The sequence below is a fragment of the Cydia pomonella genome, unplaced genomic scaffold, assembly GCF_033807575.1.
Source record: "Cydia pomonella isolate Wapato2018A unplaced genomic scaffold, ilCydPomo1 PGA_scaffold_75, whole genome shotgun sequence".
In the NCBI taxonomy this organism is placed as follows: domain Eukaryota; kingdom Metazoa; phylum Arthropoda; class Insecta; order Lepidoptera; family Tortricidae; genus Cydia; species Cydia pomonella.
This window is the reverse complement of record NW_026907908.1, coordinates 7348-79436: the sequence shown is the minus strand read 5'-3', so window position 1 is coordinate 79436 and position 72089 is coordinate 7348. Positions and strand designations below refer to the sequence as shown.

Below are 72089 nucleotides of genomic sequence, written 5' to 3'. Positions count from 1 at the left end.
TTCGGACATGTCAATAATAATGATAATCATTTCAATTATGAATTTTTAAATAATTTTATAAATAATGATTTTATTAATGACATGAGTAATAGTGTGAATGAGAGTAACATTTTAGTGAAAGGCACGAATGAAAGTAATGTCGTTTCATGTGACTGTGTGAATGAGAGTAACACAGAGGGCTGTAGGAATGAGAGTACTATCAGCAGAATACAGAGTGTGAATGACAGTAACACAGAGGGCTGTAGGAATGAGAGTACTATCAGCAGGATACAGAGTGTGAATGACAGTAACACAGAGGGCTGTAGGAATGAGAGTACTACATCCAGCAAAATACAGTGTGTGAAAGATAGTAACACAATAGGTGGCAGAGGGAAAGAGATTACCATATGTGCCAATAAAAGTGCAAATGAAAGTAGCACAGAGGATTGTAATAAAAGCATGAATGACAGCAATGACAGTGTTGTGAGTGAAGTCAGTAATGTTTTAAATATTATAAAACAGGATCATAATTATTCTTTGAATTTTTCAGGAACTGGAGATGAGTACTGTTCAGCTAGTGACAGCAACTCACCCCGTGGCAACTCATCCTGTGGCGGATCACCCCGTGGAGAGTCATCCCATGGCGGCTCACCCAGTGGTAATTTATCCAGGGAGGCTGAGTGGTCTTCTGGTGCAGAGGGCGCTTCAGGGGAAGGCCTGGCAGACCTGCACGTTCCACCATCATCAACCTTAGAACGTCCAGTAAGGAGTACCCGCTCCATTCCACCCAAGAGGTATGGCGATTATGATATGTCTCTGGTGGCTAACGCTTGTACATTTGAGCCAACTACATATGAGGAAGCAATGTCTAGTTTTAATGCTGATAATTGGCGGGATGCTATGCAACTAGAATATGACTCGCTAATATCAAATAAAGTCTGGACTATTGTTGATAGGCCTAAAAATGTTAATATTGTCAAAAGTAAATGGGTCTATAAAATTAAAAATGATGCTTCAGGAAATTTTGTATGTCATAAGGCTCGGTTAGTCGCTAGAGGGTTCTCTCAGCAGGAGGGAATAGATTACAATGATACGTACTCACCTGTCGTACGTCACTCTACTATGAGATTATTGTTTAGTATTGCAAATGAATATGATTTAAATATAGATCATATAGACATCACAACTGCTTTTCTTAATGGAAACTTAAATGAAACCATCTATATGGAACAACCTAAAGGCTTTAATAGTGATAAGATAAGGTGTGTTTACTTAAGAAGAGCATTTATGGTCTAAAACAATCCAGTCGCATGTGGAATTTAAGAATTCATGATGTCTTATGTACCATTGGTTTTGTTCAAAGTAAGAGTGAACCTTGTGTGTGCTATATAAGGTCCAAATCTGATATTGTCATATTAACCTTGTATGTGGATGATATATTTTTGTTTTACAGTAAAAACAGTGCATATAAAAGGAAATTATTGCAAGCTTTAGAAAAAGATTTTCAAGTTAAAGATCTAGGTCCCATACAAAGTTACTTAGGTATACGTGTTACTAGAGATAGACTTAATAGCATTTTAACTTTGGATCAATCTGTGTACATACAGAATATTTTAAAAAGGTACAAAATGGAAGATTGTAAACCTGTGTCTACACCCATGCTTCTGGGGACCCGCTTGGTGAAAGAAAATGAATGTTTAAATGATGATACATACATGTACAGACAGCTGATTGGTTCTATTATGTATTTATCTGTCTGTACACGCCCAGATATAGCTTTCACCTGCAGTCAACTTAGCCAGTTTAACAACTGTTTTGGTAAATCTCATTGGCTTGCTGCTAAGCGTTTGTTGAGGTATTTGGCGGGGACAATTGATTACCGTTTATATTATATAAAAAGTAAGGATTTGTCAATAAGTGCATATACCGATGCTGACTGGGCCAATGACTGTCTTGATAGAAAATCATATACTGGTTACATAATTAAGCTTGGTTCCAACACAGTCAATTGGGAATCCAGAAAGCAACGATCAGTTTCTTTGAGTTCTTGCGAAGCTGAATATTTAGCAATAGCAGATGTATCTAAAGAATTATGTTTTGTTGACCAACTTATGTCAGAGGTAATACCAGAAACTGTAGTAAAAATAACATTGTATAATGATAATCAGAGTGCGCTTAAACTGGTAGATAAGAAAGAAATGTGCCACAAGCGCACCAAGCATATAGATGTTAGGTATCATTTTGTTAAGGATTTAGTTCAAAATGGTTTTATGATAGTAAAATATTTATGCTCAGGCAGTATGATAGCTGATGCTTTAACTAAAGTGCTAAACAGTAAACAAAATAGTTTGTTCATGAATGCAATGTGTTTAAGGCGCTGTTGAAAAATGTATGTTAATATTGAGCATAATGAGTTTGCATGTAGAGCCCATGTATTGAATGTGAATGTTATGTTACTAAATGTCAGTGTTTTTATGTAATATAGTCACATTTATGCGAAATGTAGAGTCACATTTATATGAATTGTAGAGTCACATTTATATGAAATGTAGAGTCATTTGCATGATATGTAGAGTCGAATTTATATATTGTGTAGAGTCATTTTGCATATGTTAGCATGGTTTTTGTATAAGATTGTAATGCCTAAGGGGAAGTATTAAGATGGTCGGTCAGTGTATGCATTACTTAATCTTAATATGTGCTCTATGCCTTACTTGATGCAACATGACAACACTAAAGTTGTCTATAACTGTCAGACGCTTAATCCATCCTCTTTCTGAAATCCTACCTCGTCACGTTAACATGTAATTGGAATAAGCTCCGCTCCTACTGAAGTAATGTACCTATAGCCTATGTCTCTCATTATTTAGCAATACAAGAATACAGATTTACATGTTTGCTGTTTTCTTCGTCATCCCCTCAAGACTATGGGGTTCCACGCGCACTCTGCGTACACCCCTCAATAAGGAGATGATGATTCGCTGGAGACTTCCGGTGTTTTGTTTGGCTCGGAGAGACTCTCGGCTGTCGGTGTGACTTGGCCCTTATTTTTAACAATTTGATTAATGTCTTTTCACTATTTTGTTTGTTTTTTTGTCTCTTATAAGATAAAGCACACGACCTAAGTTTTTTACTATAGTTCCCAGGGTCCAAGTAAAATGATTTTTATTTGTAAAGTGTTTATATAAAACTAACTCGTCCGTAATGAATGGACATCTGTTTACACCACCATAGTTATAGTTATTCGCACTACGTACATATTCTATTACGTAATTATATGCAGATAAAAATATTGCATACCTTTGCAGTCTGTTCGCTGTTATGTTATCTCTGGTATTCCTCAGTGCGGACCGAAGATAGATAATAGCGGTTGGTGATCGGTGCGTAGAATGAAAGGTTCCGCACGTGCATATAAATATTGATGATATTTTTTTATACCGAATATTAAACTTGTCGCTTCTTTTTGTATTTGCGCATTTTTTTTTTCTGCTGCATTTAGAGTTCGGGAAGCAAAAGAAATGGGACGTTCGGACCCGTCTGGCTGTATTTGTGATAAAATAGCACCGAGGCCTTGGGGTGACGCATCACAAGTGAGAATTAGTTTAGCATCAGGATTATAATGCGCAAGGACTTGATCTGATGCTAACATAGTCTTTATCTCCGTGAAGGCCTTTTCATGCTCTGATTTCCACTCCCACTTTACATCCTTTTTTAAAAGATGTATAGGGGACTTAAGATGGTAGAAGCCCTAGGCACAAAGTTCCTATAGTAATTGATCAACCCCAGGAATGATTGCAGTTAATTTATGTTTTTAGGAACCGGTGCCTCGACTATTGCTTTGACCTTAGATTTAGATTTGCTTATACCATCTTTGTTAATAACGTGGCCTAGGTACGTTATTTCATTCTGGAAAAAAGAACACTTTTCCTTCTGAAGCGTCAGCCCCGCATCTCTAAAACGCTGTAGTACCTGGTGCAGGCGCGCGACGTGCTCCTCCCTACTCCGGCCCGTGATGAGCACGTCATCCAGGAAGCACAATACTCCCTCTAAATCGGCAAGAATATTATTTAGAGCACGTTGGAAGACCGCTGGGGCGCTTGACAACCCAAAAATTAAACGCCGATATTTGAACAACCCCCGATTTGTGTTGATACATGTAATATTATCGGGGTCGTCAATTTCAAACTGATTATAAGCCATTGACATATCCAGTTTTGTAAATTCAACCCCTCCGTGCAATTTAGAGAAAAGTTCTTCGATAGTCGGCAGGGGGTATTTCTCAATCAATAATTGTTTATTTATTGTTTGAGAGTAGTCTGCACAGATCCTAACTGACCCGTCGCGTTTAAGCACTGGCACGATGGGCGATGCGTAGTCAGAATATTCGATCTGCTCTAGAATACCTAGCCGTACTAAACGTTTAATTTCACTATCGACCTTATCTTTCAGAGCGAATGCCACGGGCCGGGCTTTGTAAAAAACTGGTTTGGCGTCGGCCTTAAGCGTTAATTTTATTTTATATTTTTTGAATCGACCTAGTTTGTCCGAAAATAATTCTGGATAACGAGCCATCAAATCGCTCACATCGTCGGTTTCGGACTCTGTTGTCGAGCAATAGAGGATAGGCGCGAGCTCCAACTTGAATTTGGAGATGAAGTTTCTCCCAAGGATCACCGGACCCCCTTGAGGAATGACGTCGAGAATAATAGTCTTGCCCAAATACACGACCGGTAATTTGGCAAAACCTATACTTAGGATCGGAATACCATTATAACCCGCAAACCTCTTGTTACTAGGGGATAACGGCACTTCTTTAAACAGAGACTCGTAAGTTTTTTGTGATATGGCGGTTATGGGGGAGCCGGTATCTATTTCACATTCTACAGATAACCCGTTGATAATAACTGTTTCTATCATAGGTTCACCCCTAACTGAACGTATATTAAAAACTTACCATCATCATCCTCGCTCACCTCCTCTGACTCAACGTATTTGAGGTTACACATCTTACGTAAGTGACCCTTCTTTTCACACTTTTTGCACTTGTAATTTACATAACGACAGTTCTCCGTTTTATGACTACTTAGACCGCATACAGAACATTTATTCCCGCGGCCCGCTGTAGTCTCGCCGATCTTCAACACGCTCTCAGCGCCGGGCACCACCGCCGTCGCGGTCGGAGCCAAGGTCGCGCTGGCTGCGGCGCGGGCGCACCGCACACTTTCAGCTATGTCTATTGCTTTCGCTAGGGTGAGTTCGCCAAGCTCCTTCGAAAACAATTTTTCGCGCTCTTTACCAGACTGCATGCCCATGATAAATCTGTCCAGAAGCGCCTCCTCAATGTTCTTGAACTGGCAATGCGCCGCGAGCCCGCGCAGCCGCGCGGCCCACTGCGCTGAAGTTTCGCCTACCTTCTGCACTGCAGAATGAAAGTGATAACGCTCCGCAAAAACACAGCGCTTTGGAGTAAAATGCGCATCCAATAACTGTACCACTTCACAGTAACTTTTGTTTTCAAGAACACCGGGCAGAGCAAGGTTACTTGCTAATTGATAGGTGCTTTCGGTAAGTGCACTTAACAAGATGGCGCGCCTTCTCACACCCGATGTATCGCTTGCATCGTCGATGTTGTTTGCGATGAACCACTGTTCAAGCCTATTTTTGTACGTAAGCCACTCTTGTTGTTCATGGTTAAAACTTGAAAATAAGCCGACCGAGTTTGAAGTTGCCATGATACACGGCGATTAACACGCGAGATAATTATCGAATCGTCGCCACTGATAGATATGGGTCGGGAAGGCACACAAGTGACACACAACGTAGCCATTAGCGAACTGTTTTATTTAACTCGGTAACTGGTTTATATCGCGGTGGGCGCAGCCACCGTGCGTACGTACATCTACCTATGCATGCATATACAACATATGGATAGGTCTTTAAAAATGATATTGAGGTTTGTAATATCATTTTTTTCTAAACTGAATAGTTTGCGCGAGAGACACTTCCAATCTGGAAGTTCCAAAGTGGTAAAAAGTGTCCCCCCCCCCCCCCCGTAACTTCTAAAATAACAGAATGAAAAATCTAAAAAAAATATATGATATACATTGCCATGCAAACTTCCACCGAAAATTGGTTCGAACGAGATCTAGTAAGTAGTTTTTTTTTAATACGTGTTCACGCCGCTTCGCTACGTTTACCATTAATTATATGTTTATTCTGAGTTCAATCTTGTTTCCACTACACAGAGCATATATTTGCATTGTATCGAGCCGCACCCAATCATAACACCTGAATATCGCGTGATATGTATAATTAGCCAATCACAGCTCCGCATCCTCACGACACATATGCCGGAGCCTTCAGCTCCCTACACTTGCTTTCCTATCGCCACACAAACCACACTATTCAAAGCAATCTCAAAAACTGTAATTAAACAGTATTTATTATATTTGATTTGTGGTTTGCTTTCTAAAATATCTAAATCCTTGTTCCTATCCGGAACAAAATGGCGACCGTGACCGGACCTGCAGCTATTAATCAGATTTCGAAGTCTCCGTTGCAGTTCCTTTGTTCCTAAGCGACGAGTTCTCCGCCACGTGCGCTACGTGCAGCGCCTAGATGCCTGGAGAAGTTCCAAGGCATCAGCTGTGCCCTATCCTGTGCATCGTGCAGCGAGACCCGATCGCCTCAGCGTCTGAGAGGCGCACCTACAACCCACTACGGAGTACCTACGCCACGTGTACTACGTGCAGCGCCTAGTTGCCTGGAGAAGTTCCAAGGCATCAGCTGTGCCCTATCTTGTGCATCGTGCAGCGACTCCCTATCGCCCCCGCGTCTAAGAGGCGCGCCTACAATCCACAACGGACTCACGGCCTACACGCAGCAGCCACGTGCCACGTGCCACGCCGCACCGGAAAGCGCCTACTTTGTTCTGCCTGCCCTATAATCAAGTGAGCCCGTTCCTATTACTTTCCTAGTTCACTCCTCTTTGATATTTGCCAGGAGCGAATCCAGTTACTCAAAAAAAAAATTATAGCCTAAAATACCTACTCAATTTTTCCAACCGAAAGGCCTAAAAGACAATCGCCTACCTATATTTCTGCTTGCAGAACCTACTTTAAGCGATTAGAAATACCTATCTTTACCAGTTGCACTCCTATTACTCTAAATAATCTTTGTTAGGCACCGCTAGCATTGCATTTGTAATAGCCTACTTCACTGTGCAGCTAACTTCATTAAAACATTAACCTGTTTAAAATATTTTTGTCAATTTTCCAATACCTAATTGCACCCACGTGGTCACGCCTGTTCATAACCTAACAGTTTCCAGCCAATCATTTCATTTCCTAAATTTTAAAATTAAAGTTTGCAATTCTTGCCCACTCGCTTATCGCATCGAATCAGCTGTTTAGCCCTTCATTTTTAGGGTTCCGTAGCCAAATGGCAAAAAACGGAACCCTTATAGATTCGTCATGTCCGTCTGTCTGTCCGATTCTGTCACAGCCACTTTTTTCCGAAACTATAAGAGCTGTACTGTTCAAACTTAGTAAGTGGATGTATTCTATGAACCGCATTAAGATTTTCACACAAAAATAGAAAAAAAACAATAAATTTTGGGGGTTCCCCATACTTAGAACTTAAACTCAAAAAATCTTTTTTCATCAAACCCATACGTGTGGGGTATCTATGGATAGGTCTTCAAAAATGATATTGAGGTTTCTAATATCATTTTTTTCTAAAATGAATAGTTTGCGCGAGAGACACTTCCAAAGTGGTAAAATGTGTGTCCCCCCCCGTAACTTCTAAAATAACAGAATGAAAAATCTAAAAAAAATATATGATATACATTGCCATGTAAACTCCCACCGAAAATTGGTTTGAACGAGATCTAGTAAGTAGTTTTTTTTTAATACGTCATGAAATTAAAAAAAAATATTTTTTTTCAACATACCCATACATGTGGGGTATCTATGGATAGGTCTTCAAAAATGATATTAAGGTTTCTAATATAATTTTTTTCTAAACTGAATAGTTTGCGCGAGAGAACCTCCCAAAGTAAAAAAAAGTGTGTCCCCCCCCCCCCGTAACTTCTAAAATAACAGAATGAAAAATCTAAAAAAAATATATGATATACATTGCCATGTAAACTTCCACCGAAAATTGGTTTGAACGAGATCTAGTAAGCAGTTTTTTTTTAATACGTCATGAAATTAAAAAAATTTTTTTTTTTTCAACATACCCATACATGTGGGGTATCTATGGACAGGACTTCAAAAATGATATTAAGGTTTCTAATATCATTTTTTTCTAAACTGAATAGTTTGCGCGAGAGAACCTCCCAAAGTAAAAAAAAGTGTGTCCCCCCCCCCTGTAACTTCTAAAATAACAGAATGAAAAATCTATAAAAAATATATGATATACATTACGATGCAAACTTCTAACGAAAATTGTTTTGAACGAGATCTAGTGAGTAGTTTTTTTTAATACGTCATAAAATTAAAAAAAAAAATTTTTTCGTCAAACCCATACGTGTGGGGTATCTATGGATAGGTCTTCAAAAATGATATTTAGGTTCCTAATATAATTTTTTTCTAAAGTGAATAGTTTGCGCGAGAGACACTACCAAAGTGGTAAAATGTGTGTCCAAAGTGGTAAAATGTTGAACGAGATCTAGTAGTTTAAGTAGTTTTTTTTAATACGTCATAAAGGAACCCTTCATGGGCGAGTCCGACTCGCACTTGGCCGCTTTTTTGCTATTCCAGTGACCTACATTCGGTGCAGTATCCACAACGCCCAGGAGTGCTGCGCGTGCGCACTAGTTCCTCCGCGCGTGCCCGAGAGTTCATTATCGTCTGGCAGAACGTACGGCGCATCGTGGGACCATTGAGCGAGGAGCGTATCGTAAATATTATATAACTTGTTTACGTACATTTGCATTCATTTTGCCTTGATAATTTCATTGTGACAAGTGATTCTTTATGTCGCCTATAGATTCAAAAATGCCAGAGAAAACGCCAGAAGAACAACTTAAAGTACTTAAAACTAGACTTAGTTCAATTAAAGGTCGACTAACTATATTTAAAACCTATTTGGATACTTTATCCGTTCAACAAAATATTTCGCCCTTAGAAACTAAACAACTTTCAATGAAATTATCGAGAATGCAATCTTTATATAGTGACTTCGATGAGGTGCAAAGTCAAATAGAGATTTTAAGTGATTCTAACCAAGCTAACGAATTGACAGTCCGCGATAATTTTGAACAAGAATTTGATTCGAACATATCAATTGCCCAAGATATTTTGGAAGTCAACTCGCCTTCCAGGGATGCCTTGAACAACACGGGTTGTTCTTTGCAGTGTCATTATGAAGCCAGTGACGTTCTTGGATTTAAACTCCCTGTTATTAAAATACAAAATTTTGATGGTTCTTCTTTCAAGTGGCTCGAGTTTAAAGAAACATACATTTCTTTAATTCACGAAAATACCAAAATTAAGAACGTACACAAGTTTCACTATCTTCTTTCGTACCTGGAAGGGGAGGCGGCTCGCGTTCTAAGTAACTTAGAAGTATCCGATTCTAATTATTCCGAGGCTTGGCAGCTTTTGTGCAAACGCTATGACAATAAACGGCAATTAATAAACAATCACTTAAAGGCTTTATTTAGTATCGAATCAGTGCGAGAGACCGACAAGTCCCTTCGATTTATTGTTGATCACGTGACTAAGAACTTGCGGGCTCTGTGCACTCTTGGTTTGCCCGCTGAACGGTGGGACGTACTAATAATTTACATGGTGTCGTCAAAATTAGATAGCGACACTTGTTATAAATGGGAAGAACACAGAAATACGCTTCCAGAAATTCCAACTTTAAATGATCTTTTTGATTTTCTCAAAGCCCGGGCTGATGTTTTAGAGACCGTCCATAGACAGAAACACGACAAGTCTAGGCATTTGCCGCATCCGCCCGCGCCTAAACCTCAAACCTAAATTTATTTATTGCGATAATGGTCGTAACTTTGTCGCAGGCGCTAAGGAAATAAGATTAAATAAAATTTGTGACTTTGCAGCTCAGCGAGGGATACAATTAAAAAATTACTTTTAGGTATATAATTATACGCTCCTCGCTAGTGGTCTCGCTGAAGCTGGCATTCGTTCTGTCAAACTTCATATATAGGATATTAGGGCCGACACATTTAACTATCAAGCAACTGGCTTCTCAGTTTGCCAATATTGAAGTTATCCTTAACCTAACAGCCGATCCCTCTGTCCTGTCAACCCATCATCAAATGTTTTCCAGCCGCTTACCCCGGGACACTTTAATTGGCAGGCCCCTCACGTCGTTGCCGTCTCCGAGCATCCTGGGTGTCATCTCCACTTCCCGTCGTCGTCGTCGTCGTCGTGGTGACTTCGTCTGTCTTCGTCACCATAATGAGCTTGAAAGCTGTACGAGCTTTCAACGGCCGGGAGGATGTTCACGCCGCTTCGCTACGTTTACCATTAATTATATGTTTATTCTGAGTTCAATCTTGTTTCCACTACACAGAGCATATATTTGCATTGTATCGAGCCGCACCCAATCATAACACCTGAATATCGCGTGATATGTATAATTAGCCAATCACAGCTCCGCATCCTCACGACACATATGCCGGAGCCTTCAGCTCCCTACACTTGCTTTCCTATCGCCACACAAACCACACTATTCAAAGCAATCTCAAAAACTGTAATTAAACAGTATTTATTATATTTGATTTGTGGTTTGCTTTCTAAAATATCTAAATCCTTGTTCCTATCCGGAACAATACGTCTTAAAATTTAAAAAAAAAAAATTCATCAAACTCATACGTGTGGGGTATCTATGGATAGGTCTTCAAAAATGATATTTAGGTTTCTAATATCATTTTTTTCTAAACTGAATAGTTTGCGCGAGAGACACTTCCAAAGTGGTAAAATGTGTGTCCTCCCCCCCCCCCCCACTTCTAAAATAACAGAATGAAAAATCTAAAAAAAAATATGATATACATTGCCATGCAAACTTCCACCGAAAATTGGCGAAACAGTCCGACACACATAATCTAAATGGTAATTAAATTATATTAGTCTTCTAAAAATAAGAAGGTATGTTAAAGTAGAACATACTTCACACCCTCAGAAGCTTTAAGAATTTTAGGTAAAATTTTTAAGTCCCATTCTAGAACTCAAATTCTGTAGTCTGGGCCCAAATAGCGGCTTGGTAAATAAGTCAGCGAGTTGGACTTCGCCTGGAACTTGTTTCACACTGAACTCTTCATTGCTCACACATTCTCTAACAAAGAAGTGTTTTAGTTTGATATGTTTGGTGCGCTTGTGATATTCGTATTTGGGGTTGTGCGCTAAGTAAACTGCTGATTTGTTGTCTAAGTTTAGGATTGGCTTTTCCGTCTTTGTTAGATCGTTAAACAGTCGATTCAGCCATAGTATTTCTTGAGCCGCTTCGCTCGCCGCTATGACTTCAGCCTCCGTTGAAGAAATGGAAACTGTAGTTTGCTTTTGGCTTCTCCAGCTTATAGCGGCGCCAAAGAATAGGCATACCGTATCGGAAGTTGATCGTCCAGTAGACTGGTCTCCTCCATGATCTGCGTCGCTGTAGCAGATCAAGTGCTGCGTTGACTTTTTCGTAAATATTAGGCCCTTTTCTTGGGTTCCTTTCAGATATCTGAAGATGCGTTTAACTAGCATCACATCTTCCTTTGTAGGTGCTTCTAGGTGTCTCGAGGCGACTCCAACAGCGTAGGAGATATCAGGCCTCGTACCTACAGACAGATAGGCCAAAGCGCCTACAGCTTGCCTATAAGGAAAGTTCGACTTTATGTTTTCATCCGCTTCCACATCATTATCTTTGATCATGGGTGATGGTGCTGACTTGCAATGAGACATTCCATATTTTTCCAGGATTTTCTTGATATATGACTTTTGGCATAGAGATATGAAGTCCTTTTGCACGTTTATTTCCATTCCGAGGAAATAAGATGCAGGTTTGGTCGTTATTTTGAATCTAGCTTTTAATTCCTTTAAAAACTCGTCACCTGCTGTCGTTGAGTTGTGCGCTACAAGTCCATCGTCAACGTAAAGAGCTATAACGACCTTGGATTGGCCTTTGGTTCGCACGAACAGGCATGGATCTGCCTCACTTTGTTTGAATCCAGTTTTTAGTAAATATTCTGCTATGCAGGTATTCCAGCAGCGTGGCGCTTGTTTCAATCCATAAAAAAAAGGCTGCGTTTTAATTTACAGACTTTTTTGTTTCCATCACGATAACCTTCGGGTTGTTTCATATATATTTCTTCCTTTAGTTCGCCGTTTAGGAAGGCGGACGTAACGTCGAACTGTGTCAGTTTCAGGTTTTCACGAATAGCGACAGCCAGCAATGAACGTACAGTGCTCAGACGAACCACTGGGCTGAACGTTCTGTCGTAGTCCACTCCAGGTATCTGGGAATAGCCTTTGATGACCATTCTGGCCTTGTACCTCTCGACGGAACCATCGGGGTTCATTTTTAACTTAAATACCCATTTGCTTGGCAGGGCTTTGCGTCCTTTGGGTAGCTCGACCAGATCCCATGTTTGGTTGTCCTCCAATGAGCGAATTTGACTTTTCATTGCTTCTTGTCATTTTTCACTGTCTGGCGATTCCATAGCCTCTTTGAAAGTTTCAGGTTCCTTCGGTTTATGAAGATTTTCGACTTCTTCAGCTGCAGCCAAAATAAAATCGTCATACCTTTTTGGAGCTTCGATAGTAGATCTGTCTCTCAAAGTTCGAGGTGGAGTTGAAGTTTGTGGTGGTTGCTGATTTTACCATGGTCCCATCTAGCTCCATATTATTAATCTGTGAAGAAAACCCATACGTGTGGGGTATCTATGGATAGGTCTTCAAGAATGATATTGAGGTTTCTAATATCATTTTTAGGGTTCCGTAGGCAAATGGCAAAAAACGGAACCCTTATAGATTCGTCATGTCCGTCTGTCTGTCCGATTATGTCACAGCCACTTTTTTCCGAAACTATAAGAGCTATACTGTTCAAACTTGGTAAGTAGATGTATTCCATGAACCGCATTAAGATTTTTTACACAAAAATAGAAAAAAAAAAACAATAAATTTTGGGGGTTCCCCGTACTTAGAACTGAAACTCAAAAAATCTTTTTTCATCAAACCCATACGTGTGGGGTATCTATGGTATTGGTTGTTATCAAAATAAATAACATAGTAGCGACATCTATAATGATTTGTACCAGTGTTTCATTACTGTATCTATATACTGTACTGTATCTGTGGTTTAAAAAATAAAATTAGTCTGTTCTAAATCGTTACAATGGTCGTTTCTTTTAACAGGTTATGGTCCAGCATATGGCCTTTAGACTACTAAATCGCGAAAATATAAGTAATTTAAGTGTGAAAGTAATTGTAGTTATATTTCGCAGTAGGATTAGTTAGTTAGTCGGGCAGTTTTGAACTCTGTTTATAAAACCGGACGGTGACTGTGCAAAAATGGCGGCGAACTATATAGTTAACGTGCCGAAACTTAAAGGAAGAGAGAACTACGATGAATGGGTATTTGCGGCAGAAAATTTCTTAGTTCTGGAAGGAATGATGAAGTGCATCAAGCCAGAAAGAGATACGAACGGTACAGAAATAGCTGTTTCGGCCGCAGATGATGCTAAGACAAAGGCAAAGTTAATTCTTACCATTGATTCGTCATTGTATGTTCATATTAAGACCGTGACTACTACAAAAGCACTGTGGGAAAAGCTCAAATCGTTTTTTGATGATTCCGGCTTCACGCGGAGGATTAGTCTCTTAAGAAATTTAATTTCCATTCGATTGGATAATTGCAGTTCCATGACATCCTACTGTTGGCGACACCTGTCGGCGTGCCTGTGAAACTTTGCTCCGGCATCCAGCGCAGGTGCAAAGGCAGCGTTTCCGGCCTCAACCTGCTAGTACCTGCTGACTTCCTTCAAGCTACGAGGCAGCTACCTGGGCGGGGCGGTTTGGTGTATAAAAACCATTGAGCACGTGGCTGCGCTGGCAGTTCTGTTCCTGACGCCTCCGAGTGAAGTACTATTCACGGTTAAATTCGGTATCATTTTGGTTTGATTTATGGCTTGACGTACGTATCCCTGATTATTTAAACAAATAGGTATCATATGTTTTTCATATTAAAATATGTAAATATCTTAGAATGTGTGTAAATTCCGTTTGTTAAATAATGTGTATATTCCCACCTAATGATTTCGTGTAATTACTCAATAAATATAATAAAGTTTATGTTCTGTGTTCTCATGTTTATTTTATTCTAGATAACAGTAGAACAGATCACATCAGAAGTGCCGGCAGAATGAGGAAACATAAGAAAACTCGTTCGCCTTCGCCCTCATCGTCCTCATCATCATCAAGGACGCCGTCTCCGCCTCGCCGGAAAAAGAAGAAGGTACCGAAATCAGACGATGGCGAATTTGTGAGTACATCCAGTGCGATTTCACTCAATAGTATGATACCTGAATTTGACCCTATTAAGGACAATGTCGACGCGTGATTAAATATAATCGAATCATATACTCATACGTTTGCATGGAGCGATAGAATGACGCGTTATCAGGCTCTTAATAAACTAAGAGGTTCGGCGAAAATTTGGTACGACTCGTTGTTGCGAACTAGTTTTGAGTGGACAAATTGGAATTGGCATACGTGGCGTAGTAAAATCTGGACAACATTTCAAATTAAACGAAACATGTTTGAATGTTTAAAAGAAATAATTGAGCGTAAACCTAACGAAGAGCAATCCCTTTATGAGTTTTTCTTCGAGCAAAAGGGCAAGATTGACAGGCTGTCGTTGAATTTTACGGAACACGATATTATATCAATAATTTTAGGCAATATGCGTGATAGCACTATAAGTAGTTCAATAGAGGCGGCTAATTTCAATACATGCGAGAGTCTAGCTAGTTTTTTGCACAGTCGTAAATATAGAAGCAAACCGGTCTCAAAGCAAACGATACCCGGACATAATAAACAAATTGATATGCGAAATAAATCAGTTTCACCGCATTTGAGTATAGGGCAAACGGCTTCGTCTTCTGTAGACCAAACTTCCGATTCTGTGAAGACCGGACAGCCTCAAAATCGCATCAAATGTTTTTGTTGTGGTGGAGCGCATAAAAGAAATCAATGCGAGGTTAAATGTGAATTTTGTGGTAAAAAAGGTCACACGGAATCAGTTTGCTTTAGTAAAAAGAATCAGAAGGTTGCAAAGCAGGAGACAAAGTTTATTGGAAGTGCCGAATCAAATACTAAATTTTTCAAAAAGGTGACAATCAATAAGAAATTCGAGCATGAAGCTTTTATTGATCCTGGCAGTAGTTGTAGCCTGATTAGTCAAACATTGGTTAATAAATATGCATTGACGACCACCGTATTGGATCCACCAATAACATTGCACGGATTTTCAAAAGATATTAGTAAGACAGTGTACAAGTCTATGAAAGTCTCCTTAAAATTAGATAGCCTTGATTTAGAGAACATAAATATGTACGTTATGGACGATTTGTCTGACTGTGATATTTTAATAGGTCGCAATGTTACTGAACGTCCAGATATTATGTATTCACGTATTGGAAATGTATTGACATACAGTTATCAAAAATCTTTTGATAATTTTTGCAATGTGATAAGTGAGACCCAAATCGATTCTGATTCACATCATAATGAGTTAGTGCAATTATTCCATAAGTATAGTGAATGTGTCGCGAATAGTATCAAAGATTTAGGTCAAGTTGACAACCACGAGATGGTGATCGAATTGAATGACACCAAACCTATTCAATATAGGCCATATCGGAGTTCACATGGCAATAGAAAAATTATTCGCGAAATGGTTGACGAATTACTAGAAAATGGCATAATTCGAGAAAGTAATTCCGCCTATGCTAGCCCCGTGTTATTAGTGGACAAGAAAAATGGCGAAAAAAGGTTATGTGTTGACTACAGGGCCCTGAATAAAATAACGGTTAAAAATAAATATCCTATGCCACGAATAGAAGACCTTATTGACCGGTTACAAGGTTGTAAATATTTTACTAGTCTAGATCTCAAAAGTGGTTACTATCAAATCAAAATGAGTGCAGATTCGATTCAAAAAAGTGCTTTTATAACCGAGGACGGCCATTATGAATTTTTAAAACTCCCATTCGGGCTCTGCAATGGGCCGTCGTGCTTCCAACAAATGATGAACAAAGTATTGGGGAATTTGCGTTTCGGTAAAATAATTATTTATTTGGATCATAGAAATAGGATAGTATAGAACGACTGTCAAACTTCAAAAGTGTGACCAAAAATGAAATGCAAGTGTGTGCGTAAATTGTCTATGTGCGAACTAAAATAGTGATGTCATGTTACAACATATTAGTAATCTATCGATGTTTAACTGCTTTATCGACTACTTTTTCAAATGTGTTTGTTTTTATAAAAAATGTAATAGGTATGAGTATTATTACTACTATTAGACCTTATTAGCGCCTTTAGTACCTTTAATTTTCTTTTACAGCGGACGCATAGTAAATAACAATACTGATAGTGATAACCGAGGCTACAGTTACAGTCGTTACAGTCAGCATCAAAATGGTCAAATATATAGGTACACATGTGTCACAATGGTCAAATATATATTGTTACTTATTTTACAGTACATATGGAGCTACTTTACCGCACTAGTGCGATAATTAGCACATTACGTAACTATATCGAACATTTTAAGGGCCATATGTATTGTAATACATTTGCGAATAGTTAATTCGAAACTCGTGTCGACTTAAAATCGTATCGCCACTCATTGCGATTTTTTATTTTTCTCACCTGGTTTGGTGTTCTGGGACGTTTACTTACTTACTACTTACTCCGTTGGCTCAGCGACCCAAAATGAGACTTGGCCTCCGACACAAGACAGCGCCACTTTTCTCGGTCCTGTGCGACCTCTCGCCAATTGTCGACTCGAAGCTCGCGCAGATCCGCCTCCACCATGTCGCTCCAGCGATACCTAGGGCGTCCGATAGGACGTCCTCCTGCTAGGCGACCCAGGTACGCTCTTTTTACGTTTTTTCGTTTTTACTTGACTAAATTACTAACGTAGTCCGATCAAGCATTATGGAACGCGGCGCTGTCGGTAAAGCAGGTGACTCGCGTTGATAAAGCAGGTTTCTGTCGTATGCGGGTGTGAGTGGTGTAACATGTGCAATGTCGTTAACACAAACACAAACATATGCTAAGTGTTAACAGTAGGCGCAAATAGTTGACTTACCAAAGAAAATTTGAATTTCACGCCTTTTCCGCCTGACAAGTTGGGTTGGGTGTGTATACGCTGTCTTGTGTTTCCTTGTGTTGGCGGCAAAGCCGTGGAAAAGTGGTTAAAATGTAAGTAATGTGTTGGAAAGTGAAGTTTAAATTTATCGCTGAACATGTGCACCTTCAAAAAAGGTATTATAACAATCGTTATTATTTTAAGTCGGTTATAAAGGTTAATATCTTAATGATGTCTTGTGAACAACTAATTCCATACCTACTAATATACCGACAAGTTATCGATACAGTCATATGAACATTTTGTCAAGCCCTAGCGTAAAGTAACAGTTTAGGTTTTTACACAAAATATTCTAAATTATTGACTAATATCATGAAATATTAACACACAATTGAAGAAAAACTTATAATGAACTGTATAAATTGGCTTTTTACACTTTTTATGCTGTTAATTTGATAAAATATCGTTACGAAAATTTCGCTACGATTATCATAATTACCTGTGAAATGAGTATTTCCCTGGGTTTTTTGGCCCTGAAACACAACAATCCGGCACACAACATGACACCATCTTCACTAAATTACTTAATATTTATTTTTGATTTTGATTCTCGTATATTTTTAACGTAAAAAAAATACGGCAATATGATTTTGGCCGCCTCGGCCGCCTTCGAATTCAAAAAATGGTTACGTTTTCTCATATGTAGTCTGCCTCTTTCACACTCGTGGCATGTTCATATACGTGATGGCTTCCCTTTCGCACACTTCATCTGTCTGTCAAGCGAAGCGTATGACAAGTCTCTGATTTGGATGATGTCTTGCTAATAAGTGAAACCCCAGAAGAGAATTTGGCTTTGCTAGAATCAGTCCTAAAAATATTTAAAGAGCATAATTTAAAATTAAATTTAAAAAAATGTCATTTCCTAAAAACTGAAATCGATTTTTTGGGATATAAAGTACAGTACAATACTATAAAACCTAGTGAAAAGAAAGCGGCGGCTGTTAAAGACTTCCCTCAACCAAAAACTGTTCATCAATTACGTCAATTTCTAGGGCTAATTAGTTATTTTCGCAAATTTATAAAAAATTGTGCCCTGTTATCTAGTCCTCTCACAAAATTGTTGAAAAAAGATAGTATTTGGTCCTGGGAAAGTAGTCAACAACAAGCTTTTAAAACGTTGAAAAGTGCACTATTGTCTCAAAATATACTGGCTATTTATGATCCGAATAAAGAATGTATACTTTACACGGACGCTAGCAGAGACGGAATTGCAGGCATTTTAATGCAAGTAACTGAAGAAGGAGAGAAACCGGTGCATTATTATAGTCGTCAAACGTCTAGCGATGAAAAGAAGTATCATTCGTTCGAATTAGAATTATTGGCTATTATTGCGTCTTTACAAAAATTTCGACTTTATTTATTAGGCTCCCCTTTCAAAATTATCACCGATTGCAACGCTGTACGTTTTGCAATGACTAAGAAAGAGATTGTGCCACGGATTGCACGATGGGTACTTTCTACTCAAGAATTTAGTTTCGATATATTACATAGAGATGGTAACAGAATGCAACATGTAGATGCGCTCAGCCGCAACCCCGTGCAATCTGGGGAACAATCTGAGTCGGAACTAATTATGTCAATTACTGAAGCCGATTGGTTGTTAACTGTACAATTGCAAGATCCCGAAATAGTCAGAATAAAGAAAATTCTTGAATCAGGAGAGGCCGATATAAATAAAAATGCTTTCAGTAATTACGAGCTTTTGGGTGGTAAAGTGTACAAACGAACTGGTCAAGGTCGTCGTTGGGTCGTGCCTAAGCAGTGTATTTGGCAGATTATCAAATGTAACCACGACGACCTTGGTCATTTTGCCGTAGATAAAACTGTAGAACGCATTAAGGATAAATATTGGTTCCATAAAATTCGACGCACGGTAAAAAAATACATTAGCAATTGCCTAAATTGTATATACAATAAAAATAAAACGGGTCCAAAAGAAGGTCAACTGCATCCTTTACCAAAGTACGCTAGACCATATCACACATTGCATTTGGATCATGTAGGACCTTTCGTAAAAACTACAGAAAATAATAAATATTTATTAATTATGGTAGATTCGTTCACTAAGTTTGTCTTTATATTTGCTGTGCCTAACACTGACAGTGCTAATGCTATTAATGAATTGGATAATCTTTCGAAAATCTTTGGTTACCCAAAACGGCTAATCACAGATGCAGGGTCTTGTTTTACGTCATATAGTTTTAAACAATATTGTAGTAGCAAGAATATAAGATTACATACGATAGCCACTGGTATGCCACGTTCCAATGGCCAAGCGGAACGCTTTGTTAAGACAATTTTAGAATCAATGAGAGCCATGGGTGCCGATTTGTCCGATGATAATTGGGACAAATGTGTAAAACCTTTGCAACTAGGCTTAAATAGTACTGTACAAAAAACTACAAAAGCCGTGCCTAGCGAAATTTTTTTCGGTTACCGTTTACGTACGGATGCAGACACTTTAGCACCTAATAGCGATAACGAGTCTGACATAGATGTTACTAAATTACGCAAATTAGTGGACGAAAATATCAAATTGAGCTCCATGCAACAAAAAGAAAGATTCGATAAAACACGCAAAAAGGCACGACAATACCAAGAAGGTGATTTAGTCCTTACTAAAATACAAAGCCAATCTAATGATGGTCATAGTACGAAGTTGTTACCAATTTTTAAAGGACCATTCCAAGTGGTCAAGGTCTTGGGAAAAGACAGGTATCAGGTGGAGGATGTACGAGGCGCTGAACGTAGTAATAAGCGATACACTGGAACAGCGGCAGCAGAAAACATGAAACCCTGGATACACATTGATGACTGGGATATAGCAAATGAGTAGCAGTGTTGGCGAGGTAAATATTTTATTCCTTATGTAATTGCAGCTACACATGTCCTTTCCTTATTGCGAGCCCTGGTAAAATGCATTTGGTTAATATACAGTAACTTAGTATGCAGATAAATATATACTTTACCAATATTAAGTCTCAATAAGCGTTAATTTATCAGAATATGCTAATATATAAAAAAAAATGTTTTGTTCCTAGGGATATGACTAATTTAATATTAAGTTATGATAACTTACTATTAAATTGGTAAAGTTACACTAAAGGAAGTGTGCAAGGTTTGATAATATAATGAGCCGGTAAACACCTAAGTTGCGAGAGTGGACACGAGCACAAGTAGTTCATATAAAGGAACATGCTGCTAGAAAGACACTATAATGTGACTGGTGTGGAGATTATAAATTAAACCAGCGCCTTCCTATTGGTGTGATAAGCAGCGGTATTTGCTATCAAAACTATAGTTTTATTTTTTTTATAGCATTTTACCGGACTCGTGTAGTGCCCGAGGCGGGCACAACCGTCACATGGCCGTGTTGGCGACACCTGTCGGCGTGCCTGTGAAACTTTGCTCCGGCATCCAGCGCAGGTGCAAAGGCAGCGTTTCCGGCCTCAACCTGCTAGTACCTGCTGACTTCCTTCAAGCTACGAGGCAGCTACCTGGGCGGGGCGGTTTGGTGTATAAAAACCATTGAGCACGTGGCTGCGCTGGCAGTTCTGTTCCTGACGCCTCCGAGTGAAGTACTATTCACGGTTAAATTCGGTATCATTTTGGTTTGATTTATGGCTTGACGTACGTATCCCTGATTATTTAAACAAATAGGTATCATATGTTTTTCATATTAAAATATGTAAATATCTTAGAATGTGTGTAAATTCCGTTTGTTAAATAATGTGTATATTCCCACCTAATGATTTCGTGTAATTACTCAATAAATATAATAAAGTTTATGTTCTGTGTTCTCATGTTTATTTTATTCTAGATAACAGTAGAACAGATCACACTACGTTACTCAAATCATCGAGACGGGGCAAAAATTATGTGGAACAGGATTTGCAATAAATGACGAGTGGATTGGCTCGTTGCTCTTGGCTGGATTACCAGAGAAGTTCTCACCCATGATTATGGCTATAGAACATCCAGGCATTCAAGTGACAGCGGACGCCATTAAAAGCAAACTTCTCGATATGGAAACCGGAACTTGTGTCGATGGTAGTGAAGGAGATAGTGCATTTGCCGCGTCTAAAAACTGGCAACACAAAAATCGACAAATGGCTGCCGCGAAGAAAGATGGCGCGAAGGGCGCTAAGTAAGGTCCGACCGAGAACGATTTTTTTGTCTCGGCCGAGACCGAGACCGAGACCGAGAATTTATAACATAGAAAACAAAGACGAATTTTGCACTAAAAATGTTTTTATAATCGAAAATCGACGATTTATCAGAAAAAAGTTATCATAATCAATTCGTAGCGCTATTAAATAGTATTTTTAGGGTTCCGTAGCCAAAATGGCAAAAATGGAACCCTTGTAGTTTCGTCATGTCCTTATGTCTGTCGGTCTGTGCGTATGTCACAGCCATTTTACTAAAAAACTATACGATATATTTTATAACCAAATTTGGAACGTATGTTTAGATGTATTATGTTAGTCGCTTCTTAGTTTCGAAAAAAGTTGTTAAATATATATTCCATATAAATGTAACAAAAAGTTTTTAAAAAATCATGTGGCTCATCATTACATAGGTTTTTAAAAATACATAAAGGTTGCTAAAAAATATCGTAAGTTTAATTTATTTCAATAATAATTTAATATAATTTTTAGAGTAAGTCGTACTAACACTGTATGGACCAAGGTCTGAAATAAATGATTTTTATTTTTTATATTATTTTTTTTTATTTTATAAAAACGTTTTTTTGATTAAGTAAATACTTTTGGATATAATCGCTTAAAAAAATAGTGTGATTCCCTCTAACTTATGAACCGGGAGAGCAAAACCATTAAACATTACTAAATAATAAAGTTTAATAAGCAAATACTTTTTCAGGAAAATATTTTGAATATCGTTGGTTAAGCCATTTAAGAGTTATAAAAAAACTGATCTTATTAAAACGACGAAACGGCCAGTAACACGCTCTTTTGCTTGTACGGCTTTTTTGTATTGTATGAAGGTACACGCACTTGGCCGGTTTTTTCAGTACGGATGTGCACAAAAACAGGTGCACATAACAATAATCAAAATAAAGAGTTCTATATTGTAACCCAAAATATCCGCCACAGGTGTCGTTTGGTACTTACCTACTGCTTTGCTTTTTCCCGTTAACACAAATATATTTAGTATCAAAATATCCAGTGTTATGTGTTATCTTCCACTCACAACAAGTTAACGCACCTATCCGATCCCAACACTTAGTATTTGATAATAATTGGATTAAAATCTGGGTACGCAACCAATTTAAATCACAAAAAACGTCACACCAAACGGGCGATGCAACCAACGAGTGGCTTAGACCCCGGCGCTCGTGCGCGGAAAATTCAAATTCACCAATGATAACATTGATAACTCATTGCCTATTCTCGGTCTCGGCAAGAATCTCGGCCCATTTTGGCCGAGAGCCGAGACCGAGATCTCGGCTCGATTTTTGGCCGAGAATGCCGAGACCGAGACCGAGACCGAGATCTCGGTCGGACCTTAGCGCTAAGTCAACAAAAGCAAATGTCAAATGTTATCGGTGTCACGAAGTGGGTCATTATCGTACGCAGTGTACATATAACTCTAAATTTAATAAAAACGTGGATCGTAAACAGACTAACGCATTCTCAGCTGTGTTTTTAACTGGAAGTTTTAGTAAGAATGACTACTATGTTGATTCTGGAGCCAGTGTTCATCTGACACCAAACCGAGATTGGATTACACGTAATTTTCATGAAACTAGCGAAGAAATAGTTGTTGCTAACCAAGAAATCGTTTCGGTAACGTGTTCTGGCGATATTCAGATCGTAACCTCAGTGAAGGACTGTGAATACGAGATAAACATCGAAGGTGTACTTTGTGTACCAAATTTGACAACTAACCTTCTCTCTGTTAGTAAATTGATTGAAAAGGGAAACAAAGTGGAGTTTACCAAGACAGGATGTCTTATTTTCAACAGAACTGGTGACTTGGTAGCTACTGCAGCGTTGACAAATGGTGTTTATAAGTTAAATATTGTTTCTAGACGACTAGCCGCGGCGGTGACTACGTCGGGCGAGGTTTGGCATCGGAGAATGGGTCACGTTCACAGTGATTGCTTAATGAAGACGAAGAATGCAGTAGAAGGCATGGATTTAAACGAAAAAGTTGATATCACCAAATCATCTTGCAAGACATGCTGCGAGGGCAAACATTGCCGGCTGCCCGTCAAGCATGTAGGCGCTAGAAGCAGTGACTTGTTAGATCGAGTACATACTGACCTGTGTTGTCCCATGGAGGCAGTTTCACTAGGAGGCTCAGTATATTTTCAGTTATTTGTAGATGATTTTAGCCGGATGACATTTATATACTTCTTAAAGCATAAGAATGAAGCTTTGAAGTGCTTTAAAGAATTTAAAGCTATGGCAGAAAATCAAACAAATAGAAAGGTGAAGATTGTTCGTAGTGACAATGGAAAAGAATTTTGTAACTCAAGTTTTGAAGCTTACTTGAAGGAAATGGGTATAATCCATCAAAAAAGTAACCCATATACTCCTGAACAAAACTCGTTGTGCGAACGCCAGAATAGGTCTGTGGTTGAAAAAGCAAGAAGAGAAAAAGTTTTGGGCTGAAGCCTGCCATACTGCAGTTTACCTCCATAATCGCACTGTGTCTTCGGTGTTGGAAGGTAAGACACCATATCGAGGGCTTCAGGCCAAAGGGGCGTATACGCAAAAATGGCATTTTTCGTTTTTAACGGCATCGTATTCGTCTTGTAACAATACGTAAGCACAATTTTTTTCATAATTTTATCATAACAATTAGTTAATTAAATAATTAAAAAAATCATTTGGCGTATAACAGACAGTCATAATTTTATGTCGTTCCAAAAAGCCGTACTGAAGGCGTATAAGTGATATTTTCATTCAGTCCCCGATATTCATCGGAGTATAAAGGCGTACGTACATACTTCTCTCACGTGACAGTGCGAACCACCAAATAGTGTCACGCTATATAGGCGTACATACATACGTCCATAAACTTTTACCAACTATCCACAAAGTGCGTCGCAGCAAAGAGGCGTATGAACATACGACCGTACAAAAATTACGTTGGTCTTCAAATAATGCCGGGCCAAAGGGGCGCGGAGACAGCGTCCTTGATTGCCGCATATTACTATCCCTTTCTGTCAAGCGGGTAAGCGCACTAGGGCCGCCTGTCTCTCAGTCAGTGTCTAGTGCGTTACAGTATGGTGTGCATCTCGTGCGAATAATAACAATGAAGTGGAGCGCTCTGATGCTGATGGCTCTGCCCTGGGCATTCAAGAATGACGTGGGCGGCTGTCTCCTCTGCCTCTAAGTACGCTCTGCAGAGGGGGCTATCTGTAACACGTAGGGTTAGTAGGTGTTTGTTTAGTGGGGCGTGGCCGGTTATGGCCCCAGTCAAAAGCCGGACCTGTGGCCTCTTCAGCTGTCTCAGCCTCCTCGACAAACCGGGGTCGATTGTCGGGAGGGCTTACTTCGCCTGCCTGCACGTGCCTAGGTTAGACCAGTACGGTTGGTGTTTTACCTTGGTGTTGTGTCGCAGCATGTTCCGGAGCCAGGCATAAGGCAGAGGTATAATTGGCTCCGGTCCTGCCACCCTCAGTTCCGAACATCCTCTCGCCAATATGTCGGCCGCATCGTTCCCTCGCGAGTTGCTGTGTCCCTTGATCCACTGCAGAGTTAAGCTGGTGGTGGTGCTTACCTCTGACAGAGCTTTGTGGCATTTGTAGATTAGCCCTGAGGTCAAAGTATAACTTTGCAGAGCTTGTAGTACTGGCCACCTATCAGAGAGTATGCGGATGGAGTAGTCCAATACTTTCCTTGAGGCGATTGCGTGTGCTGCCATTATGATGCCAATTCTGCCTGGAAGACTGTATTGTGGGCACCTAGTCAAGTCCTAGTGGTGTTGAGATATGTATGTTTAGGTCCTCTGAGAATACTCCAACGCCAGTGCCTGACCTTGTCTTTGATCCATCTGTGAAGCTTCTCAGCTCTCATGGGTTGAGTCCTTCACGAGGTTCTTCGTGTAACTGTATCTTATATTTCTTGTCGAAGACGAATTGTCTGGGTATCCTGTCAGTCACCGCTTCTATTAGCGGTTCCTTACTTATCGTCTCGTAGAGGATCTCGGTGTGTGGTACCCTAGGTGGTCTCCAGAGATAAGATTTTTTGAAACCTACCGCCGTAGCTAGCGCTTCCTGTTGTATGAAGAGGTGCAGCGGCGGCAGGCTCAGTAAGGCTTCCAAGGCCGCGGTTGGTATTGTCCTCATGCAGCCCGTGGTCGCCATACAGGCCAACCTCTTTATTTGTTGTAGTTCAGCTTCAACTACGGATAGTTTGGTGCGTGGCCACCAAACTATCGCACTGTAGCTTATTATTGGTCACATGGCTGCCTGGTAAAGCCATAGAATTATCTTTGGGGTTAGCCCCCAGGTTCTACCCACTATCCTACGACATTGCCAGATTACGACTGTGCCTTTGTCAATTTTGCCTTAGGTGATTGCTCTAATTCAATTTGCTGTCAAGTATTACCCCTAAATACTTTACTTCCGCAGATAGTTGGAGTTCAGTGTCGAACAGGCGGAAGTGTTTGTTGGTGAACATAACCAGCTCAGTTTTGTTGGGATTGTCTGAGAGTTCGTTGTTAAAACACCAGCGTTCCACGATGGCTAGTGCAGAGCGGATACATCGCATACCGTACCTGCATGATTGCCGCTCGTCAGTATCACTATGTCGTCAGCATAGCCGATTGTGTAATAGTGATTACTGTTTATTGTGGTGATCAGGTCATTCACCACAAGGTTCCATAGTAGTGGCGATAGGACTCCTCCTTGGGGGCATCCTTTTGCCATTAATGCCTGCTGTGTTTCGCCCGTCCCGAGTTTGATGGTTCGTTGGCTCAACATGTTGTTCATCCATTCTGTCATAACTGCATTCGCGCCATGTCTTACCAGTGCTGCTGTATTGCTATTGAACCTGGTCCTGTCGAAAACCCTTTCTATATCTATGAAGGTTCCTAAGCACATGGATCTGTTTTTGACCGCCACCTCAATTTTACTTACTACTGCGTGAAGTGCCAATTCTGTAGATTTGCCAGTGCTGTGGCATATTGGTTTGGATGCAAGGGCACATGAATATGCACCCTCTCTCTAAGGTACCTGTCACACAACCTCTCTAATGTTTTCAACATGAAAGAGGTCAGGCTGATGGGCCTGAAGGATTTGGGGTCCGAGCAGTCGTTTTTACCTGGTTTCGGTATGAAGATAACCTTGACCTCCCTCCATTGCTTCGGCACGTACCTGTGAGCCAGACAGGCGCACAGAACGATGGTCAGCTTCAGAGTGAGATGCTTCCCGCTCCATTTAAGAAGCGCAGGGAAGATCCCATCCATTCCTGGAGATTTGAAGGAGTCAAAGCTGTTTAAGGCCCACTGCGTGCGCTGCGGGCTGATTACCTCATATGTCTGTAGCCACTCGTCCTCCGTCGGGGTGGTAGTAATTCTTAAGTGTAACATTCCTCTGTTATAATTTGATGGAGACGTAAATGAGTTAAGTTGTTAGCTAAACTACTTTTAGGTTTATTAGTACAGAAGATTTAATATTGTTTCTTTTTATGAAATGACGATAAATGATGTCATATTTATTTGTTTAGATTAATATTTTATTGTTTAAGATAGTTATAATTTTGTTACCAGTGGTACCATTAAAGAAGGAGTAATGTTTATTGTCTGAATACAAGTTTTGATACGTTTTAACCTTTTGTTTTAGTTAATGCACTCTAAATTTAATCGTTTGATTGTTTCTTGACTGCTTTTTTAGTAAAGCTGTCATTGTGTTGCCTTAGCAATTTCCATGCATCCTTTACTACCAATTTCAATTCTTTTCTATAAAATCGTTTTGTACTGCTCGACTTTTGAGCGACTACCATTTACCTACTATCACAAATAGTAAAAATGATCTTATTGGAATTCAGTTAAGTCAGTTTTCTTAAGTAAGCCCACACGTCTTAACTCTAACTCCCAGCGAAGTGCTAAACGACTGCTATTATAGGCAAAAATCAGAATAAGCGGCGTGATTGCCTTTTGAAACACTTCTTCTTATCGTGTGAGTTGTAAGATTGATGTACCTTAAAAACCCTGGTGTTAGAGTTATTGAGTCGCCAAATAACGAGCACCACCGGATAGATAGCAGCCGGGACCAACGACTTTACACCGTGCCTTTCGAAGCACAGTATCATCTTACTTTTCGGACAATCAGGTGATTCAGCCTGCAATGTCCTAGCCAAACCGGGAATAGTCTCACAAAGTCACAAAGCGACTTTTGCTTGACAGTGTCCCCACCGGGATTCGAACCCGGAACCTCCGAATCGAGAGACAACCGCTCTAACCATTAGACCACGGAGGCTATTGAAACACTGAAATGCTCAAAGTGGCAATTCAAAATAGTTACTTACCCAATCGGTAACCAGCTCGAGTCGACATTGCTTAATCTCGTGGACAGTTGTGACACTATCAAAACCATCAGGAATCATTTTAATGGTAAAATCTAGATGAACTTATGAATATTTAGTCAAAATATAATTTGGCGCCCTATTATACGGCCACAAATAAAGGATACTTACACGATAGATTCGTCAGCCCACACGGGCGTATAAAAATCAGAAAAAATAGAAGAAACTACACAATGATGACTAAATTACTGTAAAATTAAAGTATTTCGCATTATTAACAATATTTCCACCTTTCATGATTAAATTATCGAATAGAAAAAAAAAATGAATTATACGACCATAAATCTCAAGTATTTTTCAAAAAATTTCAACCTATATGTCGGAAATTACTGTCGTGGTAAAGAGGCGTAACTACTTAATTACTGCTTTTTAGAATACGTAGAACGAAACTAGGCATGACACATGAAACAGACAGTAATTTAAATACTCTATGCAAAATTGTAGAACAATCGGTACATTGTAACAAAAGTTATTCAGTTTTTTGTCTCTCCTGAAAAGTAGGGTTCTTGCCTATACGCCCCTTTAGCATGAAGCCCTCGATATGAACTGTGGACTGGGATGAAACCAGATCTAAGCAACATAAGAATATTTGGTTCTCCAGTCATGGTTCATATAGAGAAACAAAAGAGGACCAAATGGGATAAGAAGTCACGTGAGTGTATATTACTTGGATATCCTGATAATATAAAGGGATATAGAATATATGATCCAAAAACAAAGAAAATCTCTACAAGCAGAGATAATATAGTGATGGAAAAGCCCTCAGAATCATATAGTATTATGGAGGTTGAAAATAAAGATAAAGAAGAAGCAAAGGACCAGGAGCTGCAAGATTCAGTGGGGGAAGAAAACACAGAATCGACACTGACAGAAGAGTCAGCATCGGATACATCTAGTGAGTATGTTCCCAGTGAGTATGAAGACACAATTGATACTACTAAAGTCATTGCGGATACTGCGAAGGTGATATCCAGACCAGTGAGACAGTGTCGTGCACCTGAAAGATATGGATTTGACGGTGTGTTTTTTACCCAGAATAATATTATGGACAGCACAATGGAACTGACATTGGAAGAAGCCTTGAAAGGGTCTGAGAGGGACCAATGGTTACAGGCAGTCAGGGAAGAACTTAAGTGCTTTGAAGAAAATTGTGCATGGGAAGTAGTTGATGTTCCTAAAAGTGGTACCATAGTGCAGTGCAAGTGGGTATTAAAGAAAAAAATTGAACCAGACAATCAAGTGCGCTATCGTGCTAGATTAGTGGCAAAAGGGTTTACACAACGGCCCGGTGTGGACTATGTGGAAACTTTCTCGCCGGTCGTGAGACATAGTACCCTAAGGTTACTTTTTGCTTTGTCTGTAAAGCTTAAATTAGATATAACTCATCTGGATGCAACCACTGCATTCTTGAATGGTGAGCTTAATGAAAATATTTTCATGCAAAAACCTCAGGGTTTTCACTGTGAAGACAGTAGTAAGGTTCTTAAATTGAAAAAGGCAATATATGGCCTCAAACAAGCGTCAAGAATGTGGTATCAAAAGGTAGATGAGTGTCTTACTAAAAATGGATATGTAAAGTCAAAATATGAACCATGTTTGTATATAAAAAATAAAACTACAATAGTCGCACTATATGTGGACGACTTCTTTGTGTTCTCAAGTGATGAAAAAGAAACTTGTAATTTAAAAGCAATTTTAGAATCTCAATTTAAAGTTAAGGACTTAGGTCAAGTAAGACAGTGTCTTGGAATGTCAGTTTGCTATGATAAAGAGAAAAGTGTTCTTACTTTAAGTCAGAGTGAATATATTCAGCAATTGTTATTAAAATTCAATTTAAGTGATTGTCACACTGTAGATACTCCAATGGAGAGTGGATTAAAATTAACTAAATGTGAGAAAAGTAATAAAAACTTGCCTTATCAGCAATTAATAGGCTGCTTAATGTATTTAGCTATACTTACTCGCCCTGATATAGCATACTCAGTGGTATATCTTAGCCAGTTCAACAATTGTTATGATAAAGAGCATTGGAATCATTGTAAACGTATACTTAGGTATCTTAAGAAAACCAAAGATTATTGTCTAACATATAGAGGCACAGGCAATATAGAAATTGTGGGATATGTTGATGCTGACTGGGGCAGTGATGCAACAGACAGAAAATCATATACGGGGTATTGCTTCACTTTGTCAGAGGGTGTAATTTCTTGGGGTAGTAAAAAACAAAAAAATGTAAGTCTTTCTTCTACGGAAGCTGAATATGTTGGAATATCGGAGAGTTTTAAAGAGGCAATTTACTTGAGATATTTATATCAAGAGATCACAGGGGATGTGTATTGTATTGATATTTTTAATGATAACCAAAGTGCCCATAAACTCTTGCACAACCCGGTTTTCCATAATAGAACAAAACATATTGATATTAAATATCATTTTTGCCGGGAATGTGATAATAATAATATAGTTAAGGTTAAGTATATGTCAACAATAAATATGCTAGCTGATTTGTTAACAAAGGCATTAAACTCTATTAAACATCATAATTTTATGAAATTGATGGGTATGCAACCCCGGTGTATAGTTATGCAGTAGTATGTAGTTGGCGCTGTATGTAATGTACTTTATTTTGATATAGTGGGGGTATTGGTTGTTATCAAAATAAATAACATAGTAGCGACATCTATAATGATTTGTACCAGTGTTTCATTACTGTATCTATATACTGTACTGTATCTGTGGTTTAAAAAATAAAATTAGTCTGTTCTAAATCGTTACAATGGTCGTTTCTTTTAACATATGGATAGGTCTTTAAAAATGATATTGAGGTTTCTAATATCATTTTTTTCTAAACTGAATAGTTATTGCGCGAGAGACACTTCCAAAGTGGTAAAACGTGTCCCCCCCCCCCCCCTATAACTTCTAAAATAACAGAATGAAAAATCTAAAAAAAATATATGATATACATTACCATGCAAACTTCCACCGAAAATTGGTTTGAATTGGATCTAGTAAGTAGTTTTTTTAATACGTCATAAATGGTACGGAACCCTTCATGGGCGAGTCCGACTCGCACTTGGCCGCTTTTTTTCTTAGTTTGCGCGAGAGACACTTCCAAAGTGGTAAAATGTGTCCCCCCCTGTAACTTCTAAAATAACAGAATGATAAAACTAAAAAAAATATATGATATACATTACCATGCAAACTTCCACCGAAAATTGGTTTGAACGAGATCTAGTCAATAGTTTTTTTTTAATACGTCATAAATGGTACGGAATCCTTCATGGGCGAGTCCGACTCGCACTTGGCCGCTTTTTTAATTACATTCTAATCTCTGAAATCTGAAGATAAATTATTATAGGTAGGTTTAAATCATTATGAGTTAACTGAATAGACTGGGTTTTTATTTCGGTTACCGGTAACACAAGTTAACTCGAGTTAAGTTGTGTTACCGGTAACCGAAATAAAAAAGTGGCTCAGCTAAGTATCAGGTCGACTTTCCCTTTCAATTAGTTTGTAAGCATTATTGTGTACTTTTATAATGTACCTATGTTTAAACTTTTTGAATAAACGTCTTTATTATTATTATTATATGGTTACCGAATCAAAAATTAACCTTATCAGAAGGTTACCGATATGGTTGGAGTTTTTATAACCACTTCTAAAATAACCCTATGAAAAACCCCGGTTAAGGTAACCGGTTCCGGTCCCTGGTGAAAATAGGTTGTGAAGGGCCAGAGGAATCTACCTATATGTCATAAAAAATCGGTCCAGTATCCTAAGCTACAGGGTGTACTGAATCATCAGTACTTAAACCCATAATCCTACTTTCTTGTTAAGTTGTAATCAAGTAAAATATTGATATTGCACAGTGTGGGATTTTTCTTCAATTTTGCAAAACTCTGTTTAAGAGGCTGTCAATACCTAAAGCGCGCACACTGTCTATTTGTATCGGAGTAAATGAGATAGCACTGACGCATGTTACTGGGCCTGGGCAAGGGAATAATAAGAAAAATATTTAAATAAAAAAAGTGGATTATTAGTGTAATATTTTACTTAACCACGGTTTAGATATAAATGTTTTGAAATTGTGATTTTAATTGCAGACCCATAAGTCAATACAATAAAGACATAAAACCGTTTAATTGTGATTTTAAGACCAATCTTTGCAATTATTTTCTATCGAGCCGATTTCGTTCAATCATGTATCTATTAAGATGGTCGGTCAGTGTATGAATTACTTAATCTTAATATGTGCTCTATGCCTTACTAGATGCAACATGACAACACTAAAGTTGTCTATAACTGTCAGACGCTTAATCCATCCTCTTTCTGAAATCCTACCTCGTCACGTTAACATGTAATTGGAATAAGCTCCGCTCCTACTGAAGTAATGTACCTATAGCCTATGTCTCTCATTATTTTGCAATACAAGAATACAGATTTACATGTTTGCTGTTTTCTTCGTCATCCCCTCAAGACTATGGGGTTCCACGCGCACTCTGCGTACACCCCTCAATAGGTTACGGGGCCCAGGTCACGCTACAAGCTGAAGAAATCAAACAAGTAAGAACATATATTTATTGAAATTACTTAAGGAGGGAGCATGGCCAATCAACCTGTCGTAGCGTCTGCATTGCCCGCTGGAGTCATGTCGGCCGGTTCGGGCCACGTGGCGATTGAAAAGCTACACGGGGCAAGGAACTTTTACTCTTGGAAGTTTGCTATGAAGATGTCATTAATGCACGATGGCTTGTGGGACACAATCCATACTACAGGTACGGAGGAGAGCGATACACGTGGTCAACGCGCTCTCGCCAGAATTTGTTTGTCAGTACAAAGTAACCTATACCAATATGTAAGATCTGCAAAAACTGCTCAGGAAGCATGGAAGAGTTTAGCCGACGTCTTCGAGAATGCTGGCCTTGTGAGGAGAGTTTTATTACTTCGGCAGTTGCACAGGTTAGAATTTAATCAATATAGCTCCATGTCAGAATACATAGAAAATGTGATGACAATAGTGCAGCAGTTAGCAGATATTGGAAAAGTAATAGAAGACACTGAAGTTGCAGAGATGCTTCTCAGCGGCCTGCCAGCGGAATATGACTCGCTTGTGTCAAATTTAGAAACGGTAGGCATGACCAGAGATCTCTCAAGTGAAGTGGTCAGGGCTCGCCTATTACAAGAAGAGTCAAGAAAATCCGACGTTGAGAACAACACTGCATTCATATCGAAGAATAGACCCTTTAAAGGGAAGTGCCATTTCTGCAAGCGGCCAGGTCACACAAAAGCACAATGCTTCAAGCTCAAGAGGACCCGACCATATAAGGAGGACCAAGCCATGGTGGCTTCCTTGATGGTGCAACAGCAGTCAAAGAAGGAGTGGTTCATTGATAGTGGATGTGTAGGTACAAGAAAAGGTAGCCGAGAGTCGAACTCGATAGCTAGCGTTAGCTAAAGGGAGCGAATGCGATCTTTATGAAAGAAATGCGCGGCACAATTTATATAGCTATTTAATTTACACTTACAGAAGGAAGTTACAAAAGGCACAGTAAATAAAGAAAGAAAGAACACTAAATTTAGAAGAGAAACAATTAACACTAATTAGGAAATAAGTAAATAACTAAACACAACAAAGTAGAACACAAAGCGAAAAAGCAAAGTGAATTGCAAAGAGAATTGCAAAGAGTGATTCTATACAAAGCAAGCGCGCGTGTGTGTTTGGCAAAGGCTAGGATCGCATTGAACGGCGATCGACTGAGCGGCGTTAGGTATAGCGGGGCGAGGGCGCGCGGGTGCGCGTGCGCAGACCGGCCGCTCGGACAATAGGTGACGTACGGGGGTGGCGTGATCTGCGGTTGCCCAAGCTCATGAGCGGTAGCGATTTTGCTCGCGTGTCAGTCCGCTACAAGTTCTCCCCCGCTGAGACCGTAACTACGGTCGATAGTAGTCGGGAAATCTGACCACTCGTCCGCTCTTCGTCTTTTTCTCTGGAGCAGGTGGGATGACGGTGTCCTGGATTGGTGCTGGAACTGCTGTTGGGAGGCACCCGGACGGCTGACCGCGGAAACACACACAAGTCCGAACCTGTGTCTACTAGGTATTGTACCTTTGATTTGCGGTCTGTCACGAACAGGCGGCCTTTTGACACGGGGCAGGCATTTGCGGCCACTAAATGCTGCCGTTTTAGTTTAACGACGAGTTGAAACTGCACGGAGGCTTGCAGTTCTTCGCGTTGCCCCCAAACTGGTAGTGGTACCAACAATGCGCATGTCCGTCTGGCCGTTCACGGGATCTCTGACGTGACCTTGACTTCGATCTGGAACCACGACGATGGAATTGACCTGTGCTGCGGGAACGAGAGCGAGAGTAAGTACCTTGATTTCGGAGTAAGGTTTCTAAGGTAGAACTTGGCATGGCGTTGACTGCAGGGGCGGGGTTTGCGGTAGCGGCTGCGACTTGGGCGGAAGACTGCGTGACGTCATTGACTCGATCCGCCAATTCTGCAACGTCGCTTAAACTCTGGCTTGGCTGCGAAGCAACAATGGTATGCACATTAGGTGGGAGACGGCTTGCCCAAATGGTACGAATAAATTCATCAGGAATGGTGGGACCCGCTAAATCACGTAAATGACGCAAGAATTGGGACGGTTTACGGTCGCCTAATTCCTCGTGTTGAATAAGCTGAAGCGTTTTCTTCTCTCGCGTCGCTGATATGCGCTTGATTAGCTCACTTTTAAATTTATCGTACCTGCCTGTCTTGGGTGGACTGATCAAAATATCCTTCATCGTCCTTGCATACTCCTGGTCCAGCTGAGATGCCACGAAATTAAATTTAGTACCGTCGCTTGTGACGTTCGAAAGTTCAAATTGGAGTTCTACTTGTGCAAACCATACCTCAGGTTCCTCTGGCCAGAATGGTGGAATACGTACACCAACACGAAACAGCTCACTGGATATTCCGCTACCGCTTGAACTTGGACCACCGCCCGACATGTTTACGCCGCCAGCGCCGGTTGACGCGTCAGCAAACGTCGAATTCTCTCCACTGTTGCTGCCTTGTGCTCCCGTTCCCGGCTTTCCAGATCCAGCTCCATTACCGCCAGCCATGATGTCCAAAGTCGGGTTGTCACCAGTGTAGGTACAAGAAAAGGTAGCCGAGAGTCGAACTCGATAGCTAGCGTTAGCTAAAGGGAGCGAATGCGATCTTTATGAAAGAAATGCGCGGCACAATTTATATAGCTATTTAATTTACACTTACAGAAGGAAGTTACAAAAGGCACAGTAAATAAAGAAAGAAAGAACACTAAATTTAGAAGAGAAACAATTAACACTAAATAGGAAATAACTAAACACAACAAAGTAGAACACAAAGCGAAAAAGCAAAGTGAATTGCAAAGAGTGATTCTATACAAAGCAAGCGCGCGTGTGTGTTTGGCAAAGGCTAGGATCGCATTGAACGGCGATCGACTGAGCGGCGTTAGGTATAGCGGGGCGAGGGCGCGCGGGTGCGCGTGCGCAGACCGGCCGCTCGGACAATAGGTGACGTACGGGGGTGGCGTGATCTGCGGTTGCCCAAGCTCATGAGCGGTAGCGATTTTGCTCGCGTGTCAGTCCGCTACAGATGTACTAGTCACATGTCTAATAATAGAGACTACTTCATAAACTTTAAGAATCATAGTACTAAAGTGACTGTTGCAAGCAATGGTGTATTACAATGTGTTGGTATTGGTGATGTAGAATTAACTTTAATGGGTGTAATTAGAAGGCTGACAAATGTTCTGTATGTACCTGATTTAGTTTCTAACTAGCTGCAAAACCCGGCGTTGCTCGGGTTAAAATAAATCGCATGTTTAATGGTATAAAAAATATTTGAGGATGCATTTTTTAACGTAGATAATATAGATTTCTATCTTAGATATTGAAAGACTTAGTCGACCATTAAATATGCGGTGTATAGAAAGTATATTTAATTAATTAACTAATTAACTAATTGAAATAATCATAAGTTAGAATAAAAAACACCTTAGTAAATGGAAAATTTATGTTTTATTCACACAATTATTTACATATGATATTCTACATACTACATATATGATAAATACATTAACATATTACACGTTATATTATACATTTACATTTTGTTTAATTTTTCTATAATACTTGCTTATAGACTACATTTATTGTTTTATTGCCCGGGCTGTAGATGAACAAATTTCGAGGTGATCCTGCTCGTGAGCATGCAACGTATAATTGACCATGTGCAAAGCATGGTTCCTTTAAGTCAACGCCACAGTATTTGAATGTTTGGCCCTGTGCTTTGTTGATGGTCATACTGTAAGCCAACTTCACCGGGAATTGTAAACGTTTAAACGTAAAGGGCAATCCATTTGATATTAAAGGTATTCGTGGTATAAATACTATTTGTCCTTTTTCTTTACCAGTCATTATACTGGCTTCGATGATGTTATTTTGTAGCTGTTTAATACAGAGTCTCGTACCATTACACAATTTTGGCGAGTTCAGATTTCGTAATAGAATAATTGGTGAACCAACTTTCAATTTAAGGCAGTGCAATGGCATTCCTGGAACATTTAGTGAATTCAAAAATTCAGAAGGAAAATTTACGCTTTCTTGTTCATCAGTCATTGTATCGATTGAGTTGTAGATTTTCTCTTCTCCCGGAATCATTTCCTGGATGATGTTGTTGATGCTATTGACAATGTCGTTTTTCGTGGCTAGAATAATGCGCTCCCGTAACCATTCTGAATTAGTATAATTTTCAGCAATACTTGGATACACTTCATTTATAAGTTGTTCCGGTGTTTCAACAGCATTACATAACTCATTAGTTAGTGTGATTTGGCCAGTATTTTCGTCTATTGGATAAGTGCCCTCTCCTATTTGTAAAAGTTTTTCAGCAAATTCTTGGGCCTTTTCATCTCCTGAAATCTGTGCTCTCATATTTGTTGTTAATTTAATTATTTTTACCTGTTCCCATATGAACGACTTCTTCAGGCAAGCGTTAATTTCATCTGCCGGCGTTGATTTCGGAATGACAGGTAGCGTTTGACGGAAATCGCCTGATAGTATTAACAATACACCTCCCATTATATTCGTGTTGTCGCGTAAATCTTGAAGTGTTCTGTTTAGTGCTTCTAGGGATTTTCTATGAGCCATTGTGCTTTCATCCCATATAATGGCTTTGCACTGTTTTAATATTTGTCCACGTGCCGATGATTTTGTGATGTCACATACCGGGAATTCGTAGTTAGCTACATCTAATGGTAATTTTAAACCAGAATGTGCCGTTCGTCCACCATCCATAAGTGTTGCCGCTATTCCAGATGATGCTAGGGCGAGAACGATTTCTTTATTTGCACGGATTTCAGCTAGAATTAAATTTATCAAAAATGTTTTCCCGGTGCCACCAGGTGCGTCTAAAAATATTATACCACTTCGCTGATTTTTATAATAATCCATTATTATGTCGTAAGCTTGTTTTTGACTCTCAATTAATAAGGGTTTGTTGTGTTGGATGTAAAGCCTCAATTCGTCGATATTATAATTTGTTTCTTTTAAAAATTCACTGTTCATAACATCCAAATGATTTCGTTTAGGAGATTGAACACCTAGTTGTATTAACGTTTGGTTAGAAATTGCTAAACATTTATCTTCTATCAATATCAAAGCTTTGTTAAAAATTTCTTCATTAAAATTAATTTCTAAGTCCGGATTTTGCTGTCGTAAATCAGCCAAGATGTCATCGCTCATATATTCTCGATATTTAAGCCATAGTCGATTTGGATTAGAAGGATTACATGTAGTTAATATGATTGCAAATAGCTCACGAATTTGACTTGCTGTTGCCGTTTGGGCTGCTTCATTCATAGCTAACTCCCAATGATTATCGTTTTCTAGTAGACCCAATCTTTGACATGCTTCACGATATGTCTCACAAATGTAACCATTGACAGTTTTTAGGTCTTCAAAACACGTTGGACCACGAATAGTGTGAAGTAATAAGCGTAGATAGAAACATTCAGCGTTTTTTGGATGCACTGTGTAGACTCGTCCTATTGTGTTACTCTTGAACACTCCATCATGTCCTTCTACTTGCATTCCACGTTTTCGAGGATTAAATTGTTTACTTGTTGTATCCCATGTATAATAGCTGGGTACTTCTGAGTAAAGTAAAGTCTTAGCAAATTGGTCTTTCTGGCATAATTCAAAAAATGCTGTTAAAGTTGTTCGAGTTGGTGGTTCCGTCGCAACTTTTTGTGCTGTTTCTGTTGTAAAAAACACACGTTGTCCATTTTCTAGGTGGACGGATAAATGTTGAACCGGTGGATCTCGATCGTGTATTGGAAAACTTAAAATTCGCCAAATTGCTTCGTTGGTATTAATGTAACGACCCATTTGATACTGTACTATTTCATCATGCTGGTTTTCATTGGTTAACGTAAAAACAGCCATATCACTGCCTTTGTTAATATATTTGCATACATATTTTATAGATTTAACAGAACTGCAGTATTCAACATTGATATGGGCATTGAACATTTTAGATAAAAGTGGATTATATGGTACTACCCATTGATTATTAACTTGAATTTCTGCATTACCTCGTATTTTAATTTTAGCTGTAAATCCGCCTTGTTCTGGTGATCGACGTCTATATTTAGGATATCCGTCTTCGCCTGTAACTGTTTCGTTCAAAAATGGCTTTGGATAACGTTTCGTACATTTTCCATCTTTCATACACGGAGAATTTCTATTTAGCTCACCACACGGGCCATGAACCATGTTTTTTACGATTATACTATAAAGATCAGAATCTTCTTCCGGGTTTGGAAATTCAGCTTTGATGATATCATCTATTTGATTCGGTTGAATTTTATTTTGGAGCCAAATTAAGTTGTGTGAATGTGGCAATCCTCGTTTCTGCCATTCAATTGAAAACATCCAGCAGATAACAACACCAAATATTTGATTTTTCACAATGGCGTCTATAAATTTAATTTGTTTTTGACGGAAAACTCGGGCAACAATATCATGTCGATCGCTGGCCGTCTGACCATATTGTAATTCTTCTTTGATTTCCATCCATGAAGAATTACATGTGAATGTTATAAATAAATCTGGTCTGCCGTGTTTCCTAACATAAGTTATTGCATCTTGAGCATATTCATGCATGTGACGTGGACTTCCAGTGAATGTCGATGGCAAGATGACCAATTTTCCCATGTTATCGACGTTTCCATCATTTATCATTGCATCTTTCAAATGGATGTATTCATCCGAACGCAACTTTCGTTGATTATGGCGAATAAAATCTAATCTTTCCGTTTCAATTTTAGCATACATGTCTACAATAAACTGCTGAAATAGCTGCCGACAGTTTAAAATATGGTTATATTCACCATTTCTAGTCATAATTCGATAAGCATAGAATTGCATAGCTGATACTTTTTTGTTAGTTTCGACACCTGTAGCTGGATTGATTTGTTGAATATTGAAATGATAACCATCCTCACCTTGCCAAAAAATTAGCGGATATTGTAGCGCATCATAACTACGATGTGTTTCAGCAATACGTTGCAATTTATTACTTCGACGTTGAATAATAATATCACGACGACTACATTCGTTATCAACAATGACTACGGCAACTTCGTTCGTTTGAGGTGCATTAAACCTTCGTTCGTGTTGACCGGCTGGTCTTTTATCTGCTCGAATGACGATCTTATAATTATCTGCAGCCATTTGGTCTAGAGAAGTCTTGAACACATTGATTAGTTGATTATGATTATGAAGTAGACGTTGTAATTTTTGAATAATATCTCGTTGCAGTCCCTGAAAGTTAGAGCAACGTTGGTCTGTTTCAAGTTCATCGTTACCAACAAAGTATATTTGAAGAAATTTTGGAGATTCATTAGACATCGGCAAAAGAGAGCCTAATCGGTGATAAATTTGGCCTTGAACCTTAAAAACCGGGCTGAAATTTTCTTCCTGACATATTAATGAAGCTCCAAATGAAGTCATTTGAAAACAACAGTTGTATCGACGTATATTTTGTAGAAAATGATTGGAATCTGGTGTTTCTCCAGTCATATATGCGAGTAATTGAGGTGGTGGTACATCTAGTGCTGGTAAATTGACTTTACCACTCGAGCAGCATATACCAGCAGTTTCGCCTTTAAATTTCCGGGCATGACAATACTCGCATATCGTATCCATTTTTCCGATGACAATATTTGGATGTTCACTGTATTGTTTTTTGCAATCATAATGGAAAGCCTGAAGTTCTAAACTTCCAACTTTACATGAAGCAGCTCGTCGTTGGCGTAAAGTAGCCATTCTTTCTTTTTTTTTGGTATTTTCCAGTTCACGTTGATCAGCAGATTGACGATTTCTGAGTGATCTTACTCGACATCTGGTTTCTTCATTAATACGTGCTCTTTCCTCTTCGGTTAAATTTTCTCTAATTCTTTTTACTCCTTTACGAATGTTTAAAACACGTTTTTCTTTTTGTTCTTCTGTTTCATTTTGACGTGCTATTTTTCTTCTTTTTGAAACCACTTTGGGTTTTGTAAATACTTTTTTTCGCCTTGGCATTGTAAATATAAAAAAAGTAATAAAATTAATCAAAACGAATATCTTGGTTGTTACAATGATAAAACTAACGAAAAGTTACTCACTTTCGGTTTATATACCGTTGAAAATCGAAATTTCTAGTATCAGAACACTCTAGAATAGTCAAATAGTTTTTACTTTTTCATTTGTTCAAATCACTTCAATTTATGTAATCACTGTTCACTCTTGGCTTCAATTGATCTTTTCGCGACTGTAAACACGGTTCAACTGACAAAAAGTCACTGATTTTCGGTTTATATACCGTTGGAAATCGAAATTTCTAGTATCAGAACACTCTAGAATAGTCAAATAGTTTTTACTTTTTCATTTGTTCAAATCACTTCAATTTATGTAATCACTGTTCACTCTTGGCTTCAATTGATCTTTTCGCGACTGTAAACACGGTTCAACTGACAAAAAGTCACTGATTTTCGGTTTATATACCGTTGGAAATCGAAATTTCTAGTATGAGAAAACTCTAGAACATTCCGAGGTACTTAATTACGATCTGGATCGTCAGGATTAATTTCAATAGTTGCACACATTTCGGAACTTTCTAGAAGCTTCTAGATTATTCTAGTCATTTCTAGAACTATCTAGAGCATTCCATATCGATTTTTACACTTGCAAACAATTTTGAATCTTTCTAGATCTTTCCAAACATTTCTAGAACTTTCTAGATCATTCCAGAAATTTTTAGAACTTTCTGGAACATTCTAGATCGATTCTAGCAGTCACACACAATTTTGGAACTTTTTAGATCATTCCAGAAATTTTTAGAACTTTCTGGAACATTCTAGATCGATTTTAGCAGTCACACACAATTTTGGAACTTTTTAGATCATTCTAGAAATTTTTAGAACTTTCTGGAACATTCTAGATCGATTTTAGCAGTCACACATAATTTTGGAACTTTTTAGATCATTCTAGAAATTTTTAGAACTTTTTGGAACATTCTAGATCGATTTTAGCAGTCACACACAATTTGGGAACTTTCTAGATCATTCTAGAAATTTTTAGAACTTTCTGGAACATTCTAGATCGATTTTAGCAGTCACACACAATTTTGGAACTTTTTAGATCATTCTAGAAATTTTTAGAACTTTCTGGAACATTCTAGATCGATTGTTACAGTCACACACAATTTGGGAACTTTCTAGATCATTCTAGAAATTTTTAGAACTTTCTGGAACATTCTAGGTCGATTTTAGCAGTCGCACACAATTTTGGAACTTTCTAGATCATTCCAGAAATTTCTAGAACTTTCTGGAACATTCTAGATCGATTGTTACAGTTGTACACATTCTGGAGTTTTCTAGATTATTCCAGAAATTCCAGAAATTTTTAGAACTTTCCAAAAGTTCCCATGAGTTAGAAAAGGACAGATATATATTTTTTCACATTTTAGCCACCCACAACCACCCACTTCCACCCACCGCGACCAAACTCCCTTACTCCCACCGGGAGACCAAGGGGTATTTACCACCCCAACAGGAAGTTGATTGGAAATAGTGGTGATAGAGAAAACCGTGTCTTTACTTACGCACATTAGCATTTTATATATATATTAAGATTTAATGTCTGTTAGTAAATTGGCCAAAAATGGTTTTAAAATAGAGTTTGACGACGATGGTTGTGCAGTAATTGACAGGATGAAAAATATAGTTGCGACTGCTTCTGAGCGTAATAGGATGTATAAGTTGCATGTTAGTGAGCCTTTGCGCAGTAGGGAGAGCTGCATTCTCTCACTAGGGCGAGAGATGTCGAGCACCGCAATTGCTGCTCCTGTGGTGACAACAGATATACTTCACCAGAGGCTGGGGCACATAAATCAAAGGGATCTTGTGGCTGTTAGGGATAGGTTTAATAATGTTATGTTGCAGAATGGAGACCTGGAGGTGGAGAGGACCTGTGTTCCCTGCCTCGAGGGAAAACTGGCAACCAAACCTTTTCCCAAGGCAGGCACAACGTCGGCTGGAGACAAGCTGGCGCTGATTCATACAGATGTGTGTGGTCCTTTGCCGAGCAGCTGGAGTGGCGCAAAATATATAGTCACATTCACAGACGATGCTACTAGAAAGTCATTTGTTTATCTATTAAAGCGGAAATCTGAGGTATGTACTAAATGCATTGATTTCATAAAACTGGTAGAGAAACAGTCTGGTTCTCCTGTCAAGTGCATAAGAAGTGACGGAGGTGGTGAATACTCCAGCACGCAACTTTTGAACTTTTTAAAGGGTAAGGGCATTTTGCATCAGGTCACAGTTCCATATTGTCCACAGCAGAACTCGGTGGCTGAACGCCTGAATTTAACTCTTATGAATAAAGTTAGGTGTATGCTGCAGCAGTCTGGCCTTGACCGAAGGTTCTGGGCGGAGGCAGTCATGACCGCTGTTTACCTTAAAAATAGATCTCCAACAGCCGCTTTAGGTGGCCAAATTCCAGAGGAGTTGTGGACAGGGTCAAAGGTTGACCTTAGCCATCTTCGAGTCTTCGGCTGTGTAGCATATGTAAAGATACCTGATGTTAAACGGACAAAATTAGATGCAAAATGCAAGCCATATATTTTTGTGGGTTATTCGGAGACAACCAAAGGATATAGGTTAGCTAATTGTTCGGACCCAAGGAAAGTTGTGTTATCTAGGGATGTGGAGTTTTTAGAGAAAGAGTTTTATAATTTTGGACATGTTAATAATAATGATAATCATTTTAATTATGAATTTTTAAATAATTTTATAAATAATGATTTTATTAATGACATGAGTAATAGTGTGAATGAAAGTAACATTTTAGTGAAAGGCACGAATGAAAGTAATGTCGTTTCATGTGACTGTGTGAATGAGAGTAACACAGAGGGCTGTAGGAATGAGAGTACTATCAGCAGGATACAGATTGTGAATGACAGTAACACAGAGGGCTGTAGGAATGAGAGTACTACATCCAGCAAAATACAGTGTGTGAAAGATAGTAACACAATAGGTGGCAGAGGGAAAGAGAGTACCATCTGTGCCAATAAAAGTGCAAATGAAAGTAGCACAGAGGATTGTAATAAAAGCATGAATGACAGCAATGACAGTGTTGTGAGTGAAGTCAGTAATGTTTTAAATATTATAAAACAGGATCATAATTATTCTTTGAATTTTTCAGGAACTGGAGATAAGTACTGTTCAGCTAGTGACAGCAACTCACCCCGTGGCAACTCATCCTGTGGCGGATCACCCCGTGGAGAGTCATCCCATGGCGGCTCACCCAGTGGCAATTTATCCAGGGAGGCTGAGTGGTCTTCTGGTGCAGAGGGCGCTTCAGGGGAAGGCCTGGCAGACCTGCACGTTCCACCATCATCAACCTTAGAACGTCCAGTAAGGAGTACCCGCTCCATTCCACCCAAGAGGTATGGCGATTATGATATGTCTCTGGTGGCTAACGCTTGTACATTTGAGCCAACTACATATGAGGAAGCAATGTCTAGTTTAAATGCTGATAATTGGCGGGATGCTATGCAACTAGAATATGACTCGCTAATATCAAATAAAGTCTGGACTATTGTTGATAGGCCTAAAAATGTTAACATTGTCAAAAGTAAATGGGTCTATAAAATTAAAAATGATGCTTCAGAAAATTTTGTATGTCATAAGGCTCGGTTAGTCGCTAGAGGGTTCTCTCAGCAGGAGGGAATAGATTACAATGATACGTACTCACCTGTCGTACGTCACTCTACTATGAAATTATTGTTTAGTATTGCAAATGAATATGATTTAAATATAGATCATATAGACATCACAACTGCTTTTATTAATGGAAACTTAAATGAAACCATCTATATGGAACAACCTAAAGGCTTTAATAGTGATAAGAATAAGGTGTGTTTACTTAAGAAGAGCATTTATGGTCTAAAACAATCCAGTCGCATGTGGAATTCAATTCATGATGTCTTATGTACCATTGGTTTTGTTCAAAGTAAGAGTGAACCTTGTGTGTACTATATAAGGTCCAAATCTGATATTGTCATATTAACCTTGTATGTGGATGATATATTTTTGTTTTACAGTAAAAGCAGTGCATATAAAAGTAAATTATTGCAAGCTTTAGAAAAAGATTTTCAAGTTAAAGATCTAGGTCCCATACAAAGTTACTTAGGTATACGTGTTACTAGAGATAGACTTAATAGCATTTTAACTTTGGATCAATCTGTGTACATACAGAATATTTTAAAAAGGTACAAAATGGAAGATTGTAAACCTGTGTCTACACCCATGCTTCTGGGGACCCGCTTGGTGAAAGAAAATGAATGTTTAAATGATGATACATACATGTACAGACAGCTGATTGGTTCTATTATGTATTTATCTGTCTGTACACGCCCAGATATAGCTTTCACCTGTAGTCAACTTAGCCAGTTTAACAACTGTTTTGGTAAATCTCATTGGCTTGCTGCTAAGCGTTTGTTGAGGTATTTGGCGGGGACAATTGATTACCGTTTATATTATATAAAAAGTAAGGAATTGTCAATAAGTGCATATACCGATGCTGACTGGGCCAATGACTGTCTTGATAGAAAATCATATACTGGTTACATAATTAAGCTTGGTTTCAACACAGTCAATTGGGAATCCAGAAAGCAACGATCAGTTTCTTTGAGTTCTTGCGAAGCTGAATATTTAGCAATAGCAGATGTATCTAAAGAATTATGTTTTGTTGACCAACTTATGTCAGAGATAATACCAGAAACTGTAGTAAAAATAACATTGTATAATGATAATCAGAGTGCGCTTAAACTAGTAGATAAGAAAGAAATGTGCCACAAGCGCACCAAGCATATAGATGTTAGGTATCATTTTGTTAAGGATTTAGTTCAAAATGGTTTTATGGTAGTAAAATATTTATGCTCAGGCAGTATGATAGCTGATGCTTTAACTAAAGTGCTAAACAGTAAACAAAATAGTTTGTTCATGAATGCAATGTGTTTAAGGCGCTGTTGAAAAATGTATGTTAATATTGAGCATAATGAGTTTGCATGTAGAGCCCATGTATTGAATGTGAATGTTATGTTACTAAATGTCAGTGTTTTTATGTAATATAGTTACATTTATATGAAATGTAGAGTCACATTTATGTGAAATGTAGAGTCATTTGCATGGTAGGTCGTATTGCATGGTGTAGAGTCGAATTTATATATTGTGTAGAGTCATTTTGCATATGTTAGCATGGTTTTTGTATAAGATTGTAATGCCTAAGGGGAAGTATTAAGATGGTCGGTCAGTGTATGAATTACTTAATCTTAATATGTGCTCTATGCCTTACTTGATGCAACATGACAACACTAAAGTTGTCTATAACTGTCAGACGCTTAATCCATCCTCATTCTGAAATCCTACCTCGTCACGTTAACATGTAATTGGAATAAGCTCCGCTCCTACTGAAGTAATGTACCTATAGCCTATGTCTCTCATTATTTTGCAATACAAGAATACAGATTTACATGTTTGCTGTTTTCTTCGTCATCCCCTCAAGACTATGGGGTTCCACGCGCACTCTGCGTACACCCCTCAATAGTATCGAGTACAACCAAGGTCTTTGAAATATAATTAATACGAACATATATTTTTCTTACTTGACTAAAACAAATAGTCTTTCTTAAAAAACTGTTCAATTTATCCTAGGCGTTGGAAAAAATCCAGAGTTACGCCGGTTCCCAAAGGAGGATCCGATATGGACATCACTTCTTTCAGACCCATAGTCGTACTGTCTGTATTTGGTAAAATATTTGAAATGACCCTTAACCGGCACATAAGTCAACAGGTATCCGATCGTTTGCACCCCAGTCAGCACGGTTTCCGCAAAGCCAGATCTACCACCACAAACCTAGTTGCTCTAACTGACTACGTCAGCAGTGAGATGGACGCTGGACGCCAGGTCGACGCTGCGTATTTCGACTTTAGGAAAGCATTCGACCTGGTTGACAGCGACATCTTGCTGGGGAAGCTGGCACTGCTGGGCTTCACGCCAAAGCTTTTAAGTTTCTTCGCCAATTACTTGGGCGAACGGCAGCAGTTTGTCAGGGCAGGTGGCTTCGAATCAAATGATTACTACACGCTTTCTGGCTTTCTGGGGTGAGTCAGGGCAGTACTCTGGGGCCTACATTGTTTATTTTAATGATAAACGATTTGCCTGACACAATTCGCTCAGCTGATTGTTTGCTTTTGCGGACGACCTAAAGTTGTTGTTCGGCGTCAGTAGTATGGTGGATAGCGCTGCATTGCAGAGCGATATCAATGCAGCAGCTGAATGGAGTGTAGAAAACCGGCTGCCTTTTAATACAGCAAAATGCAAGGTCATTACCTTCTCACGTAAGCGCTCGCCACTTTTAGCCGATTATAGCCTGGGGAACGTTGGTTTGGAAAGAGTTCAGGAAATTAGGGACCTAGGTTTAGTCTTACATACTAAACTGGATTTCCATAAATACGTAACTGGTATTTGTAAGCAGGCTAGTAAAAGTAGTAAAACCCTAGATTTCGTCATGAGGGCGTCGAAGCAGTTCCATGTCGGAGTCGCTGAGGTTCTATACAGTGCCTATGTCCGTAGTAGGTTGGAATATGGGGCTGTTATTTGGGATCCCTACGAGGCTAAATACTCCTTGATGGCGGAAAGAGTACAGTGTAAATTCGCCCGCTGGTTGTATCGCAAAGCCTACGGGTATTATCCATACCAGTACCCTTCATTGTTTGTCTCCGGGATGGTTGGGCTAGACACGCTTCGGATGAGGAGGAAGTTGTTGTTGTTAGTCCACTATCTTTCTGTCGTACACCACAGAGTGGACTGCCCAGCTGTGCTAGAGAGGATCAGATTGGTGGTTCCGGTGAGGGTCCCCCAGGATATGAACTGCGTGGCGGTGGCGCCGCGCCGCCGACCGGGCCTGTTGCAGCGCGTGTCCGCTCGCACGTGCCACGCTCGACACGCTCCTACCGCGCGCGCAATATCTTTACTGCACTTAATGCTCACTCAGTACGATGAGGCTGACATGTTTGCCGGAAAATTTGCCCAATTATGTTGTATTGCCAAACAGTTCCTAAATAATTTGAATGAATCATGATTTGTTTTATTAGTATTTATTTATTTATCTTTATTTACTTACTTACTCCGTTGGCTCAGCGACCCAAAATGAGACTTGGCCTCCGACACAAGACAGCGCCACTTTTCTCGGTCCTGTGCGACCTCTCGCCAATTGTCGACTCGAAGCTCGCGCAGATCCGCCTCCACCATGTCGCTCCAGCGATACCTATACCTTTATTTAGTATTATTATTATTTTTTGTGAACGATAAACAATTGTAATTTCTTATTTGACTATTTCTCTCACTGACATATTTTCTCTTTATGTATAATTAATAATTTAGCGTGTAGTTATATTTATTTTTTATATTTATTTATTTTTTGTACTTGTAGATATATTATTATTATTTTATATGTCACTAACCTTAATTAATTTTAAGATTTGTTGTAAATACTAACAATTATGGATCCATTGTAGATTCGAAATAAATAAATAATTGAAATTGAATTGAATTGTAAGTGCTTTGGTGTGATGACATACTGTAAACTTGCATTGTATTTAAGTGAATAAATGAAATAAATGAATAAATGAAGTAACATCAATTTCAAGGACATTGGGTGTTGACAGCCTCTTAATTGTTTAATTTATCTGCCATATCAAATGATAGCAAACATTGAAACTCCCGTAGTTCTATGTATCATAGTTTTGGATATTTTCGAAAAATAGAGAAACATCCATAGAAGTCCATAGAAACCTGAAAACTGTAATTACTCACATTTCATGCCTCTTTTTAAAAATCATTCTTACATATTGATATTTATATGACGAATTTCCAGTGCTGAGGTCGGGCACGGATCGGATTCACAAACAAGCTATCTTTGACAAAAGGTACAAAATACAGTTATATGAGGACGACAACCACGAAGGACTCAATCTCCGGGAGCTGAGAATCTTCACTGATGGGTCCAAAACAGACAGCGGGTCGGGCTCCGGAACCTTCTCAGAAGACCTGAACATGTCAATCACCACACCGCTAGGAGCCCATAACTCGGTATTCCAAGCTGAGTGCATGGGCATCTTAAACGCGGCGGCTGCCATCATTGCAAGGAAGGTAGTAGGATCCTCCATCCGCATACTCTCCGACAGTAGAGCAGTCTTAATGGCTCTAAATAGCCATATAATTACATCCAAACTTATACACGAATGCCACGAACGACTAATGGAGGTATGTCATAATAATAATAAGATCACTTTACAATGGATCAAGGGACACAGTGGATCCCGGGGTAACGATGCTGCGGACGAGCTTGCCAGGCAAGGATCGGGTGCGGGGGCGATTGGTCCGGAACCGATTCTTCCGATACCGTTTAGCAAGGTACGCTCAATGCTGCTGGCACGTACAGGGAAACTACACACAGAACACTGGCTGAATCAGACTGGATGCAGACAGGCAAAAGAAGCCATGCCTGGCATCAACGGAAAGCTCACAAGGGCGCTCCTTCAACTAGGGAAGGTCCGACTGAGTATGGTAACCAGTGTCATAACAGGTCATGGACTATTTAACAAACATCTTTTCATAACAGGTGTCACAGACAGTCCCTTATGCCGAGGATGCATGGAGACAGAAGAAACAGCCTCTCACGTGGTGCTGGAATGCAGCGGAGTGGCCCCATACAGGGCAAAACATTTCGGATCCCCGAGAGACCTCCCTGAGGTCCTACTCAACATCAAAGGTTTGATAGGATTCCTCGAGGAGTTGGGCTGGCAAGAGTAGCCAACCCTCCACCCCCCCCTTGTCACGCAAAATAGGCGCCAGTCGTCGAGTTGCGGAAAATCGCCCGAACTACAATACACAATACAATATTGATATTAAAGTGGTTGTAATACCCCGATATCATTTATTAAAAATCTAAATTGATGACTCTAGAGGACGGTATCACCAATTTTCTCACAATAGGGTTGTTTCCAATTTTTTGAAACGCTTGTATTACGTTCTATATTAACTAAAAGTTGCCCTAAAATTCAACTTTTATACTAAAAACGGCTTTAAATATGTTAAACTAACAAAATATATTTTGACAGATGCTTTCGCGCCCAAAACGCTCTGAAAATTGTGTGACGTCACAGTTTACGGTTTGACACATAACTACACACGTAGAAGATACGAGCTGTCAAACGACATTTGTCATTTGTTGTCTATCGCCTAACTGCCAACAGTGTCAATCCGCGAGTTGTGACGTTATCAAAATCTTCAAAGACGTTTCGAGTTTGGTCACGTGATGTGTGCCAAAAGATATTTTAAATTCAATATTTACAAAAATATGGTCATTACAGATCCCCTAAAAGTAGTTTAACATGTTCTTATAATCCAAAAGAATTTATTGGAATTGGGTGGAAACAACCCTATTAAAAAAATATTTTTTTCGACTATCCTACAAGTGTCGCATTTTATTTTAAAACTAACGAATAGTATATAAGAAGCACCATTACCAAGAAAAAAATTCAGATGAAAATATTGCAGGATTCGCGAAATATGAATTTTCAAACAACTAAGTTAGGGTTGTCACTTTTCAAGTATATAGGATTTCAAGTTTAATTACGAAGTGTTATTTTCTTTTTCCGAATTAAAGATATTGTACATCATTTGATTTCCTGTAGATATCTACTTGTATGTACGCTGGTAGCTATGAAGGTGAGTCCGCCAATTGATCTTTGGTCATGGGCATATGTACCGTTTAACTGAGACTTTTCTATTCAGTCGTAATAAGCATGTAGCCATTCGGTTGCGTCCGCTTTGAGTGCAATGCACATGAGTTAGGAAACATATGATAAGTCATATCGATAGGAGATGCTCACCCCAAGTCTGCTACCAGACTTGAAATTTACAAAATTCTTGTAGCTGCAGCAAAATCTCGTGGCACGAAAACCAAACCCAAGGATTAAGGTGTGAAAGAACGAATTAGAGAAATTTTCAATTACATTCAGCCTGATAAGATTTTAAGCGATACTGATATGAGTAATGCAATAATAAAATATTATTAGAAACGCGACTCCAACTCTCCAAATGAGTACCAGAAGCGCCGTGACCTTAAACGTTTACAAGAGTCACTTGAAGGTCATCCTCCATCAAAGATTATAAAGTAATGTCAAAAATTGTAACTAATGATACGGGTGAAAAACTTACTAAAAGTTCTGCTCGCGATTTTGAATTTGTGGTCAAAAAATTATTGAAAAGCCCTTTCAATCAAATTGCCGATTTAATTAGATCGAAACCACAAACTACCATTCAGTGCTAACGAAGCCCTATCTATGGTTATATGTAGATAGAAAGCTAACAGTAGAAGATTCTATGCAGGATTGGGAAATCATTGATACGAGTCCTTTGCCAATAGGGAATATTACGCGAAACTCTGCGTAGGGGACGCCACTACCACAATCCATCACAATATGAGGGTCAACACCGAAACAAGAAAAATCTAAACTTCGTTATCTAACCTCTTTATCACTTGCATATTCGAGCAATGAAGAGGCAGATAACTAATTTCGATTTTCGCGTTTCCCGGTAGGCTCTTTGTAAACAACCTTGGTGCATCAATGTCATATTTTATTATCTGTAAAAGCTTGTTAAAAAACAATTTTGTATGTATTAGTCTATCTTTTATACATTATATAAGTAATACGAGTAGTATTTCATTATCTATATATTTTTAATATTATTTGACTTCACGTTAAATTTTTTCCTTATCATTTGTTATTAATTTTTCCTGCACCAACATACACAAATGTCTCTGTTTGACCCCATGGTTGACTGGTAGAGAATGCCTTTTGGCATTAAGTTCGCCATTTGTACATTTTCTTTATGAGTGAAATAAAGTTTAAATAAATAAATAAAAAACAGTTTAAGGCACAGTATGTATAAGTTAATCTATGGTATACGAAAAGTGCTAGTGCTGCACTCTGGCGGCAGAACATTGCAGTAATAGGAATGCTGTCCGAGCAAGCCGGTGAATATCGAAACAAATTTTGGTGGTATGATCGTGAGCACCTGCACTCTCGAAAGGTAGACCGAAAAACAAAAACTTTAGATCTTTTTCGGCGTGCTCCCGAATCTTTTTTTGATATTTCGGATTTGTCTCTAAAAGACCGACGTTATAAAAAAAATGTCTACCTATACCAGATAAAGTTGTGTCACTTTTAAAGCCCGAAACCAATGAAGACGAAAACTTGTAACTCACAGTTGACGAAAGTTTTTATTATTCAGATGAAGATTAGCCGTAGAATTAATTATAAATTGATCCCACATACCTTAGCACAACTAAAGGAATCACGACAGTCAATAAGTAAGCGGAACAGAAACTTAACTTTTCATACTATATGTGACAACCCTATTTCCATAGAAATGGAACAAAAACATAGAAACGCTATAAATCCTACATGATAAAATTGTGAAAATTTGAGACATGGTAGGCACACTTCTCATACGTCCTTTAAAGCTAAAATAAAATGCGACCGTCAATAAACCGTGAAAAAAAAAAAAATATATATATATATATATATATATATATATATATATATATATATATATATATGTATATATTTATATATATATGTAAAGAAACAATAAAATGTATTATCTTCGAAATTATTAATTTTAGTCCTGTATTTTTTTTAGCTGCTAAATATTGTCCCCTTAAGTCACAGGAAGAATAATGGGGCTTAGAGAAAATAAAAATATAAACATGTTTTGATGACGTCATTGATCTAATTTTTAACATTTTTTTTCTTAAAAAATAAACATGACAGACGACTTGGAGTTTCCGTATTGGCTTTCTTATAGAATGCAGCAACGATTAAAACCATGGTGAACAAAATTGAGGAAAAATCCTACACTGTGTATTGTTCTGTGTTCATGTACAAATGAACAGTTAAAAGTGGAATTCATATTCTTCCAAGTCTAATAGGAATATTAAGAGAATATCCCCTAATAAGCGCTAAATCTGGGTTCAGCGAGTATTTTTTATAGCAAGATGCAACGATTTTCTTCGGAAAGATGTGTAGGACTATTTTCTGTAGAATTTAATAAGCTTGAATGTTGCCGTACACTATATTTTAATAGAGAACGTAGATTCAGAGTAAAACGCAAATTTTCCAGGATGGTAGACATTTTCCAAGATGGCTGTGATTCCTTGAGGTCCCCAAATGTCAAATGATGTGGGCATGAAAAAGGGGCCTTTAATTTATATACTTACCAAATTTCATGACTGTTCCAGGGATTTCGAGGTTGGTCCTAATCCAATTGTGCTAATAAGATACTTTTTGAGCTTTATTTATATGTCTGTTTGGGGAACTCATGTATTGGGATTGTGTTGTTAAAAAAGACCCTAATTTTGATAAGTATGCTATGGACCTTTACTATATGAAGAAAAAATAATACCTTGGTTTTATAATTATGTATTTAAACTATATAATATTATCATGATTTAAGTTAACATTTCTTTAAATCTAGTTCAGTCATAATTAGTCTTTAGAATGAACATACTATTACGTCCAATAAAACACTATTTAAATGGAAATAACTTTTAATATGCTAGGGAGCACATATTGACACGACTTACATAGGAATATAAGTGAAGTACCTTCAGTTACTTTTTATCATAGAAAGTGAAAGAGTCTACCCACATCATTACATATATATGACATATCTCCCCCCTAAGTAAGTGTATATTAATTTGACAAATTAACAAAAAAAGAAACTGGCCCAAGCAGACAATCAAACTCCACTATAGCAAATCTAAATTAATCACTTTACTTGATTAGTTGTTACTCTTCCCTGGTCTATCATAAGGAGCCTTAGAATGCTGCCTAACTTTCTTATTGACTTTCCCTACAGATTGACTTGGTTCAATTGGAGGTATTCCCAGCATAGCAGCCCATTGATTAGAGCTAGGTATTTCAATGATAGTATCATCCTGATAATCAGCATCACTGGTACTCTCCATCTCTGTACACTTATCATTATTATCTTCATCTGTTGTACCTTCTCCCCTTATCACTTCATCTTCAGGCAACACTCTGTCAGTTACAGTTGAGTCCTCTGCTGTAGTTTTAATCAATTGATCTATATGTCTGTTTACTAATGAACCATCTGTAGTTTCAACTTGGTAACTAGAAGGACCACCTTTACTAACTACTGTTCCTGGTAACCATTTAGCACCCTTTCCATAATTTCTGTACATAACTTTTTGGCCGATGTTACCTTCTCTTCGTTTCACTTGTGCATTTCGATCAATTTGCTGTTCTATATTTTTATGTGCTATATTATTGGGATGAATCACGTCCAGCAAAGTACGTAGCTTTCTATTCATAAGTAGTTCAGCCGGGCTTTTGTTTGTTGCCGAGCAAGGAGTGGCTCTCAAACCTAAGAGCATGTTAGTAATCAACACATCCCACGGCAAATTATTCATTTTTCGTAGTTTATTTTTTACCGTTTGAACCATCCTTTCAGCTAAACCGTTCGTGGCAGGATGATAAGGTGCAGTCTTAGCATGTTTTATTTTATTAGCCTGAACAAATTGCTCCATTTCTACCGATGTAAATGCTGTGCCGTTATCAGACACAATAGTTTCACATAAACCATGGGTGGCAAACAACCCACGCAAATGTTTGATGACTGTAGCCGAGCTTGTATTAGGGACCATGAACACTTCAGGCCATCTAGAATAAGAGTCCACAACTATCAGAAAAATCTTTCCTTGGAAGGGTCCCGCAAAATCCATGTGTATTCTAGACCATGGCCTTGTAAGTGTAATCCATTCGTGACTGGTCTTAGGTGGCATGTGCCGATGTTCCAGGCATATGGAACAGTTCCCAATAAGCTTTTCAATTTCTTCATTGAGTTGTGGCCACCAAACATAACTCCTTGCCAGAGCTTTTGTTTGTACAATGCCATTGTGAGTACTATGAAGTACTTGTAAAGTTGCTTTACGCAATGCAGGAGGAATCACCACTCGACAGCCTAATAGTATACAGTCCTCCTGTAGAGATAATTCTGTACGATGAAGCCAATACGGTCGTAACTCGTTGTCGGTTATTTTAGCAGGCCAGCCACGGTATATGTGATTCATGACAGCCGCCAACGTAATATCTTTTTTTGTTTCTTTTGCTATTTGATTAGCATCAAAAGGGAAGTCTTGAGGTGTTTCCGCTATAAGTAAAATCTCGCTGAGATCTTGTTCTGGTTGGTCAGGCACTGGCTGTGGCCATCTACTTAAACCATCGGCATGTCCGATCTGGGACCCTGGCTTGTAGATTATTTCATAGCTGTGTGCGGTTAAAGCAAGAGCTATTCTCGTTAGTCGAGGTGATATCATGCCAGGCATTGGTTTCTTCGGATCAAAAATACCTAGTAGCGGCTTATGATCTGTCACAATAGTAAAGTGACGTCCGATTAAATAATTGTGGAATTTTTGAATGCCAAACATTATCGATGCTGCTTCTTTGTCGAGTTGAGAATAACGCGGTTCATGAATATGTAGCGTCCGCGAGCTCATGGCTATAGGGCGCTCCTGACCGTCGTCCATCACGTGCGCGAGTACTGCGCCCACGCCATATTCCGAGCTGTCACATGTCAGCAATAAACGTTTATTTAAATCATAATGAACTAAAGTCATATCAAATGATAGAAAGTGTTTAGCCTTTTCAAATGCCGTTTGTTCGATCACTGTCCATTTCCACGCTTGAGTTTTGTCGAGCAGTCGATGAAGAGGTTCAAGCATCGTAGCTTTGTGTGGTATGAACCTCTCATAGAAGTTGTAAAGACCGAGAAAAGCCTGTAATTCGTGCACGTTTTGCGGTTCTGGAGTGTTTATAATAGCTTCCACTTTACTTGGCGCTGGATGAATACCTACTGTATCAATAACGTACCCAAGGAATTCAACCTTTTGTCTGGCTAACTTACATTTGTTGCGGTTGAGCCGAAGTCCAGCTTTGCCAATACGAGTGAGTACCTCGTCCAGACGTTGCCACATTTCGGAGAGAGTGCGACCCGCTATGATGATGTCGTCTATGAGGACCGCTACCCCCTGAATTCCGGCTAACAATGCTGTCATCAAACGCTGAAAGATACCGGGCCTTGACTCCAAATGCTAGGCGATGAACAGAGTACAAACCTTTGCAAGTATTCGAAGTAAGTAATTTGGCTGTCGCGTCGTCCACGGTCACCTGTGTGTATGCCCGGTTCAAGTCTAGTGTTGAGAAATACTTGCCCCCTGCAATGGTAGCGAAAACTTCATTAGCAGTCGGCATCGGATAGGTATCCGATTCTGTAGCTTGATTTACCGTACTGCGGTAATCCCCGCACAATCTTATGTCACCTGACTTTTTTATAATGGGTACGACTGGAGTCGCCCATTCAGAAAAAGACACCGGGCGAAGTACCTCTTCGTGGACCAATCTGTCAATCTCTTTTTCGACACGATCTTTAATAGCATATGGTACCGGTCGCGCTTTGATATATTTAGGCGCAGCGCCCGGTTTCACATGAATGGACACTGGTTGGCCTCGGTAAGTACCTAATCCGTCTTTGAATACCTCACTATGTTTCGCAATGATCGTATCCGTATTATGATCGATGTCTAAGTTCAATACACTGTCAATGTTCAGTGAGAAATTAAGCGGTGCAAACCAATCGCGGCCTATAAGGTTAGGGCCTTTACCTTTAGCGACAAAAACACTTAAATCACGAGTAATGCCTTTATACTGCACATGAAGAGTTGTCTGCCCGAGCATCTCGAGGGGCGCGCTCGTCCAAGTGCGCAGCGCGATCGGCGGCTGCCTCAGCGGCGGCCGCGCCAGCGCGCGCCACGTGCGCTCGTTGAGGAGCGAGTAAGCGGCGCCCGTGTCGACTTGCATGCGCTGCGGCGCGCCGTTTAGCGCCACCTGCACGTCGAACGGCGGTACGCGATTGTCCGTGTCCACGTTGTAGATACCACCGATGTACTCATCTTGCTCCTCATCAATGTGTGTGTAGTTAACGGTCCTGTTGCCCCCTTTTTTCTTAGCGAGGCAAATCTTTTCCAGATGTCCTTTCTTCTTACAATAACGGCAGATTGCGTTAGCGAAACGACATTCTCCTCCATGGTGATCTCCACATCTGTAGCACAACCTGGTGCTTGTACCGCCGGAAGTGCGCTTGGAATGTACAGCGTTGACATCCATGGGCTCCGGCGTAGTGGACACCGCCGCCTGCGCGAAGGTGCTGGGCGTCGCGCTCGATGTGGATTCGTCGGAAACGGAGCTACCTATCACGATCATACGAACGTCTTTTTCCGCACTCTCAGACGAAAGTATCGCATCGACAACGTCTTTGTAACTGAGTTTATTCTTTTTTAACAGTTCATATTGCAATTTATGATCGTTCATACCACACACAAGACGGTCGCGTAGCATCCGTTCCAAGTCATTGAAATTACAAAACGAACCAATTTTCCTCAAAGCCGTAATATATTCAGACGCTTTTTCGCCTTGTTTTTGGTCTCGTTTATAAAACTTATATGACATTGATATTTCATTGGGCTTAGGACTGTAATGTTCCGTTAGAATAGTTACAATGTCACTGAATGTCACATCACTAAGTAGATTTTTTTGGAGTTATTAACGCTAAACACGTCTCAAACACTTGTGAGCCACACACTGTAAAGAAATTAGCCTTTTTTGCATTGTCCGTATCAACACCATTAGCTTCAAAACAATAGTTTAACCTATCTAGGTAATTTTCCCAACAGTCTGTCTTAGGGTTAAACTCATGAAATTTCACTGATTGTCTTGACATCTTGATAAAAATATATCCACTTTACGTACGTCGCCACTATTACGTCCAATAAAACACTATTTAAATGGAAATAACTTTTAATATGCTAGGGAGCACATATTGACACGACTTACATAGGAATATAAGTGAAGTACCTTCAGTTACTTTTTATCATAGAAAGTAAAAGAGTCTACCCACATCATTACATATATATGACACATACCAAATAAACTTGACTCCAAATGACTAGTCATTATAAATGCAGGGATGACAACATTGACTACAATTATTTCCTCCTTACAAAATAAATACCATAATCATACATATAAATCACTATCTAATTACATTTCATAAAATTAAAATATAAATTATGCTACTACAAACAATATTCCTATTAAAATGGCATGCATCATTATTTTACAGATAGCCCTATATTTTAATGAAAAATATCCTAAAGGTGCATTCTTATTAAAACTCCAGCTAGAAGTTAATAGCCGGGTCCACACAGAGCGAGCATACTCTGAGCATCGCTATGAGCGGACCTGGCTATTGAGAAATAAATACACAATAAAATAATGAGAATGCAAATATTTGCTACCTCTCAACCAGGAGAATGACTCACATATTGTATTTGGTCTTGTCCTAAGATTGAGTGCAATTAGAATACCTAGCAGATATACAGATAGATTTAATTTTTCCAGTAAAAAAAGCCTCAGCATCAATAATTAACATTAGCCTGCAACATAATTATTGTTTATTCTCTACTTTCGCATTAGGGGTCAGGGTTGAAGGTAGGAGGCAGCGCCCCCGGTGGAGCGTTCTCTACAATCCAGGGATGCTGCAGCATACTGGCGAGGGGCAGCCGCTTGTCCGGGTTCACCACCAATAGCTTGCCCATGAGATCCTTTGCCTTCTCAGACACATACTCTGGATACTCAATTATTCCATATTTAATTTTTTCCAAAGTCTGCTCTGTGCTTCTGTGCTCATCATCAAACGGAGATATTCCTACAAGTAACTCATAGCATAACACACCGAGACTCCAAATGTCAATTTTGTAGCTGTAGGGCTTTGCTTCTACCATTTCTGGTGATAAGTATTCCATAGTTCCACAGAATGTCATTCTTCTAGAGGATGCGGACTGCACAGACCAGCGAAAGTCAGCTATTTTAGGCTCCCCATTGCATCCTATAAGTATATTCTCAGGTTTGATGTCGCGGTGTATAACATTCTTGGCGTGGCAGTAGATGAGGGCCTTGGTGAGGTCGCGGATGTAGATGGCGGCAGTTTTCTCGTCGAAGCGGCCGCGCTGCATGAGCAGCACGAAGAGCGTGCCGTGCTTGGCGTACTCCAGGACGAGGTAGATAAGCTTCTCGTCTTGGAAGTGGTGGAACATTCGCAGGATGTTGGGGTGCCGCAGCCGTGACTGAATATCCACCTCACGCTGCACCTGTTGCTCGATGTTCGTCTTCAGGATCTGGCTCTTGCACAATACCTTCAGCGCTACCAAGTAATGGGACTCCTTCTCGCGCGCCAGATACACCTTTCCAAATTTACCATATCCCAGCATCGGCCCGATTTCTAAGTTTGTCCATGCCAAGGAAGTTTTCTCCTCGCTCGCAGGAGTGGATTCTTCCGTGTTTGCGACGTTCGCTTTGGAGCTCGACCGCATGGGGGTGTCTACGGGGAAAGTTGGCACTTTCAAATGATTACTTGCGGGTTTCCTGTTCTCCATCTTAGTAACAATGCAAGCACAATGTGAAGCTTTCAAGATGTCCTTTTGTCATGCGAAATTTCACAAGTAACCGTAGTTGATTGTTATAATTTTAGAGAAATTATTATTTCATACGATTTTTTAACAACTCGGCAGTGAACGGTGAACGTGAACGTCGTTTCTATTCAAATAAATAACGTATTTTTTTGCTATCTGCAGTGATTTAAATGTCAGTCTAATAAAGTATTGCTATACGCCGAATACCTGTCAAGTCAGCTGTTTATCAAATTGACATTTTGTTGACAGTAGAAAATTTACCGAACCAAGTTAAAATCGTCATGGATCCTCCCATCACTGGAATTCTTCTTAAACACATACAAGAAAATAATATAAAACTTTAACGGCTCTACATTTTCTAGTAAAATCACCTTATCTTATGTCTATTGTCCATTTCTTATCTCTCCTTATGTTGGTATGCCTTCTAATTGTCAAAACTGTTACCTTTCCCGCTCTTTTTCTAATAAACTGTACATGTCCTGTGTTGTCTGTGATGTCCTTAACAATAAATGTTTTTTGTTTTAGGTACCAACCATAAGTCCTTTTACCAAACCAAAATTTATCATACACCGTTCGATGCTTATCGTGCGTGGTACGTCTTAAAACGTCGTCATTGGCAAAATCCCTCCTGCCAAAACACAAGAGGGGAAAGCCAGGAAAAAAAAAAAAAAAAAAGTTAAAATCGTAATTTGGAAATGAATGCATTTATTTATGCATGTTTTTAGGGAATACAGTGAATTTTGTTAAGTTTAATTGTGTTTAAATGCTTGGTTTATCGGTTTTGAGAAGCCATACCATTTAAACGTAAACGTAATAAGAGAAATTTTGTTTAATTTGTCGTATTCATTATTGTAGAATTGTAGCCAAGGTATGTACTAGCCATTATAATATTTGTTTCTTGTTAAAATCTCTTCAAGCAGCAATATATACAAATATCAACCGTTATTTCCAAGAAGCAGGCTTTTTAGTGTTATTTATAGGTTAAGCGGTGGTGACCGAGTGGATACGACGTCCGACTTTCAATCCGGAGGTCGCGGCTTCAAACCCAGGCTCGTACCAATGAGCTTTTCGGAACTTATTTATGTACGAACTATCATTCGATATTTACCATTAGCATTTCGGTGAAGGAAAACATCGTGAGGAAACCTGCATACATCTGCGAAGAAATTCAAAGGTGTATGTGAAGTCCCCAATGCACATTGGGCTAACGCGGGGACTATAGCCCGAGCTCTCTCGCACATGAGAGTAGGCTTGTGCCCAGCAGTGGGACGTATATAGGCTGAATTATTATTATTATTTATATGGGTTCTTTCTATTATTATTTACTCGGGACCTAATAACAAAACTCCAAGTGTTTGTGAACAAATGCTTAAGGCAAATTCTGCACATCTTTTGGCCTAACTGTATGTAACTGACAAAAGTATGCACTTTTGTCTCAGGCGATGCTGCTAGATTGGTCTTTAAGTCAAACAAAGCTGTGTTGGCCCGTTAACCACGAGATTGTACCATGCCTACCCCCAAGAAGACCCTTCTCTTTTTGGGGGTTAGGCCTAGGGTTGGCTCACTGGGCCCAATCTATGCTATATTTCTTCCTGCTCTTAGCAACTAGGGCAAGGTATAATTATATCATTTTCACATAATTGAGGGACGATTATAAAATCGCCCAAATTTAAAGAAAAACTAAATTTGCGCGGTTTTTTCGTTTTTTGACAAAGTTACGTTCGGCACTTTAGGTCACACTGGATTATTAATTCAGCCAACATCATAAACAAGTCTGCAACAATCAGAACTACCGGATTTGATGCAAACGAACCCTGTTACAAAAAGCGACAAGTTACTGGATTATTAGTGTTCTCCATATCCTTGATGGTGGAATGTTTCATACTTTTCTGTCTTTAATTTTCAGAACATTGATGATGAGAAGTCATTTATATTAGAAATATCATGCGGAGATACATACCCCACGGAGAAGCCTAACTTTAATCTGGAGATCTTTTATAATCAACATTGTAAGTATATTTATTATCTCAATAATTGAACTGTACATATAAATAAATAAATATTATAGGACATTATTTATTACACAAATTGACTAAGTTGAATATATTGTTTATAATTTGATATTACTTGATGATCCTTTTCAGGTGTTTTTTTTTCATATTATATATTATTAATGATATTAATTTATTTGGATTATCTTGCTATTATTACAATTTATTTGTGACAATCACAATATACATTCTTATATATTGACATTAATATAATTTGTACTGTAATCATATGTTGTGAAATAAATAAATAAAATAAAATCAATAATAATGTTAGTTAAAGCCATTCAAATGCAAAAATCGATAATATACCAAATAGCACAATAATGGTGCCACTATTCGCACTTTACGTGTAAAACGTGTCTATCTCTCGAAAAGGGTATAGCCGGGTAAGCATGGGCAAACTGCCCTGAGCGAAAAAAATAATTTCCTTTTACTGGATTATTAATCTATATATATATATATATGTAGTACTTTCACCAAAAACTAAGCCTCAAATGCTTCACATTAAAAAAAAATGCAATAAAAGAAAAATCATTTTTATTTTATTACAGCCAAAGTACTAATCCGATTTCTTTATAATTTGGGTATGTTGTATATACAATAAAGGTAGTTTTCTGAAAAATTAAATTAATTAAATCTTAAATATATATTGAATTATCTATTGGAAAAATAGTAGAAAATTTTCAGAAGAATAAACAAATTACGTGCGAGATTGCGACAGTTATCAAAGGGTCTAGCAGGCTAAGGAAGGAGAAGTGGCCTCTGTGACGAATATCGGATTTTTATAATGTCATTTGTTGGGTATCGTATAATATAGAAACACCTTAAAAGTAGTTATGCCGAGATGTAGAAGCGCGTTACAGAGGAAAAATTGTCACTCTATGTCAATAAAAATATTTAACAATTTACTTCTCGTAATAAGACAACAACCATCGATAACCCAGTTTAGGCGGCATTTATTTACATGGTTAACAGAAAAATGTTTTTATATAATGAATGAATTTTTAGAATCTGATAACGAAGAATAAAATGTAATCCTTATTTACTTATGCTATTTAACATGAACAATATGATTGAAATTTGTAGTATAATGTTGTATTAATTTTTAAATCATTTCATGTTTGTAAGTATACTAAATATAGTTGTTAGTGTGTATAAAAAAATATTGCATGCTTATTATTAGCTAAGTGTGTGATCTAAGTTTACATATGTAAAGATGACCATTAATGTTTACCACACTTAATGCAAATAAATATATTTAATTTTTAATTTAATTTAATTTAACTTTTAGCCTTAATTTTGAACCGTCACCGAGATAATGTCAAAAACGTCATTTTATGGACACATTTCAAAGTAGTTTTTCTCCTGAACTATACATATAAGGTAGAGCAATCAAACTAAATCATAGCTACAAAGAATGAGTAGGAGTATAACTCGGGTTTTTTTTTATATTTAATTCCCTGAAAAAATAATGATTAAAATGTCAGAGATTTTTGACAGTTATTTTCAACAAGTATTTATAAAGATACACCTATAGAAAAAAACACATAAACTGCGAATAGTATTAGCTACTACCATGCGAAAAATTAATCAATATAATTGGTGCTCCATACTTTAAAAAAAATGTCAATGAAAGCGTTCAGCTAGCGCAAAGGCGTCTTTCATTCTAAAGGAGATTTCTTTGGAGATCTGTTTAATGGAGGTTTAATTTCGTTGCCTTAAGGTTTAACGGTTTAAGATAGGGGGCTGAAAGTTAAGATGTTTCTATGTTATAAGATATTAGCCAACAAATGATATTATAAAAATCCGATATTCGTCACAGGGGCCACTTCTCCTTTCTAAGCCTGCTAGACCCTTTACATATTTCGTGTAGAATTTAATAATCTTTACCATATATATATATACATTTTTAATTAAAATCGGGATTAACAGTGTGAAAAACTCGAATTTGTAACATCCCATAATACTTTCTATGATCTTAAATCTTTGCGTATACTACTTGTTTACTTCTAAGACGGCCCGGCAACGGCCGCAGTCCAGATGCTAAGAAATTGTTCACTACTCGTATTCATCCTTTGTGTACATTGTCGTCATGTTAAATATTAAGTTATCTTGTAATACAAATAAATAAATGTAATAAACTGCACAACATGTTAAGTGTAAATCGATTGGTACGTGTTGAAAATGATATGTGAGGACGGTGAATCCTGACCCACCGTGATACAGTTCTTACTTCTTACTAGTACGGGGGTCAGATGACACTTACTTGCCTGTTGGTTTTGTACCATAAAAAAAACCGGACAAGCGCGAGTCGGACTGACCCACCGAGGGTCCCGTACTTTTTAGTATTTGTTGTTATAGCGGCAACAGAAATACATCATCTGTGAAAATTTCAACTGTCTAGCTATCACGGTGCATGAGATACAGCCTGGTGACAGACGGACGGACGGACGGACGGACAGTGGAGTCTTAGTAATAGGGTCCGTTTTACCCTTTGGGTACGGAACCCTAAAAATGATGTAAGTAAAACAATGTAAGTACGTAGTATAAGCACCTTTATTAACTCAATAAAATATCTTTATCTATATTTATCTTTATCTATTTTTTCACGAGATAATTCAATATAATTTTTTTTCAGAAAACAACCTTCATTGGCGGGACGTGCTGGCCGAGCAGGCCGCGGGACGTGCTGGCCGAGCAGGCCGCGGGACGTGCTGGCCGAGCAGGCCGCGGAGCAGCCGTCGCGGCGAGGGTCGACAACATTCTTATTGAGGCCATGAGGTGAGACAACTCATTATTTCCTGTTCCTCATATTATTATTTTTTACTTTTATTTATTCTATATTAAAATAATAAATAAAAAAATAAATATTATAGGACATTATTACACAAATTGACTAAATCCCACAGTAAGCTCAATAAGGCTTGTGTTGTGGGTACTCAGACAACGATATATATAATATATAAATATTTATAATTATTAAAAACATAGAAAACACCCATGACACAGGAACAAATATCCATGCTTATCACACCAATAAATGCCCTTACCAGGATTTGAACCCGGGACCATCAGCTTCGTAGGCAGGGTCACTACCCACTAGGCCAAACCGGTCGTCGAAAATAATACATTAAAAATAACAGAAAAGCGCCGTGAAACCCTATCGAGTTTGTATCGACACTAGATTCGCGGCGACAAATTACATTATAGATAGTTGTGATACATTAGCAAAATATAAATTCTAACATTAAAATTATAAATGACATTAGTTCATGCCAAAATACAATATAGCGGTGGGTCAACCTAAATAAATAGCTCCCGCTCAGATACAGAAACCGGCCATGCATTCCTTATCGCTGCGAGGCATTCGTATCCAGAAAGTCGTAAACGGTTAAAGTTTTCCTTAAGGGTAACCTTTGATTAAGTAAGGAGCTAATCACAATAGATCGGACGAGTTTGAGTACGCGACGAGTGGCCCGAGTGGGGCGTGCAGCAAATACAGGTGATTTATTTCGTTTTCCTACTCCTCTACTGTTATCTGTCATTTATGCATTCATTAACACGAATATAAGAACATACATAAAAGGTTTCAAGAAAAGTCTATATTGTCTATTCCTCATAAAAGCTCTTGTCCTTTTAATCGCTATAACGTTACTGCGATTAATGGCTACCAACCTAACAAAACCAAAACGAATACAGTTTTAAACTAAGTGCATTGCTGCCAACTTACAAAATATTCATTTGGTTGCATAGTAAAAATAATTACTTCATAAGTCAGAAACACGCATGTGACACCCGTAATATAGCAACACCCATAGACTACGAAGACCGCTTAGCGTTGCTTGTTAGTCTCCGTAGGCTACGGTGGCCAAAATTGAGAAAAAACTGTCCAAAAATTTAATTTAGCAAGTAGCAAGTACCAGGGCCTCATGAGTTACGAGGAGGTGTCGCCGACCGGCCGGCCGCGGCCCGGGGCGGGCCGGGCGCGTAACAAGGTATGCTCGCGCGTCTTGGCTATATACTTTTGCTGTAATTTGTTTACCTAAATTAAGATTTATTTTTGTTGACTCGTAGGAAAAATATTGTATGCAACGTTGTATAAGTAGGTCAAAAAATGCTCGTGGCGTATTCCTTTACAATGTTCGCCTACGCCTTCGGCTCCGGCTCACATTGTAACTCACGCCACTCGCCTTTTTTGACCCTTCTTATACAACTGTTGCATAAAATACTATAGCGTGAGAACACTTAATTTATTCGTAATGATGAATTCATGTTAATATGGGTGGGGGGGGGGGGGGGGGGGGGGGGGGGGGGGGGAATTAAATTATTTTTATGCTTTATATAGGTAAGGTTATCTTTAGACGCTATCAAGGCCAATAGTGCTTGCCGACTGTAGTTGTAATTGGTAATACCTACTCAATACATAAGCACAAACATTAGCGACATAAGCTATTTTCCTACCAAATCTAAGCTAATTTCTTACCAAAATCAAATAATTATATTCATTTTAAAAGAAGTATTATTACAATGGAATCAAAATTTTTAATTTTTTAAGTAATGACATAAAACAGTGCACTAATTTAAATGAATTCACAAAAAGGCTAAAATGTTATTTAATAAACAGCCCTTATTACACCTTGCAGGAATATTTCCAGAAACTGTATGAATAATAATAATATTTTATTTAAATTTGTATAATACTCGTAATAATTTTCTTAGCTTCAGAATTATCGAATTATTAGCTATAGAAATTTAATGTTATCGTAAACTTAGGCTAAATGTATTACCTAGTGTCAGTTTTGCGTGCCAAGTATGGCAGAGCATGCATTCATGTAACCTATCTACTGACATGACAAATTGTAATATCTGTGTAATGTTCTAGCAAAATAAATGATTTTGATTCTGATTCTTTATGTATTTATAGGAGGATGCATTAATTACATTTTGTAGATGTCACGTGTATAAGACGGATCCCCTATGGGTTAATTCTTGATAATGGGTTACCGAGCGGATCCCAGACTTTCTTATAACCAGCGTTTAAGCATACCATTGTAACTTTATTACATGCAAATGTAATTAAATGCACAGGTAAAATAGGTTCGTAAACCTTTATTAGGGTTCCGTAGCCAAATGGCAAAAAACCGGCCAAGAGCATGTCGGGCCACGCTCAGTGTAGGGTTCCGTAGTTACTCTTCCGTCACAATAAGCTAAACTGGAGCTAAAAGTATAGTAAATTGTTAACCAAGGGATGAAACGGTACCTTTCACCCGAGTTAAACAAATAGGCAAATTTGCATAATCAGTACCTAATTAAAGTAAGTCTAGCAGTACTATGAAGGGAAATCTTTTTGCGATAACTCAAAAACAGCTAAACTGATCATTTCCGCTATAGTTTTCATTTAATGTCTTTCTTAAGCTCTACTTCCACGATTTTTTTCATATTTTTTGGACCTATGGTTCAAAAGTTAGAGGGGGGGACAATTTTTTTTTTCTTTCGGAGCGATTATCTCCGAATATATTCACTTTATCAAAAAATGTTTCTTGAAAACCCCTATAAGTTTTGAAAGACCTTTCCAACGATACCCCACACTCTAGGGTTGAAGCAAAAAAAAAAATTTCACCCCCACTTTACGTGTAAGGGAGGTACCCTAAAAAAAATTAAATTTTTTGATTTTATTGTACGACTTTGTCGGCTTTATTGATTTATATATCCATGCCAAATTTCAGCTTTCTAGCACTAATGACCACGGAGCAAAGCCTCGGACAGACAGACAGACAGACACACAGACAGACAGACAGACAGACAGACGGACATGGCGACCCGGGTATGTCCTTAAACTACGTCCAAAAGAGAGGTATGGGCAATGTGAATGTCATCTCGCCTTGTGTGGTAGGGCACAGCACAGCAGATGTCATTCCAGATCTAGAGCAGAGCCCAACTGGGGAAGGACCTCCACCTTACAGAAAACCGCAGCCAAATAACACTTGACCCTACTCATAGTGTTGTGTTCCTGCCGGTGAGTAAGGTTGCCAGAGCTCAACGAGGGGGGTGGGGTTAGGGTCGGCAACGCGCATGTAACTCCTCTGGAGTTGCAGGTGTACATAGGCTACGGAGACTGCTTAACATCAGGCAGGCCGTATGCTTGTTTGCCACCGACGTAGTATAAAAAAAAAAAAAAAAACTATAAGGGTTCCTAGTTGACTACGGAACCCTAAAAACGGAACCCTTATAGATTCGTCATGTCCGTCTGTCTGTCCGATTATGTCACAGCCACTTTTTTCCGAAACTGTTGTATATGCATGCATAGGTAGATGTACGTACGCACGGTGGCTGCGCCCACCGCGATATAAACCAGTTACCGTGTTAAATAAAACAGTTCGCTAATGGCTACGTTGTGTGTCACTTGTGTGCCTTCCCGACCCATATCTATCAGTGGCGACGATTCGATAATTACCTCGCGTGTTAATCGCCGTGTATCATGGCAACTTCAAACTCGGTCGGCTTATTTTCAAGTTTTAACCATGAACAACAAGAGTGGCTTACGTACAAAAATAGGCTTGAACAGTGGTTCATCGCAAACAACATCGACGATGCAAGCGATAAATCGGGTGTGAGAAGGCGCGCCATCTTGTTAAGTGCACTTACCGAAAGCACCTATCAATTAGCAAGTAACCTTGCTCTGCCCGGTGTTCTTGAAAACAAAAGTTACTGTGAAGTGGTACAGTTATTGGATGCGCATTTTACTCCAAAGCGCTGTGTTTTTGCGGAGCGTTATCACTTTCATTCTGCAGTGCAGAAGGTAGGCGAAACTTCAGCGCAGTGGGCCGCGCGGCTGCGCGGGCTCGCGGCGCATTGCCAGTTCAAGAACATTGAGGAGGCGCTTCTGGACAGATTTATCATGGGCATGCAGTCTGGTAAAGAGCGCGAAAAATTGTTTTCGAAGGAGCTTGGCGAACTCACCCTAGCGAAAGCAATAGACATAGCTGAAAGTGTGCGGTGCGCCCGCGCCGCAGCCAGCGCGACCTTGGCTCCGACCGCGACGGCGGTGGTGCCCGGCGCTGAGAGCGTGTTGAAGATCGGCGAGACTACAGCGGGCCGCGGGAATAAATGTTCTGTATGCGGTCTAAGTAGCCATAAAACGGAGAACTGTCGTTATGTAAATTACAAGTGCAAAAAGTGTAAAAAGAAGGGTCACTTACGTAAGATGTGTAACCTCAAATACGTTGAGTCAGAGGAGGTGAGCGAGGATGATGATGGTAAGTTTTTTAATATACGTTCAGTTAGGGGTGAACCTATGATAGAAACAGTTATTATCAACGGGTTATCTGTATAATGTGAAATAGATACCGGCTCCCCCATAACCGCTATATCACAAAAAACTTACGAGTCTCTGTTTAAAGAAGTGCCGTTATCCCCTAGTAACAAGAGGTTTGCGGGTTATAATGGTATTCCGATCCTAAGTATAGGTTTTGCCAAATTACCGGTCGTGTATTTGGGCAAGACTATTATTCTCGATGTACACGTCATTCCTCAAGGGGGTCCGGTGATCCTTGGGAGAAACTTCATCTCCAAATTCAAGTTGGAGCTCGCGCCTATCCTCTATTGCTCGACAACAGAGTCCGAAACCGACGATGTGAGCGATTTGATGGCTCGTTATCCAGAATTATTTTCGGACAAACTAGGTCGATTCAAAAAATATAAAATAAAATTAACGCTTAAGGCCGACGCCAAACCAGTTTTTTACAAAGCCCGGCCCGTGGCATTCGCTCTGAAAGATAAGGTCGATAGTGAAAGTAAACGTTTAGTACGGCTAGGTATTCTAGAGCAGATCGAATATTCTGACTACGCATCGCCCATCGTGCCAGTGCTTAAACGCGACGGGTCAGTTAGGATCTGTGCAGACTACTCTCAAACAATAAATAAACAATTATTGATTGAGAAATACCCCCTGCCGACTATCGAAGAACTTTTCTCTAAATTGCACGGAGGGGTTGAATTTACAAAACTGGATATGTCAATGGCTTATAATCAGTTTGAAATTGACGACCCCGATAATATTACATGTATCAACACAAATCGGGGGTTGTTCAAATATCGGCGTTTAATTTTTGGGTTGTCAAGCGCCCCAGCGGTCTTCCAACGTGCTCTAAATAATATTCTTGCCGATTTAGAGGGAGTATTGTGCTTCCTGGATGACGTGCTCATCACGGGCCGGAGTAGGGAGGAGCACGTCGCGCGCCTGCACCGGGTACTACAGCGTTTTAGAGATGCGGGGCTGACGCTTCAGAAGGAAAAGTGTTCTTTTTTCCAGAATGAAATAACGTACCTAGGCCACGTTATTAACAAAGATGGTATAAGCAAATCTAAATCTAAGGTCAAAGCAATAGTCGAGGCACCGGTTCCTAAAAACATAAATCAACTGCAATCATTCCTGGGGTTGATCAATTACTATAGGAACTTTGTGCCTAGGGCTTCTACCATCTTAAGTCCCCTATACGATCTTTTAAAAAAGGATGTAAAATGGGAGTGGAAATCAGAGCATGAAAAGGCCTTCACGGAGATAAAGACTATGTTAGCATCAGATCAAGTCCTTGCGCATTATAATCCTGATGCTAAACTAATTCTCACTTGTGATGCGTCACCCCAAGGCCTCGGTGCTATTTTATCACAAATACAGCCAGACGGGTCCGAACGTCCCATTTCTTTTGCTTCCCGAACTCTAAATGCAGCAGAAAAAAAATATGCGCAAATACAAAAAGAAGCGACAAGTTTAATATTCGGTATAAAAAAATATCATCAATATTTATATGCACGTGCGGAACCTTTCATTCTACGCACCGATCACCAACCGCTATTATCTATCTTCGGTCCGCACCGAGGAATACCAGAGATAACAGCGAACAGACTGCAAAGGTATGCAATATTTTTATCTGCATATAATTACGTAATAGAATATGTACGTAGTGCGAATAACTGCGCCGATTTCTTATCTCGGGCGTCATTACCGGACGAGCCGGTAACACGCGCGAGGGGCGCGGGAGCGGAGGACACCGCTGCATATGTACATTTCGTTTTGGAGGGCAGTTGTTTACCAATAACTATCAATCGGTTGCAGCAGGAGACGCATAATGATGCGACTCTAAAAAAGGTTGTTTATTTCGTTCAAAATGGGTGGCCTCGCAAAACTAATGATAACGAGATTAAGCCGTACCATCAATGTAGATTTCAGCTATCGCTTGAAAAAGGGGTTTTAATGAGAGGCCATAAGGTCGTTATTCCTTTGGCGTTACAAAGTCAGGTTCTGGCAGAGCTACACGACTCACATTTAGGTATTGTGAAGAGTAAAGCTGAGGCGCGTTCGCGGGTTTGGTTCCCGGGCATTGATGCCGCCATCGAGAATCTGATCGGAGCCTGTGAGGTTTGCACTCGGTTGCGACCGACACCTCCGCGCGTCCCGCTCGCACCATGGAAAATTCCAGCACATGTATTCCAAAGGATACACTTGGATTTTCTCGGGCCTATTAACGAACACTGGTACTTAGTCATAGTCGACGCCTATAGTAAATGGGTGGAATGCTACGACATGAAAACAAATTCGTCGTCAATTAACGTGGTTGATAAATTGTACGACTTCATGTCTAGGTACGGTATACCTTGTACGATAGTCAGCGATAATGGCACTTCTTTTGTCAGTCAGTACTTTGAAGAATTTTGCGCTTTAAATGGCATACAACATTTAACGTCACCGGTGTATCATCCTTCCAGTAATGGTATGGCGGAGTCATATGTCAAAGTAATAAAAAAGGGCCTAAAGGCTGCACTCTTGTCAAACTCGAAGAGTAAAAGTGTAAATAATCAATTACTAAAATATTTATTTCATTATAGAAATTCAAAACATACTACTACCGGGGAATCACCAGCGCAGCTGGTATTCGGTAGACAATTAAGATCGCGATTAGATTTATTGCGTGTTACGTCACAAGGGTCATCAACCTCGCTCACCGCACTCGACTCTTTTGTTAAAAATAAACAGTGCTCGCAGATTAAACATTACGGTGGTGTAAACAGATGTCCATTCATTACGGACGAGTTAGTTTTATATAAACACTTTACAAATAAAAATCATTTTACTTGGACCCTGGGAACTATAGTAAAAAACTTAGGTCGTGTGCTTTATCTTATAAGAGACAAAAAAACAAACAAAATAGTGAAAGACATATTAATCAAATTGTTAAAAATAAGGGCCAAGTCACACCGACAGCCGAGAGTCTCTCCGAGCCAAACAAAACACCGGAAGTCTCCAGCGAATCATCATCTCCTGACGCACCTCCTGTTTTTGATATCGGGCCTCAGCCTGCCGCACCATTTACCGTGGTGCCTAACATAGCTGGTGGACCGGAGGCAATGACGAGGCAATCTTCGTCACATGAGCCAGCAGGCCTGAATAACGAAGATGAACTGATGATGGGGGAGGAGGAAGATGCGAGGCCTCTCGAGACAGCGTCTGTGGCCATGGCAAGCCCAGCTACGGTGCCTGCGCCGGCAACCGCCGCCGGCCGCGCGCCGCCGTCGCCGCCCGGCGCCGCAGCGGACGACGCCCCTCCTGAATCCGCGGATCCGCCGGCCGCGTCCACACGGCTCAAGCGGGCTCGTCCGCGTTTTGATTATAAATAGTTCTTCTAAGCTGGTCGGACTGTGCTAGTTTTAGGTTAGTGTAAGAAACTATGGGGAAGGGATTGTTGTATATGCATGCATAGGTAGATGTACGTACGCACGGTGGCTGCGCCCACCGCGATATAAACCAGTTACCGTGTTAAATAAAACAGTTCGCTAATGGCTACGTTGTGT

At 39.2% G+C, this 72089-nt stretch overlaps 5 protein-coding genes across 5 annotated transcripts; 1 reads left to right on the top strand and 4 right to left on the bottom strand.

Annotated features, from left to right (window-relative positions):
• Positions 1 to 3777: 3777 nt before the first annotated feature.
• Positions 3778 to 10350, bottom strand: LOC133534244 (uncharacterized protein K02A2.6-like). Its single transcript, XM_061873337.1, has 3 exons — positions 10287 to 10350; positions 4934 to 5398; positions 3778 to 4859 (listed from the first exon to the last, which is right to left on the bottom strand). The coding sequence occupies exons 1-3, from the start codon at positions 10348 to 10350 to the stop codon at positions 3778 to 3780; spliced, it is 1611 nt and encodes a 536-aa protein (XP_061729321.1).
• Positions 10351 to 35406: 25056 nt separating this feature from the next.
• On the bottom strand, positions 35407 to 37106 carry LOC133534243 (uncharacterized). Its single transcript, XM_061873336.1, has 2 exons — positions 36555 to 37106; positions 35407 to 35544 (listed from the first exon to the last, which is right to left on the bottom strand). The coding sequence occupies exons 1-2, from the start codon at positions 37104 to 37106 to the stop codon at positions 35407 to 35409; spliced, it is 690 nt and encodes a 229-aa protein (XP_061729320.1).
• Positions 37107 to 53424: 16318 nt separating this feature from the next.
• Positions 53425 to 56923, bottom strand: LOC133534242 (uncharacterized protein K02A2.6-like). Its single transcript, XM_061873335.1, has 2 exons — positions 56326 to 56923; positions 53425 to 55712 (listed from the first exon to the last, which is right to left on the bottom strand). The coding sequence occupies exons 1-2, from the start codon at positions 56921 to 56923 to the stop codon at positions 53425 to 53427; spliced, it is 2886 nt and encodes a 961-aa protein (XP_061729319.1).
• A 576-nt stretch (positions 56924 to 57499) lies between these two features.
• Positions 57500 to 59328, bottom strand: LOC133534239 (uncharacterized). The gene has a single exon (XM_061873333.1). It carries the CDS (start codon positions 59152 to 59154, stop codon positions 58192 to 58194), a length of 963 nt encoding a protein of 320 aa, XP_061729317.1. The 5' UTR covers positions 59155 to 59328; the 3' UTR covers positions 57500 to 58191.
• Positions 59329 to 66093: 6765 nt separating this feature from the next.
• LOC133534237 (uncharacterized) lies at positions 66094 to 72079 on the top strand. The gene is made up of 2 exons (XM_061873332.1): positions 66094 to 68497; positions 71275 to 72079. Exons 1-2 carry the CDS (start codon positions 67720 to 67722, stop codon positions 71286 to 71288), a joined length of 792 nt encoding a protein of 263 aa, XP_061729316.1. The 5' UTR covers positions 66094 to 67719; the 3' UTR covers positions 71289 to 72079.
• Positions 72080 to 72089: the final 10 nt, after the last annotated feature.

Excerpts from the sequence above, each read along its gene's own strand:
- LOC133534244 (XM_061873337.1), bottom strand. The coding sequence starts at position 10,350 with ATGACACCCAGGATGCTCGGAGACGGCAACGACGTGAGGGGCCTGCCA. Across the intron at positions 5,399-10,286 it reads GCCAATTAAAGTGTCCCGGG|TGCAGAAGGTAGGCGAAACT; the intron begins GTAAGCGGCTGG and ends TTCATTCTGCAG. Across the intron at positions 4,860-4,933 it reads GGTGAGCGAGGATGATGATG|AATGTGAAATAGATACCGGC; the intron begins GTAAGTTTTTAA and ends GGTTATCTGTAG.
- LOC133534243 (XM_061873336.1), bottom strand. The coding sequence starts at position 37,106 with ATGGCTCATAGAAAATCCCTAGAAGCACTAAACAGAACACTTCAAGAT. Across the intron at positions 35,545-36,554 it reads TGACTGATGAACAAGAAAGC|CGGACTGACACGCGAGCAAA; the intron begins GTAAATTTTCCT and ends GTACATCTGTAG.
- LOC133534242 (XM_061873335.1), bottom strand. The coding sequence starts at position 56,923 with ATGATCGTGATAGGTAGCTCCGTTTCCGACGAATCCACATCGAGCGCG. Across the intron at positions 55,713-56,325 it reads AAGTGTTTTTGTCGCTAAAG|CATTGTTAGCCGGAATTCAG; the intron begins GTAAAGGCCCTA and ends GTTTGATGACAG.
- LOC133534239 (XM_061873333.1), bottom strand. The coding sequence starts at position 59,154 with ATGGAGAACAGGAAACCCGCAAGTAATCATTTGAAAGTGCCAACTTTC.
- LOC133534237 (XM_061873332.1), top strand. The coding sequence starts at position 67,720 with ATGGCAACTTCAAACTCGGTCGGCTTATTTTCAAGTTTTAACCATGAA.